The 72,089-nt window shown below is 46.7% G+C and overlaps 1 protein-coding gene across 1 annotated transcript; it reads left to right on the top strand.

Annotated features, from left to right (window-relative positions):
• The first annotated feature begins 49,006 nt into the window (after positions 1-49,006).
• On the top strand, positions 49,007-51,617 carry LOC109765871 (uncharacterized). The gene is made up of 6 exons (XM_020324637.4): positions 49,007-49,184; positions 49,288-49,402; positions 50,168-50,522; positions 50,612-51,065; positions 51,156-51,199; positions 51,310-51,617. The coding sequence occupies exons 1-6, from the start codon at positions 49,151-49,153 to the stop codon at positions 51,361-51,363; spliced, it is 1,056 nt and encodes a 351-aa protein (XP_020180226.1). The 5' UTR covers positions 49,007-49,150; the 3' UTR covers positions 51,364-51,617.
• The last annotated feature ends 20,472 nt before the right edge of the window (positions 51,618-72,089 follow it).

The following is a 72,089-nucleotide window of genomic DNA, read 5'->3' as shown; positions in this document are numbered from 1 at the left end:
GCACAAGTTGGTGCATTAGTCAATCAATATCGATTTAGATTAAAGGCTAAATGCATTGGAAGTGTAGATGTACATCATGTACTACACTCTTTGTTTTATAGCCGATGTACACTCTTTGTTGGAAGACCGAGGGAGGACACGTGCATGCACTCACATACACAGCCAGGGCGGTTCGCGCGCAAGGGTTGGACTCGTGTCGCGCCTGCGTAAAGTTTTGTTTAACTGATTTCTTTGCTCTGCCAACTGATAGGTGGGACCCAGAAACCAGGTGACAATTTAACCAGTCAACAAAGTGCCACGTCGACTATGTGGCCGGTCAGTAGGGTGCAATACGGTGCTCTACGATGAGCTAGTGATCGTATAATCGCCGCAAAACTATATATAGTGACCGTAAAGAGCGTATTGTTACATACGTTGACCGCCAGTGTATTTTTCTCGTTTCAAATTAAGCCATATTAATTGGAAAGGACGCAGTATGGACTACTACTACTAGTACTAGTACTGCTTTGATGTGTCCCGTCAACTCGCCGAACGAGGAGAAGCTTGCTTACTACGCCTCTCCCTCGCCCACGCGCGCGGTGGTTCGCAGGACGAGGAGAGGGTTTTGACTACAGCGCCCTCTCCCTCTCCCTCTCCCTCTCCCTCCCCCTCTCCCTCGCCCTCGTCCTCGCGGTGGACGTGCAGCAGTTCAATCGGTGTCAGATTGCCAGAAGCATATTGTACTGTACTATCATCATTGTTGGACCTTCTGAAGAGGCGAAGAGCCAAGGGCAAGGTTCACATGAGTACGAACTATTGAACCTCCCGAAGAGGCAAAGAGCCAAGCGCAAGGTTTTATAGGAGTTGTCGTCCTAGTAGGACTGTACTACAACTATAGCGAACGATGCTACTGTATGATGCCGCCACGTCACGTATATCCAAAGTTGTGCCACCTTTTTTTCTCAAAGAGCGTGTTGGAGCCCGTGCAACAACCACACAAGTTGCACATACACATAACACATTTACTAGTAATAAATTCTAAAGGACAATTGCCAGTATGCCACACAAGTTCATCTCCAATTCATGTGATAAATTTGTGCATGACTAGTCTACATATAATCATAGCGCTACCGTTCACAATTACCGTACTCCACTTACACGTTATAGATGGGCTACATGTCCTCCTCCAGGTTCCAGTCCCAGGTGTTCTTCATGGATGGCACGATCCATAGCGGTGGGCAACGGGAATCATTGTCGCAGCTTTCTAGTCCGGTTCCACATGATGGAGACTCATCCAAGCTGAAGCGGCATAAATCAGGGATAGCTTGTCCCAGCATGTCGTTCATCCGGCGGTGCGCACTGAAGACACAACCATGCTTCATGAACAGCAGGCCTTCCGTGTCATGCATGGAAGGTGGCATCCGCTTCACAATGGGGTAGCTGTCCCCGATGAAAAGCGAGTACTCTCCAAGAGTGTTCCTCGGCACCCACGTAGCATCACGGGGGTCGAACTCGGGGCCGTTCATCTGGTACACGCGGCATCCCAAATCTGGACACATGGTGACGTACATAGTCAAGGTCCATGCATAATAATGTTGTGCTCAAATATGGCGGTCAGTAATACTGTGCAGCAAATAGTACTACCCTGGTATAGAGGAAGTAAAATAACCGGCTTATTATATATAGCCACTCTTGGCTACATGGATGAGATAGTAAGACATGCAAAAACAAAAATGGTGGCAGCTAGTGGGTTCAAGTCTTCAAGGGCCTAGCTAGCTATACGCGTCCTCCAAGGTAAAAAGTACTCCTACTAGTACTACAAAGTATACTACTAGTACAACAATGAAAGAGAAGGCGAGAGGGTTAAAAAATGGAATACCTGGGTAGATGGTGACAGTTCGATCGTGGTAGATTGTGTGAACATGTTGCACATCAGTGGTACCATGGGTAACGACTGCTAAGATAGTTGATCCCAATATGCCAAAGTCAGCTACAAGGTTCCAGGTTAGACCGAATCGCGAATGCAAATGCACATCCAGGATCGGCGATCTTATTTTGATCGAGGGATGACTGGTCCCTGCAAAATAATGGAGTACCGTTAGGGATGCAAATGATGGTTTGTGCATTCCGTTTGTAATCTCCCGTACCGTAGGATGGCAACCAGATGAAACAAGTCCCCTGGCTTGTCACCGCGAAGATGCGGCCTAGATGGCGCACGGCGTCTTCGAACGTGTAGGGGTACAAATCTGCCGTCGCCAACATGCGCCAGCCTCTGCCGTTACTGCCTCTTGCAATCCTTATGTCGAACACCGCGATGAGATAGTAATCGTCGTAGCCGCGTCGCTTTGTCGGCAGGTCCGCAATTGCTATCTTCTTCAATCTCATGTAGACATCATCATATGTATTCAAGCCCAGCCAGTCCGGAAGGCCGATCCCAATGGTGGAGAAGGGGTCTACCGGAATGGCCGCACTGCTGTGGATGTTGTGCAAAATGATGGTGGTATCCGGCCGGAGGTATGCAAGCCAATCTTCGTTGGCACCGACCCAGACCTATATATAAGACGGTGGGCAGCGGAGAAATTACGGGATGGAAATGGAATAACTAAGTACTACATGATCAAACTCCATTACTGACCTGCTCATCGGACAAAATCCGACTACCTCTCAACGTCGGCAACTCTAGCGGAGTCAACGTGCAACCATGGCCAGGGAGCGGTGGACTGTTCGAAGGATTGTCCCATAGAAGGACCTTCTCCTCGAGGACGCATGGAAGACCAACAAGCATGGCCTTTTCCCAAGCCTGTTTAAGCAGCGTCTTGAAAAAGTTGGTGCAGGAAGCACCGAGTCTTGCGGCGGTGAGGACGTCGGAGCGGCGTGCGATTTCTCCCAGAGGATCGTCGTCCAAGGTCTCCCAGCCCCGACGAGGAGGAGAACCGCCTGGTGAATCCATGGGAGCAGCAATGAACTGCCTTCTCTTCGGGGGGAGGGGATCTGGCGAGGAGGAGATAAGAGCGTAGTAACCGCAGGGCCTCGTCCCTTCCAACTATAGATCGTTGCTCAGCGAAGGGGTGAGGCTATTATTTACTACTAGTACTGGCATTATGGAACGTTATGGGATTGCATTATACTATAAATAATAGCACTAGTAAGAAATTTTTGGCACTAGGTAGTAGTTTTTGGCGTGGATTAAGAAATTTTGGGTATGTTTTTGCCATTTTTTGTACACGCCAACTAGTGTCAAAAAACGTCTTACATTATGTGACGGAGGAGTACGTACTCGTACTGTAGCAGTACTAGTACTACTTTTCTCAACTAGTAGTGCGATGTACTGTACTTCTAGTCTAGTCTAGTATAGTGCACCAGCTTTGAACTCTTGAATCTCAGGGCCAAGGAGCTACAGTTGGAAGTGGAGGGTACTACTGTTCTCTAGAACCATCATTGTACTATCAATGCAGGGGAAGTACACCTCGTAGTGGCCTAGTGGGTACTCTCGGTGCTCTATTCAGCCGCTCCTCTCACGTAGCTGGCCTACTCAGCCGCTCCTCTCACGCACACACTAGCAGCCTGTTTATCAGCGACGGTTACTGCGGGGGCAGAACATTTGAGTTATTTGATACAGCGAGACTAGGCTTTTCGCTTCCATTTGTGGAGGTGTAATGGATCTCGTCGAACTTTGTTAGTAGTTCCTTCTTTATGAATGAGATGAAGCAAAGCTTTTGCCTCCGTTTCAAAAAAAACACGTTAAGAGGAATTTCTTTTATAGTAGAGCCGATAATGGAGTGAAGTCCATGCGTGCAACGCCACAAGCTACAGAGTAGTAGTAGAGCACTTTACGTACAGAGCCATATTGCACAGTTCCCAATGCCCCGCCAGGCTTTTCCGGCTCCTCGGGCTTAATTGGGAGGCGCTAGTTTAAATATGCTACTAGCTGGAAGCTGTAAGCGAGGTGCGGCTAGGGCGAGCACGCGAGCCACGGGATGCTAGGAAGGAAAACCCGTTCACGATGCTAGGCTGTCCAGTGCACCCAGATTGTGGGGCCGCACGTCCGTTTGACTTCAAAACTCAAACTACCCGTGTAAAATATTGGCTCGCAGCAAAGTGTAGTAGTACTATTTTTTTAAAGGCCGCCGTGCGTTCAGCCGGGATTGAACCCACAAAACGAGGTATACACTCCCGCGACCACTAGTAGTACTCGTTGGAGTACAACGCAACCTAGAATCGCCTTTTGTCGCTAGTAGTACGTACATTGTTCCTTACAAGAAACCCCTAAGAGCATGGTTAATAGTATAGCCAGCTGCTGGCTATAAGCTAGTGCCATGTCATCTACAGCCCATCTTATAGCCAACATGTACAATAATAGATCAAAAGAGTGTACTACTTTTTTATTATGTGGCCCACTTCTCATTCTCACAAAGTGCCTAGGAGCACGTGCTAGAGCTGGCTCTTCACGAAGAGCCCGCTTACCTTCTCTCTCCTCTTCTCTTTCCTCCAACTAAGCAGAAATATACTAGTTTATTTCTTAGGGTTTTTATCATTTATGCCACCGATTGTGTCACACTACTCCGTTTTTCCACTAGGAATTTCAACTGCTCAAAAATGCCATCGCTTCATTAGACACATGCTCAAAAATGCCACTAGACATCATTATTGTGATATCAAATCTCTTTTGTCATGTTATAATGACATAAATACCTATGAACCAGCATGTCAGCTCTCCCTCTATCTCACTACAATAAAGTATGGGGCCCACTTGATCCCAACATCGTTCTTATTTTCCTGTAAAATTATTCGCTTGGTTACTCCTGACGAGTGGGGCCACACCTATCGTTGTGAGATAGAGAAAACTGACATGTGGGTCTAGGCTTATTTTTGTCATATAACATGGTTAATGAGTTTGACGTGAAAATAATAATGTCTAATGACATTTTTGAGCAAACATCTAACGGAACGATGGCATTTTTGAGATATCTAATGGCATTTTTGAGCAAGCATCTCACGAATTGTTGGCATTTTTGAGTAGTTGTAAGTTCTAATGGTAAAACTGAGTAGTGGGACATAACTAGTGGCATAAATGATAAAAACCCTATTTCTTATAGCCCGCTGACTCAGCTCTATTGTACTTGCTCTAATAATGCAAGAAACCACTAAAATGCCAAGAAACTACTACCACTTGCATACGTGGCAGACTTAAGATAAGACTACCTTATCAACCATTGTACACGCTCTTACCAACAAAAATCCTCGAGTGACCTCCTACCTCTGGCCCGTCCACCTAGTCATCCTCGGCCATGGGACGCAGCTACCGCCGCCGGCGGAAGGCGAGGTCAAAACCGTCGGCGGTGCGGAGCCCATGTTGCGGCAGCCCGGATGCCAGCTCCGTCCAGCGCTCGCGGCCGCTAGCTAGCCAAGATAGCTCCGTCCAGCTGCTTGTCTGCAAGGTTTGCTAGCTAGATTGGCACGGTAGTGCGGCGGCTTGCTCGCGCGCGCCGCGCTAAGGCCAGCCATCTGGCTCGAGCGAAGGCCAGCGCGGCGGCTTGCTCGCTCGTGAGTCACGCTCGGGCCAGCCTGCCAACCCGTGTGGAGGCCAGCGCGGTGTCCGGCCCGTCCGGCGGAGCGGCGGCCAACTCGCTCATCACCGGCGCCACCGACGAACACGCATCAGTACTGTTTGAAGTAATGTTCAGGAAAAATAATGATTTGAGGGGGAATAACAGGATAGAAGGTCAGATGTGGGTCCCTCGTGTCAACGGTCAAACAAAATGTGTTGGTTTAAGCTGCCTCGTCAGCACGGACGTGTGGGCCAACCCTGTCATAAATGGGTTTAAACGAACCTAATCGGTAGGAGTACTAGGTAGTTTTTGGCGTGGATTAAGAAATTTTGGGTATGTTTTTGCTATTTTTTGTACAATAGATTCTTCCTAGGGCTAGTTGAAAGTGGTAGTTTTTGTTAAATACTCTACATATTGTAAGTAGGAGTGAAAGTTAAGCTTTGGAATCCAATAAGCAAGGCTAGTTACATAGTGCATATGTGTACATGATTGAAAGTAAATATCAACCATGAGTGACTAATATCTTGATGGAAAACTCGAAATTATGGAATACTAGGAAAAAATGCATGGTTGGAAATACTAGCAATGTTCATGTCCGTTGCAACGAATCATAATTAGAATAATACTTATTCGCAAACTTGGTACAAAACACTCTAATTTTGATATACATATGTCACTAGAGATATATTATGTTTCAATTAGAATATATTCCTTGGGCTGTTTTGGTGAGGTCAGGGAGGGATGTGGTTGGTTTTAAGATACTAATTATGGGTTTTTCTGCAAATTGGTAGACAAGTGGGATGTTGGTGAGAAAAGGCAACAACTTACCTCACAATCGTTAGATGTAGATCTAATGGTCAGAAACGACAGATGGCAGACACACTAGCATCACCAACTTAGTCTTGTGTAGGAGTACTAGCAAGATCCGTGCATTGCACGGAACATCAAGATGCATTTTTTATAAAAACACTTGTTGTGATTGACCCTTGCGGGATTAATCCCATGTGTAAAAACTAATGATATCTCGAGAAATATGAGATAAGGTGAAGAGGAGTGGGGTGTGGTGGTGGTTGGTGGTCGGACTAAGCGGAGGCATGGGGATTGACGACGCCGGCAGCGGCCACCAGGCCAGTTTGTTCCAGAGGCTTCCTTTCTTAATTGCTCAACAATGAGGTTTGTTGGAGATAAGGATGAACGAGGGAAGGCCTTGTCTGCAAATGTGGAGAGGGGTGCGGGTATCTTTTAGTTTAATTTCCATCCGTCAGATATAGATCGGACGGTCTATATTGCAAGATGGCACACGTACCATCATCACCAACTCGGTTTTTTATAAGAGAAGAAATATAAGTATGGAGATACAAACGTATTATCGATTCTTGCTTCCGTAAACTAGCATCTACATTCTATCCAACGCCTCGACATGTGGGGCCTTAGCACAATGACTTCTCGACTGTGTAAAACAAAGATTTTCCCGTCGCCGACAAGGAGGGGGTGACGGCGGTGCACTTTTTGGCTTGCTCTAGTCCTAGTAGTCATACTAGGTAGTCTAAGCACGTGTAGATTTATTCTTTTTCACGTCTCGTGTTCGCCGTACTGCCACGACTGTGATGAATAGACGGTAAGTTATTCACGGGGAAACCCTTGTTGAGCGTGTTTGCGAGAGAGAGGGAGACAGTGTGCGTGTGTGATATGTTAGAGACTGAGGCAATGATAACAGATTCTTTGTGTCTATGTGTGCTCGTGTGTTGGTGTTTGGGGGAGAGAACGACTTCTCTATGTGTGTGTGTGGTGGGGGGGTGACTTCAGATAAAGAGTGAGGTGTCTATTTGAGGGACTTTAGCGTAATTGAAATATTGTGCACTCATGGTTGATCAATTTGTTTCATAGTTTGTACTATGAGATAACGATACTTTTGAACATGCGTGATATACCTTGATGTACCAGAATTACAAACCTAAGATTGGAATTTTGGAATTCGACTCCATCATTAGCTTTTGTAATTCATTTAAACGGAGGTACATTTTTTAAGCCGGGATTTCGTGATTTCAAATTCATATATCAAACCTAGAGATATACACATACGGGCATGTTCAAACTTTATAATCATCCACTTTATTCATACACATACACATTTTTGCTTTTGTCATCATATTTAGGATAAACACATTTGGAATTTCATTTGAATTGGACCGTATGATGGTATTTGCTTGTAGTAGCTCAATGATCCATATTTGAATTGAATGGACAATCTAAGTTTCGAGTTGGAGACATTGATTTTCAAAACTTGCACATTTTTTTTGCGTGCAAAACAAACAAATTGTCGGCCATGATATCATAGTCGGCCGTACGAGAGCAGAATACTTATAATTTTAGGCGCCAAAAGCTTTCAAACTTCCCGCTCACATCGAAATATCACGCGCCTGAAAGTTTAGCCCTGCGATATTCCTGTTTTACCCCTGCCACATGAACGGAAAAGGGCTGCTTTGGTAACTCCATTGTTTTCCCCTCTTTGCCCCCAACATTCTTCCCCAGAGCCCCTCCCCTTCCCCTCCCCGACCCCCCAACCACGGCAAGCCGCTGAATCTAGTCCTCCGCCGCAGCGGTGGACCTCACACCCCGCCGGATCTACCTTCCGCACCTTGGAACCCCCAACTGCCAACTCACCACTTCACCGGAGCCGCTTCAGCGACTGGCTTGTCCACCGCTCCAGATCTCCTTGACCGCCATCATGGTCCACCGCACCGGATCTGCTTAACCGGCGCCCTCGTCCACCATAGCGTAGGCCCTTCACTGACTCCCTCGTCCGCCCCTTCGCTGGCCCTTCATACAAGCCCTCGTCCGCCGCAACAGATCCGCCTCACCGAAAGCACTGTACAACGCGCCCGCCGAAGCCTTCGTCCACTGCACCGGACCCGCTCCACGGACGCCATATTCAACTCCACCGGCCCTGCTTTACCGACGCCGTAGACTCATCAGGTTATTTTGATTTGTACTCCTTCGGTTTTTCTCTTTATCGTGCAACTGTTCACTTACCACAGATGAGCTTTCTTGTATGTAGACAGGCGCCGCAACCGTAGCACCAGAGCCGCTTCAGCAACGGCGACAGCCGGCCCAAACTCAACCGCAACACGAGCACCATCGACGATCCTTAGCTATCAAGTATGACAACGATACCCATACGCCGCCGAGAATCAGGTACTATTATCCAACGGCCGGCGCCTACATTCACTTTCCTAGCATAAGCACCGCACCTTTGAATTTCTTCAGGGCATCATTCAGTTTTTCATGAGACGCGTTATTCTGCTTGCACCTGTAGGGCCATACTTCAGGCAGTGAACATGTTACATGTGCTAAATTACATACCAGTGCACATATAGTTAATATGCTTTAGTTTTGTTCTGATGCCACCTGTTGGTTCCATCAGACTGCTTAATGTTCTCTATGCTTAATTACACATCAGCAAACTAGCATGTGGTTCCGCTGCTTTTTGTTCGTTTTACCCTACATTTTCTGATGCTAGCTATTACATCACTGCTCCGAGCCTCTGTTCATTACTTGTTTGTGTGTTCTTGATCTTCCCAAGTTGCATGACTAATTTGATGCTTCTATTAATTATGGAGCTGCCAACCCCATCAAGCAAAATATTTGTTCTTTTGGGGCTGGCACCTCGAACAAGCATAAAAATAGAGGGAAGCAGATATATTGTCGTGTATGCACACACCCTTCTTTCATTAGTTTAATTGAACCATTGATGATCAATTCGGACCAGTGCATGCGATTAAAATTAATTTTACCTAAATAGATGGTGCAGAATAAACTACAACAACTAGATTTGCAACCACGGGATGCTGACGATATCTTCAAAGAACATTGCAACAGCAGCTAGGCTTCCAGCAACATATGGTAAGCCAGTGTGTTTTAGTACATGTGAAATGTAATGCGAGTGGGTTGCTTTCTTGGCTTGTGCCCTCAACGTGTAATCCTACCGAATTACAAATAGTTCAGTTGTCTGCTTTGCTGTATTGCTTGATTTGAATGCTTATTTGTTGTTACGCTATACCTGAGTTGGCCAATATGTCATAAGTGCCTGTTGTACTATCGTAAAGAAATGCATGCCTATTTCATTTGAGTCCTTAACATTTCCTCTCAACTTCATCACAAGACTGTCTTCGTAGTTTATATAAGGCCACACTGTTAAGTGCTTTCTCAGATTATTTCAACTGCTTAGATGCCTTGGCAACTTAAATATAGCGGTTGTACACTCCCTTTCAACTAGGGATGTCAACTGGGTTCCGTTTAATCCCAATTAAAGTCCACTAGTGGTATGATAGTTCAAAAGAGTTTTTGTTTTTTGAGGAAAATGAACTAGGGAGGTAGCAAAAACTAACTTGATGGGACTGGCGGATGTCGTTTATTTGCCACTTACATCCCTAGTTTCATCTTACCATTTTAATTTCTTATCGGCTGATGCTACTTCGAACCATTTAAATATAGTTTGCCATGCTTGGCAATAATTCGTCCATCGTTTACCATGTAAGCTTACTGCCTGGATCATACGATAACTATCTCTTACTGATGTCCAGTGGAAACCTTTCAGGATGCACTAGGACACAATGTACAACCCCAGAATCTATTTGTGGAGGCAGTGCGCCATCCATGTTACCAGATGGTAGCAGTTCAGAGGCAACACCGCCGGAGAGCAGTCTGAGCACAGATATTATAGTGCTTGAGGCTCTACTAGAGGCAGAAAGAGATGGTGTGGCTGCCATGAATGAGGTAATCTTTATCTTGAGGCTGGAAATTACGGAATTAGCGGCACGCATTATGCAAGCAACCCAAGAATTGGAGGAAGTAAGAATGTTGCATTTGAAGACGGAGGAGGTCCTGTTGTTTCAGCTATCTGAAGCCCAAGGTAATCCCGGTTCTTCTTTAGATACGAGTTGAAATTGTCATTAGATTATTGTACTTGCATGTTGTGTCATGTCTCTGAATGGATTATGTTGCAAGACCCCCTATGTTGTCCATGTGTTGTAATGATCCGAATTTTTTAGGCGAGGTAATCCTCAGTACTTGTATGATTGACATAAGGTGAACTTTTTTTCGTGTGAGCATATTGTATTGGATGAAATAACTGTTTGACTCAGAGTGTATCCAACCTACTGAATTCGAAGATCACGACATTTCTAAATCATAATCATATATAAAGGTGGAATAAATCTTTGTTGTGGTTTTGAAGAAATAAATAACAAAACATATAATTATCCGTGGATATTCGTAATCGAATACAAATTGGATTTGAATTTAGTTTGCCAGGTCCTAGGGCAAACGTGAATGCTAATTCTCCCAAGTTTTGAACGAAGCGGCTAAACACCCACTATAATTTGTGGGCTGCCCGAAGCAAGTGTTTCCGAGATGGAAATTACTGTCTACCCCTGACACTTGACATCCTTATCGACCGGATTTACACTGCTGTCGATAGGGGTAGACTAGTAACTTCAATCAGACGTGACATGACGGCCTCTGAGCCCATTCAGACACGGTGGGCGCCAAACGTGGGCGGCAAAACACATTTGATTCAAGCTCGTCCGAAAGACATGTGTCTCTTCCTCCATTTCCCCATTCATACACGGTGGGCGGCAAAACAAACTCTCCTCGTCTGAAATCGATGTAGGCTAATATTTTAAATAGGGGCAGATGTGTAACTTCCATCAGACGTGACACAACTGCCCTACCTGTCAACCCCGTTCATACACCGTGGGCGCCAACCGTGGGCGGCAAAACACCCTCTCCTCACCCGAAATAGTTACCGGCAAATATTTGGGAGATGCGAGATTACCGTCCTATCCCCAACCGACGCGATGTCCGAAATTTTAAACGGGGGATAAGTTCGTAACTTTCCCCCATTTCAGAGAAGCGCGTCCCAAAGTTTGAGATCCCCCCTCCCCTCCATTTCCCCATTCATACACCGTCGGCGGCACGACAACCTCCGCACTGCGCCCAGCCTCCTCTGTCCGCTACCCCATCCTCCACCTTGCCGGAGCCGCTACCCCTACCCCGTCGTCCACTGCAAGAGATGGACATCTCTCATCCACGGCGCTGGACCAGGATCCTTTCATCGCCTCCTCTCGCTTCATCGGCGCCGTTGTCCACCTTGCCGTTGCCGCTCCTACGACCGCCTCGTCCACGGCAACAGGATATATCCCCCGACCCGGCCGTCTGCCGTCTAAAGTCTTCTTCCCCGTCGCCGACAGCCATCGCACCCGCAGCACCCTCAACGTATCAGCATAGGCCTACACGGCGTCGCAAGAGAGGTGGTACTCTTCCATATGTGCTTAAGTTATTGATCTCACCCGGAAAATAGATCGTAATTTGTATACTGTACTTTTCTTGTCCGTACCAAATCGTAGTGGCTAGTTGAAAGCAAACATTGGTTGCGAAGTAGCTTTGTCCGGTTTGCACCTTCAGATCCGCCATGGAACGGGCACTATACTCGTAAAGCTTATGGTTTCCCCCCTTTATATTCACTACCATCATCGTAGGTGCTTCGTGTCGTGCTAGCACTGCTCCTCAAGACCTCAACCCAAAGCTTACGTGTTGAAATACGAATCTGATATGATGCTCATATCACTAAAACAGAGAACATTTAATTGGTCACCTAATGTTCCTATATTCGTTTCGAAAAGCATGTGCGCCACCCACTGGTCCAGCTAGTTCCACTTTCCTGATTTTTCTCTTGATGCTTAGGGTTTTCCCCTTTTATCTACTCTACTATGATCTGCGTAGGTGCTTTCTGTCGTACTAGCATTACTCCACCCTTCAAGCTAAACAACACAACACTCAAAATTCGAAAGCTTAGTTGTTCAAATATGATTGTGATATGATACTGATATTAGTTAACCGACACATTTAATTGGTTAGCTAAAAGTCCCACTTGAGTTTCCAAATGCATGTCGCGACATATAGAGAGACAGCATAATTGCATTTCTTTGTCACTTGTTGACCGTACTTTCTTGTCCATACCAAATCTTAGTTGTTATTTCAAAGCAAACATCGGTTGCTAACTACCCTTTGCGCGGTTTGCAGCTTCAGATCTGCCATCCCACTACCACGGTCAACACTGTACTCATCATGCTTATGTTTTCCCCATTTTATGATGACCACAATCAGCCTACGTGGTTCGTGTCGTAATAGCACTGCTCCACCCATCGAGCTAAACAAGCTTAGTTGTACAAATTCATATCTGATATTATTGCTGATATTAGTAAAACTGAGAGATGTTTAATTGGTTAGCTAAATGTTCCTACTTTAGTTTCGAAATGCATGTGAGCCACATATGGAGAGACCGGAAAGAATAGTATTTCTCTGTGCGCTCTGGTTCATCATGGGTGGCCAACCGACATTGTATTGAAAGACTTGTAATATCTTCAATCTGCTTGCTCTTCTGCTCTTCTTTAAGATGATACTCTTCTCTTGCGGTCGACTGGTCAGGTCGAGTTGTTCTCCCTTAGTATATTTTGAATCTGTCAGGTCAGGTCGACTTGTTCTTCTTTACTATATGTTGAAGCTATCATCTGCGAAGTGTCATCACTTCTGGAGCTCTCATATTTTGAGTAGTAGGCCACATTATATTAATGCACACAACAAATTACAGCATGCATGGCATCTTTTAAAATAATTGCAGAGATAGCACAAAGGGGTTTACAGGGAGGCAGTATTGGATTAGAATCACTTCTGCATTACAAAGAAAATCTCACTTGTTTTTATGTTTTCATGCATGTCAGATATTGAACATTATCAAAATGAATATGAGAATGGGCGCACGAGAGGAATATTGCGGAACGATCCACTGGCTAACAAACTTGGCATGGTGGAGGATGGCCTATCTTATTCACCCATCAAGGTGCTTGCTCTAACTTTGCAAAGTTGTTTGGTCGCACATATTTTGCATCTGGCCTCTTGCATTACTTCTACTTTGTTACACCATCTGCTTAGTTTAAGCATCATATATGAGTATATGCCATACCTATCCATTTTCTGTACCTATTCCATGTGTCGTCACACTATGTTTTTTCAGTCAAATGTTGTTCTTTCGTAATAGATGTCCAAAAGGAAGAGGGTGAGTGCATATCCTCAAGGAGTACAAACTAGGTATTTGGAAAAGGTAGTGATACCTGTTAAATCAGATAGATCAGCATCCACAGAAAACACAGGCCCAACTGTACCACACTTTACCCCTACTCCAGTGGCCAAACCCCTATTAGAACTGCTGGGAGCCTAGCGTCCGGTACTGTCTATGATATCAATTCAAAATTTGAACTCCTAAATTTCTGCTTGTGCCTTACCTTCTCTCTTGTATGAAAACTAATTTCAGATGAATCTCCTTGCTCAAAGGATCATACGATCTCAAAACAATAATGGGCTCTGCATTGCTCTTGTCAGTACCTCTCTCCCTTTTGCCTTGTAACGCTGTACTTAATTAATTGCTATTTGATTATGTATCATCAGTCTGCACCTGAGCTTCATTATCCTCTGTTTCTTCCAATATTATTTGATCTATATTTACTCTTTGCAAAATGTAGAATAATGGCAACGCTTATAAAGAATTTTCTTTGGGGAAATTATTGAATTATCCTTCCATCAACATGGAGAAGGGCTTTGTCCAGCCCGTGTTAACATGTAATGTAAGTTCATCCTTCTCAAGCCTTCAAACTTTGTTCTAGTATAGATTTGGATAGGCATCATTTCATCCACTGCTGTTTGCTTTGCTGTTTACATCTGATTTGATGTTTGCAACAACTACCAGTTTCAAATTGTAGTTGTAAAAACATGTTCCTTATGCAGAACAGATCCATTTATTTGCTTATATAATTGTGAAACCTGTTACGTGTCTCATTGTTTCTCTTTCAGACTCGTATCTCTTACGCCAGGCAGAACTTTAGGGAAGATAGTGAGCCAAACCATCTTGAGGACAGCGAGATGACCCCAAGGTCCTGTCTTGATGAAGACAGTGAGTTGAAGCTACTCACCAGCAGGTGTGAGACAACCTCTGTGCAGTCGCTGCCTCAATCAGTTCGACTTCTTCAGTCTCAACTTAAAGCGGAAAGGCTTGCTTCAGCTCAGCTCCGACTTGAAGTCAAAGATGCAATGAAGATGTCAGAGGACTGCCGTGCGCACCATCATGCCTTAAATCTAGTGTTGATGCATCTATCGTTGACACAACTGAGGTCTACTCAGCTTCTTCAGCTGTTTGGGGGCCCGACGTGGCCAGGCCTAGTGCCTTCTAAAGTGCTCTCAGTTTTGTATATTCTTTTGTCGGCGCATTTATTTGCACTAGTGGCGAACTTTGATGCCCAGTGGATGTAATATGTGTGATAGCCGTGATAGCCTAGCGTAAGTTGCTTGCTTATTTATTTCCTTGTTGTCTTGTTTATTTGTTTGCTTGTAGTCATTGCAGTTCTTTTTCCGCGGTTTGCTAGTGGCTGCAATAACCTATTTTTTTAAACTAGGCCACAATAACCATGGGCTAATATTTACTGTAGTGACACTGGGCCTCCTACGGGCCGTAGAAATAGTGGGCCTTCTACGGGCCGTAGAAACCGTGGGCCTTCTACGGGCCGTAGAAACAATGGGCCTTCTACGGGCCGTATCATCAATGGGCCTTATATGGGCAGTATGATCGATTGGCCAAACATGGGCCAATAATAGGCCGCATTATGGCCGTAAACGGGCTAGAGTTGGAATCGTCCGTTCATGGGCCGACCATAACGGGTCATCGTTAATAGGCCGTATTTGATGACGCTATGAAAATGGCCCAACGTATTAACGAACCACAAACGGGCCGACTGTAACCATGGGCTGAATTTGGCCCACCAGCAGAAAATGACAGTAACGGGCCGTAAGTAAACAAATGCTGGAAATGAGCCCAAGAATAAATGGGCTCTGAGAAGGCCGAAAGATAACATGGGCTGGAAACGGCCCAACGGAATAACGGGTCGTTAATGGGTATAAAGTGATACACTGTTCATTACGGGCCAGTTTCACCACGGGCCGTTAATGGGTGTAAAGTGATACACTGTTCATTACGGGCCAGTTTCACCACGGGCCGTTAATAGGCCAAGAGTTACATAGGGCCTCATATGGGCCGAAAGACGTCATGGGCCATACATGGGCCAGAAGTGAAAATGGGCTGGAATCATATTGGGTGGCCCAGATGACGCTACTGGGCCTAATTCGGATAGGGCATAACGGGCCTTGGGTTAGCGGGCTGTAAATGGGCTATATGCGAACAGGCCGTTGACAGGCTTTACATGGCCGGCTCGCCACCTTTTGACCAAGTCAAACGGGCCGGCCTTTTCACAGGAATGCGCCTCTGTTGGGCCATGCCACGTGTCGATGTATCATAGGCGCCTTCTGTCCAATGAGTGGATGACATCTGTCCCAACGATGAACCGACACGTGTTTCCTCCAGCCAATGATGATTTTACACGTGGAAAATCCCCATTGGTCGGGGCTGTTAACGGGTTATCGGATCCAAAACCCAACCCGATAACTTAACGGTGTTCCGTTACAGTGGATGCCATGTGTCGGTCACCCTTGACGAAAGCACTTCTGTGACGCGGGATTTATCGTCATGGAAGTGGACACTTCCGTGATGATAATTTTGGTAATGTCATGGAACACTTCTACGACAGCACAGGTATGAATATCTTGATTCTGTCATAAAATCGTCATGGATGTACATGCATGACAGAAAATGCGACCTACTGTGACAAACACGTATCATCACGGAAGTGTAATTTTTTTGTAGTGGTAGTACCGCTGCTGGCTTACGGTACTACCGCGTCGGGTTTTTCCGTCGACTCCAACTCTGCGGAAGTAGCCACGGATGTAATTTTTTATATCCGTGCCTTCCCATCTCTGGACAGCCCCTGCCTTGCGGTAGTACCGCAAGGGGGAGCGGTAGTACCGCGCCAGCAGTACTACCGCCCTCTGCTTTAGTGCATTTTAGGCTGTTCTGGTCTCTACTGCGTGGGCGGTAGTACCGCGTGCCCCTGCGGTAGTACCGCGCCTCAGGTACGGTAGTACCGCGTTGCGCAGGCTGAGTTGGTGGATAACGGTTGGATTTGTTCTTCCACTATATAAGGGGTGTCTTCCTCCTCTAGTTGACCACCTCTTCCACCTCCAAGCTCCATTGTTGCTCCAAGCCCCATTTTCGCCCGATCTCCTTCCCTAGCCAATCAAACTTGTTGATTCTCTAGGGATTGGTTGAGAAGGCCCCGATCTACACTTCCACCAAGAGAAATTTGAATCCCCCCACTAATCCCTTGTGGATCTTGTTACTCTTGGGTGTTTGAGCACCCTAGACGGTTGAGGTCACCGCGGAGCCATAGTCCATTGTGGTGAAGCTTCGTGGTATCGTTGGGAGCCTCCAATTAAGTTGTGGAGATTGCCCCAACCTTGTTTGTAAAGGTTCGGTCGCCGCCTCCAAGGGCACCAATAGTGGAATCACGGCATCTCGCATTGTGTGAGGGCGTGAGGAGAATACGGTGGCCCTAGTGGCTTCTTGGGGAGCATTGTGCCTCCACGCCGCTCCAACGGAGACGTACTTCCTCTCAAAGGGAAGGAACTTCGGTAACACATCCTCGTCTTCACCGGCTCCACTCTTGGTTATCTCGTGCCTTTACTTGTGCAAGCTTATTTGTGCTTTATCTCTTGCTTGCGTGTGTGCTTATTGTTGTTGCATCATATAGGTTACTCACCTAGTTGCATATCTAGACAACCTACTTTGATGCAAAGTTTAAATTGGTAAATAAAAGCTAAAAATTGTTAGTTGCCTATTCACCCCCCCCCCTCTAGTCAACTATATCGATCCTTTCAATTGGTATCAGAGCCTCGTCTCTTTATTAAGGACTTTACCGTCCGAAGAGTATGGTTGACATCGTAGACGGTGTGGAGGAGCACTCCGGTATGAATCTGGTCTCGTCTACGGGAGATGGGGGAACCACGGTCTCTCGTGAGGAATTCAATGTGGCGTTGGACACATTGAAAACCTCCATGACGACCGAGGTCGAAAGCATGTTTAATAAATTCTTAGAAGGGCTTAAACTTTCCACCGCACCGTTGAAAGTGGGTGATCCCGCTAACAAGGTGACGGATGCTACCTCCGACAAGGGGGAAGCTACTAGCGAGAAAGCTCCTTCTTCTAGTGGTAAAAATGGCACCAACATCTTTGCCCATGTGGAACCTCCACTTGTCTATGGTGGACCGCTTCCTTCCACTCATTTGAATCATGCCGGCCCGGCCCCTAAGATTGAGAAGAATGTAGAATTTGATTCTTGGGTCTATCGTTTTAAGCGTCATTTAAATCATGTGAACACTAACCTTTGGAGAATCATTGAAGAAGGTTTCTATCCGCATGACTGAAGTAACTTCACTCCTAGAGAAGCCGTGGATAATCAATTCAATGAGAATGCTCTCTTCATCATCCAAGAAGCAATCCCACACGAAGATCTTCCTCATCTCCGGCCCTACACCATGGCCAAAGATGCTTGGCACCAAGTGGTTTCCCTCTATCGGGGAAGCGCAAGCATTCAACGCTCCAACTATGAAGTGGTGCAAGATGAAGCCGATGAGTTTGCAATGAAAGAAGATGAAGAACCTTGTGAGCTTTATCGGAGAGTAACTAAACTCGCGGTCTCTCTCCGAGATCATGGAAGTAAGGACACGGATGACAATTGGATCAAGCGCAAATTCCTCAAGGCAATGATGCCCTACCACAAAGCCATGTCCTCCATCATTCGTCAAAGGCCGGACTTCCACACCTTGTCCTCAAGTGAAGTGTTGGATGAGTTCGTTGCTATGAGCATCTTGGACAAGACCGCTGACAATGCGGTTCTTCGCTCTCAAAGAGTAAAGAAGCCCAACCTTGCTCTAAAGGCCAAGGTTAGTATGGAGGAAGAGGATGAAGAGGAAGAAGAGGAGAGCAACCTCGAAGATACGAAGTATGCCTATCATGAACACATGGCGCTTGCTTCAAGGCAATTTTGGAGCAAGAAGAACTCAAGGCCCAACTTCAACAAGAACAATTCAAGTGGCGCAAAGGGCAAGCAACGAGTGAGGACTTGCTTCAATTGTGGCAATGTGAGCCACTTTGTTGCGGAGTGCCCTTATGAGAAGAGGGAAGACAATGGTGGCAAGCTCATCCGAAAGGACACGGCCAAGTCGTTCCCCAACAAGAGCAACTTCACCAAGAAGACTCCTCCCAAGGCATTGGTGGTACAAGAAGAGTACAATGAGGATGATGACGATGAGGAAGATGGTGAGTCGGTTGCCATGGCCTCCGTTGCCATTGCGACGACTCCACGGGTGTCTCTCTTTGACTCACCCAATGAGAACATCATCGCCAAGTGCCTCATGGCTAAAGCCACCAACAAGGTAACCCCCAACATCAAAACTACCATCATTAATCATCCTTCTTCGGATAGCATTGATGAACATGAGGGGACAAATGTGGAGGAGAATGAGTTTGAGACCTTTATGGGTAAACTCAAGGGTAAATCCAAGAAGCACTTTGTTGCTCTCTTGGAACAACTTGGTGAAGCCAATGACATGATCGAGGCTCACGAAGATACCATCTCTAAGATGGAGGGGCATAGTCGTGACTATGCCGATGAGATTTCGGATCTTTCCAATGCTCTCCACGAAGAGCGTGGTCTTCGTTTGGCTCTTGAGGAGTCACACAACGATGATCATGCTAAGTTAAAGAAAGATCTTGATCATGCTCTTGTTGTTTATCGTGTGCTAAACTCTGAGAAGGCAAAGCTTGGGGTTGATCTTGCTAGACTCAAAGAGGAGTTTGACATTCTCGACAAGGCTCACAAAGTCTTGAAGGGTGTTCATGCTAGCCTCAAGGAGTCTCATGATCAACTCCAAGTGAAGCTAACCAAGGGGAAAGCCACCTTTCCTCATATGGTGTTAATTGATAATGCAAATGCTACTAACCCTTGTTGTGAGCATGTGCATCTTGTTGAGGAGAATGCTAAGTTGAAGGAGAAACTTGAGAAAGGCCTTGTGTCATGCATACAAGGTGAGAAGAACCTCAACGACCTTTTGAGCAATCAAAAGGAAGTTGTGGCCAAGGAGGGGATTGAGTTCGCACCCAAGCCCAAGAACAAGAAGAAGAATGACAAGACCAAACGACCTCCTCCTCTCAAGAAAACTTTTGTGAAGGAGGGAGAGGGTGCTCCCAAGGAGAAGAAGAACAATGCGAAGGGTGGCGGTGTCAAGAAGGGCAATGCCACCCCTTCCAACAAAGCCGGCGACTTTAATCCTTCTTATGTGTTATGCCGTGCTAGTGATGGGCATGTTTATGCCAAATTTGTTGGTTCTCCTCATGAGTATATTGAATGGTCTATTTGGGTTCCTAAGACCCTTGTTACTAACATCAAAGGACCCATTACAAAATGGGTACCTAAAACCAAGCATTGATCTCTTGTAGGTGTTTGCTTCCGGTGGGGGATCATGGTTGCTCGATAGTGGTGCTACAAATCATATGACCGGAAGCAAGGACTTGGTGGTGGACGTGCACAAGATTCCATCTATGCCCACCAATGTCGAGTGGGGTGATGCCTCGTCTTCTAAGGTATTGGGACTCGGCAAAGTTGTCATTTCTCATGATCTCACGACCGAGAAGGTCATGCTTGTTGAGTCCCTTGCATACAATTTACTTTCCGTTCGTCAACTTGCAATCATGGGCTTTGCCACTTTCTTTGATATTGATACCGTGGCCCTCTTGTGGAGCAAGACTCTTAAAGTAGCCTTTGTTGGGCATGTCGAGAACGGTCTCTATGTGATTAACTTTTCGGAGCGACCCACTAAGACCGCGACATGCCTAATGGCTAAAGTTGACGTGGGATGGCTTTGGCATCGCCGTTTAGCCCATGTCAATATGAGATCTTTGCAAAGTATTCTCAAGGGGGACCATGTCCGTGGACTAACGAATGTTAGTTTTGCTAAAGATCGTGCTTGCAGTGCTTGTATCGAAGGAAAGCTACATGAGAAGGCTCACCCTCCCACGACTACCATTTACTCGAAGAGGCCTTTGGAGCTCCTTCACTTGGATCTCTTTGGGCCTCCATCCTTTGATAGTCTTGGGGGTAGGAAGTATTGCTTGGTGATTGTGGATGACTATTCAAGATACACTTGGGTGTATTTCTTCAAGAGGAAGAGCGAGACCCAACAAACCATCATTGACTTTGCAAATGAAGCCCAACGTCAACACAATGCAAAGATCTTGACAATAAGAAGTGACAACGGCACCGAGTTTAAGAACTACACCTTGGATGAGTTTCTTAGTGATGAGGGGATCAAGCATCAATATTCCGCACCTTACACCCCTCAACAAAACGGTGTTGCGGAGAGGAAGAACCGGACGTTGATGGATGCGGCAAGGACCATGATGGCGGAGTTCAAGTCTCCATACAACTTTTGGGCCGAAGCCATCAACATCGCGTGTCATGCATCCAATTGGCTCTACCTCCGCAAGGGCTTGAACAAGACTCCATATGAGATACTCACCAGTAACAAGCCCAACCTCAAGTACTTTCGGGTGTTCGGGTGTAAGTGTTTCATTCTCAAGAAAGGTGTTCGGTTGTCTAAATTTGAGGCTAGAGCTTATGAGGGCATATTTGTTGGTTATGCTACAAACTCTCATGCTTACCGTGTCCTCAATAAATCCACGGGACTTATTGAGGAGACGTGTAACGTGGAGTTTGATGAGAATAACGGCTCCCAAGTGGAGCAAAGTGGCACTTGTGATGTAGGTGATGAAATTCCTCCTCAAGCCATAAGAAGAATGGGTGTTGGTTTTATCCTACCCATTGAGGAACCCCTTGTGGCCGAAGGAGAAGGACAATGCTCCACTCAAGTGGAGCCATCACCAACCCAAGGCCCACACGCTTCCGAAGAACAAAGTGAAGGCCCTCAACCTCATGAACAAGACCAAGGGCAAGATCATGCTCAAGACGGTGCTGACACACCAAGTGATGCCCAAGGTCAAGTTCTCTCCTCCGAGCAAGTTCAAGATCAAGAACAAGCTCAAGACGGCGCTCAAGATGATCAAGTGACCGCTCCTCAACTCACCACCGAGGAGGAATTGGAGCGACGTGCCGCCAAGATTGCATCCAAGCTCTCCACCAAGGGTCATCTCATGAAGAATGTGCTTGGAAGCATTCAAAAGGGGGTAAGCACTCGTAGACAATTGGCAAACTATTGTGAACATCACGCGTTTGTCTCTTGTGTTGAACCCCAAAAGGTATATGAAGCACTCGAAGATCCGGATTGGCTTAATGCCATGCATGAAGAACTCAACAACTTCGAGTACAACAAGGTGTGGAGATTAGTGCCAAGGCCAACGGGGAACCACAATGTCATTGGAACCAAGTGGATATTCAAGAACAAGGAAGATGCTCATGGGACCATCATCCGCAACAAGGCACGATTGGTGGCACAAGGCTACTCCCAAGTCGAGGGTATCGACTACGGTGAAACCTTTGCTCCCGTTGCTCGCCTTGAATCTATTCGTTTGTTGATTGCTTATGCTTCTCATCACAACTTTAAGTTGCAACAAATGGATGTGAAGAGTGCTTTTCTTAATGGTCCTATTAATGAGTTGGTTTATGTCAAACAACCCCCCGGGTTCGAGGATCCCTACTTTCCCGATCATGTGTATCAACTCGATAAGGCACTCTATGGCCTTAAACAAACCCCACGTGTGTGGTATGACCACCTTACCGAGTTGTTACAAGATTGTGGGTTTGAAGTTGGGCTAATCGACCCCACTCTTTTTACTAAGAAGGTCAAAGGTGAGTTGTTTGTGTGCCAACTATATGTTGATGACATTATCTTTGGTTCCCCTAACAAAGCTTTCAATGAGGAATTTGCCGCACTCATGACCTCAAAGTTCAAGATGTCTTCCATGGGAGAGTTGAAGTTCTTTCTCGGTTTCGAAGTAAAGCAAAGAAGAGAAGGAACCTTCATCAACCAAGCCAAATACACTCAAGACATGCTCAGGAGATTCAAGCTAAGTGATGTCAAGCCGGCGTCCACTCCAATGCCCACCAAGTGCCAACTTGACATCGATCCCAATGGTAAAGCGGTGGATCAAAAGGTATATCGCTCCATGATTGGTTCCTTGCTTTACCTTTGTGCATCTAGACCGGATATCATGTTGAGTGTGGGAATTTGTGCATGGTTTCAAGCCACACCTAAGGAAAGCCACTTTGTGGCGGTCAAGCGAATCTTTCGATATTTGGCTCATACCCCAAACTTTGGCTTATGGTACCCAAGAGGAGCAAACTTCAAGCTTGTAGGGTATTCGGACTCCGATTGGGCGGGAGACAAAGTAGATAGGAAGTCCACTTTCGGAGGGTGCCAATTCCTTGGTTGCTCTTTGGTAAGTTGGTCTTCTAAAAAGCAAAGTTGTGTGTCTCTCTCGTCCACCGAAGCGGAGTATGTGGCGGCCGGTAGTTGTTGTGCACAACTCTTATGGATGAGGCAAACTTTAAAGGATTACGGTGTCATTTGTGACAAAGTGCCTCTTTGGTGTGATAATGAAAGTGCCATCAAGATTTCACTCAACCCCGTGCAACACTTCAAGACAAAGCATATTGAGATTCGGTATCACTTCATCCGAGATCACATTAGGCGAGGGGAGATCGAGCTCAACTACATCAACACCCATGATAACCTTGCAGATATTTTCATGAAGCCTTTGGATGAAGCAAGATTTCGCGAGTTAAGGCATGAGCTAAATATCATTGATTCGAGCAATGTTGCTTGAACCCTTGCACACCCCACCACATGTTGGTAATCGTAGCATAATTTTAAAATTTTCCTACGTTCACCAAGATTCATCTATGGAGTATACAAGCAACGAGGGGAAGGGAGTGCATCTACACACCCTTGTAGATCGCGAGCGGAAGCGTTCCAATATACGTGGATGACGGAGTCGTACTCGCCGTGATCCAAATCACCGATGACCGAGTGCCGAACGTACGGCACCTCCGCGTTCAACACACGTACGGTGCAGCAACGTCTCCTCCTTCTTGATCCAGCAAGGGGGAAGGAGAGGTTGATGGAGATCCAGCACCACGACGGCGTGGTGGTGGATGTAGCGGGTCTCGGCAGGGCTACGCCGAGCTTCTGCGAGACGGAGAGGTGTAACAGGGGAGGAGGGAGGCGCCCAAGGCTGTAGGTTGCTGCCCTCCCTCCCCCCCCCTTATATAGGCCCCCTTGGGAGGGGGGCTGGCCAAAACCCATCTAGGGTTGGGGGGGCGGCGGCCAAGGGGTGGAAAGGGTTGCCTTGCCCCCCAAGCCAAGGGGGAAGTCCCCCCACCCTAGGGTTCCCAACCCTAGGCGCATGGGGGGAGGCCCAAGGGGGGCGCCCAGCCCACTAGGGGCTGGTTCCCTTCCACTTTCAGCCCATGGGGCCCTCCGGGATAGGTGGCCCCACCCGGTGGACCCCCGGGACCCTTCCGGTGGTCCCGGTACAATACCGGTAACCCCCGAAACTTTCCCGGTGGCCGAAACTTGACTTCCTATATATAATTCTTCACCTCCGGACCATTCCGGAACCTCTCGTGACGTCCGGGATCTCATCCAGGACTCCGAACAACTTTCGGGTTTCCGCATACATATATCTCTACAACCCTAGCGTCACCGAACCTTAAGTGTGTAGACCCTACGGGTTCGGGAGACATGCAGACATGACCGAGACGCCTCTCCGGTCAATAACCAACAGCGGGATCTGGATACCCATGTTGGCTCCCACATGTTCCACGATGATCTCATCGGATGAACCACGGTGTCGAGGATTCAATCAATCCCGTATGCAATTCCCTTTGTCAAACGGTATGTTACTTGCCCGAGATTCGATCGTCGGTATCCCAATACCTTGTTCAATCTCGTTACCGGCAAGTCTCTTTACTCGTACCGCAATGCATGATCCCGTGACTAACGCCTTAGTCACATTGAGCTCATTATGATGATGCATTACCGAGTGGGCCCAGAGATACCTCTCCGTCACACGGAGTGACAAATCCCAGTCTCGATCCGTGCCAACCCAACAGACACTTTTGGAGATACCCATAGTGCACCTTTATAGTCACCCAGTTACGTTGTGACGTTTGGCACACCCAAAGCACTCCTACGGTATCCGGGAGTTGCACGATCTCATGGTCTAAGGAAAAGATACTTGACATTGGAAAAGCTCTAGCAAACGAAACTACACGATCTTTTATGCTATGCTTAGGATTGGGTCTTGTCCATCACATCATTCTCCTAATGATGTGATCCCGTTATCAACGACATCCAATGTCCATGGTCAGGAAACCGTAACCATCTATTGATCAACGAGCTAGTCAACTAGAGGCTTACTAGGGACATGGTGTTGTCTATGTATCCACACATGTATCTGAGTTTCCTATCAATACAATTCTAGCATGGATAATAAACTATTATCATGAATAAGGAAATATAATAATAACCAATTTATTATTGCCTCTAGGGCATATTTCCAACAGTCTCCCACTTGCACTAGAGTCAATAATCTAGTTCACATCACCATGTGATTAACACTCACTGGTCACATCACCATGTGACCAACATCTAAAGAGTTTACTAGAGTCAACAATCTAATTCACATCACTATGTGATTAACACTCAATGTGTTCTGGTTTGATCATGTTATGCTTGTGAGAGAGGTTATTAGTCAACGGGTCTGAACCTTTGAGAACCGTGTGCTTTACGAATATCTATGTCATCTTGTGGATGCTACCACGCGCTATTGGAGCCATTTCAAATAATTGCTCTACTATACGAATCCGGTTTACTACTCAGAATCATCCGGATTAGTGTCAAAGTTCACATCGACGTAACCCTTTACGACGAACTCCTTTCCACCTCCATAATCGAGAAAATTCCTTAATCCACTAGGTACTAAGGATAAGTTCGACCGTTGTCATGAGATCCTTTCCCAGATCACTATTGTACCCTCTTGACCAACTCATGGCAAGGCACACTACATGTGCGGTACACAGCATAGCATACTATAGAGCCTACGTCTAAAGCATAGGGGACGACCTTCGTCCTTTCTCTATCTTCTGCTTTGGTCAGGTCTTGAGTCTCACTCAATACTCACACCTTGTAACACAGCCAAGAACTCCTTCTTTGCTGATCTTATTTTGAACTCTTTCAAAATCATGTCAAGGTGTGCTGTCTTTTGAAAGTATCATCAGGCGTCTTGATGCCCAATATGTAAGCAGCTTTATCCAGGTCTTCCTTTGAAAAACTCCTTTCAAACAACCCTTTATGCTTTCCAGAAATTTTACATCATTTCGGATCAACAATATGTCATTCACATATACTTATCAGAAATGTTGTAGCGCTCCCACTCACTTTATTGTAAATACAAGTTTCCAACAAACTTTGTATAAACCCAAAAACTTTGATCACTCCATCAAAGCGTATATTCTGACTCCGAGATGCTTGCTCTAATCCATGGAAGGATTGCTGGAGCTAGCATACCTTTTAGCATCCTTAGGATCGACAAAACCTTTTTGATTGTATCACATACAACCTTTCCTTACGAAAACTGGTAAGGAAACTTGTTTTGACATCCATCTGCCAGATTTCATAAATGTAGCTAATGCTAACATGATTCCGACGGACCTAAGCATCGCTACGGATGAGAAAAACTCATTGTAGTCAACTCCTTGAACTTGTGAAAATACTCTTTGCCACAAGTCGAGCTTCATAGACGGTAACATTACCGTCCATGTCCGTCTTCTTCTTAAAGATCCATTTATCTCAATGGCTTGCCGATCATCGGGCAAGTTCACCAAAGTCCATGCTTTGTTCTGATACATGGATTCTATCTCGGATTTCATGGCCTTGAGCCATTCGTCGGAATATGGGCCCACCATCGCTTCTCCATAGCTCGTAGGTTCATTGTTGTCTAGCAACATGACTTCCAAGACAGGATCACGCATTACTCTGAAATAGTGCGCATCCTCGTCGTCCTACGAGGTTTGGTAGTGACTTGATCCGAAGTTTCATGATCACTATCATAAGCTTCCACTTCAATTGGTGTAGGTGCCACAGGAACAACTTCCTGTGCCCTGCTACACACTAGTTGAAGCGACGGTTCAATAACCTTATCAAGTCTCCACCATCCTCCCACTCAATTCTTTCGAGAGAAACTTTTCCTCGAGAAAGGACCCGTTCTTAGAAGCAATTACTTTTGCTTCCAGATCTGAAATAGGAGGTATACCCAACTGTTTTGGGTATTCTATGAAGATGCATTTGTCCGCTTTGGGTTCGAGCTTATCAGCCTGAAACCTTTTCACATAAGCTTCGCAGCCCCAAACTTTTAAGAAACGACAACTTAGGTTTCTCTAAACGGTGTCGTCTCAACGGAATTGCGTGGTGCCCTTTTTAAAGTGAATGCGGTTGTCTCTAATGCCTAACCCATAAACGATAGTGGTAATTCGATAAGAGACATCATGGTACGCACCATTTCCAATAGGGTGCAGTTATGATGTTCGGACACACCATCACACTATGGTGTTCCAGGCGGTGTTAATTGTGAAACACTTTCCACAATGTCTTAATTGTGTGCCAAACTCGTAACTCAGATATCTCTATGATCATATCATAGACATTTTATCCTCTTGTCACGACGATCTTCAACTTCACTCTGAAATTACTTGAACCTTTCAATAATTCAGACTAGTGTTTCATCAAGTAAATACACTCAGCATCTACTCAAATCATCTGTGAAGTAAGAACATAACGATATCCACTGCATGCCTCAGCACTCATTGGACTGCGTACATCAAAATGTATTACTTCCAATAAGTTGCTCTCTTGTTCCATCTCACTGAAAACGAGGACTTTCAGTCATTTTGCCCATGTGGTATGATTTGCATCTCAAGTGATTCATAATCAAGTGAGTCCAAACGATCCATCTGTATGGAGTTTCTTCATGCATATATACCAATGGACATGGTTCGCATGTCTCAATCTTTTCAAAAACGAGTGAGTCCAAAGATCCACCTACATTGAGCTTCTTCATGCGTTCTGCACCAATATGACTCAAGTGGCAGTGCCACAAGTATGTGGTACTATCATTACTATCTTATATCTTTTGGCATGAACATGTGTATCACTACGATCGAGATTCATTTTAGGTGCAAGACCATTGAAGGTATTATTCAAATAAACAGAGTAACCATTATTCTCCTTAAATGAATAACCGTATTGCGATAAACATAATCCAATCATGCTCAACGCAAACACCAAATCTCGATGGTAGAGGGAGCATGCGATGCTTGATCACATCAACCTTGGAAACACTTCCAACACATATCGTCATCTCACCTTTAGCTAGTCTTTGTTTATTCCGCAGCTTTTATTTCGAGTTACTAACACTTAGCAACCGAACCGGTATCTAATACTCTGGTGCTGCTAGGAGTACTAGTAAAGTACACATTCATATAATGTATATCCAATATACTTCTGTCGACCTTGCCTGCCTTCTCATCTACCAAGTATCTAGGGTAGTACTGCTTCAGTGACCGTTCCTCTCATTACAGAAGCACTTAGTCTCGGGTTTGGGTTCAACCTTGGGATTCTTCACTAGAGCAGCAAACGACTTGCTGTTTCATGAAGTATCCCTTTTGCCCTTGCCCTTGCCCTTCTTAAACTAGTGGTTTTACTAACCATCAACAATTGATGTTCCTTCTTGATTTCTACTCTCGCGGTGTCAAACATCGCGAATAGCTCAAGGATCATCATAACTATCCTTGATATGTTATAGTTCATCACGAAGCTCTACTAGCTTGGTGGCAGTGACTATGGATAACTATCACTATCTCATCTGGGAGATTAACTCCCACTCGATTCAAGTGATTGTAGTACTCAGACAATCTGAGCACATGCTCAACGATTGAGCTTTTCTCCCTTAGTTTGCAGGTTTAAGAAACTTGTCAGAGGTCTCATACCTCTTGACGTGGGCACTAGTCTGAAATCCCAATTTCAGTTTTCGGAACATCTCATATGTTCTGCGACGTTTCAAAAAACGTCTCTCGTGCCACAATTCTAAACCGTTAGCATTACTCACTGAACTATCACGTAGTCATCAAAACGTGTATGTCAGATGTTTCGCAACATCTACAGACGACGCTGAGGTTCAGCACACCGAGCGGTGTATTAAGGACATAAGCCTTCTGTGCAGCAATGAGGACAATCCTCAGTTTACGGACCCAGTCCGCATAATTGCTACTACCAACTTTCAACTAAATTTTCTCTAGGACCGTATTTTAAACAGTAGAACTAAAGCGTATGACATAATTTGCAAAGACCTTTTGACTATGTTCATGATAATGAAGTTCATCTAATTATGAACTCCCACTCAGATAGACATCCCTCTAGTCATCTAAGTGAAACATGATCCGAGTTTAACTAGGCCGTGTCCGATCATCACGTGAGACGGACTAGTCAAGATCGGTGAACATCTCCATGTTGATCGTATCTTCTATACGACTCATGCTCGACCTTTCGGTCCTCCGTGTTCCGAGGCCATGTCTGTACATGCTAGGCTCGTCAAGTCAACCTAAGTGTATTGCGTGTGTTCCGAGGCCATGTCTGTACATGCTAGGCTCGTCAACACCCGTTGTATTCGAACGTTAGAATCTCTCACACCCGATCATCACGTGGTGCTTCGAAACAACGAACCTTCGCAACGGTGCACAGTTAGGGTGAACACTTTCTTGAAATTATTATAAGGGATCATCTTACTTACTACCGTCGTTCTAAGAAAATAAGATGCAAAGACATGATAAACATCACATGCAATCAAATAGTGACATGATATGGCCAATATCATCATGCTCCTTTGATCTCCATCTTCGGGGCACCATGATCATCTTCGTCACCGGCATGACACCATGATCTCCATCATTGTGTCTTCATGAAGTCGTCATGCCAACGATTACTTCTACTTCTATGGCTAACGCGTTTAGCAACAAAGTAAAGTAATTTACATGGCGTTATTCAATGACACGCAGGTCATGCAAAATAATAAAGACAACTCCTATGGCTCCTGCCGGTTGTCATACTCATCGACATGCAAGTCGTGATTCCTATTACAAGAATATGATCAATCTCATACATCACATATATCATTCATCACATCTTCTGGCCATATCACATCACATAGCACTTGCTGCAAAAACAAGTTAGACGTCCTCTAATTGTTGTTGCAAGTTTTTACGTGGTTTGTAGGTTTCTAGCAAGAACGTTTTCTTACCTACGTATGACCACAACGTGATTTGCCAATTTCTATTTACCCTTCATAAGGACCCTTTTCATCGAATCCGTTCCGACTAAAGTAGGAGAGACAGACACCCGCTAGCCACCTTATGCATCTAGTGCATGTCAGTCGGTGGAACCTGTCTCACGTAAGCGTACGTGTAAGGTCGGTCCGGGCCGCTTCATCCTACAATGCCGCCGAAACAAGAAACGACTAGTAGCGGCAAGAAGAATTGGCAAACTCAACGCCCACAACTGCTTTGTGTTCTACTCGTGCATAGTAACTACGCATAGACCTGGCTCATGATGCCACTGTTGGTAATCGTAGCATAATTTTAAAATTTTCCTACGTTCACCAAGATTCATCTATGGAGTATACTAGCAACGAGGGGAAGGGAGTGCATCTACATACCCTTGTAGATCGCGAGCGGAAGCGTTCCAATGAACGTGGATGACGGAGTCGTACTCGTCGTGATCCAAATCACCGATGACCGAGTGCCGAACGGACGGCACCTCCGCGTTCAACACACGTACGGTGCAGCAACGTCTCCTCCTTCTTGATCCAGCAGGGGGAAGGAGAGGTTGATGGAGATCCAGCAGCACGACGGCGTGGTGGTGGATGTAGCGGGTCTCGGCAGGGCTACGCCGAGCTTCTGCGAGACGGAGAGGTGTAACAGGGGAGGAGGGAGGCGCCCAAGGCTGTAGGTTGCTGCCCTCCCTCCCCCCCTTTATATAGGCCCCCTTGGGAGGGGGGGCCGGCCAAAACCCATCTAGGGTAGGGGGGGCGGCGGCCAAGGGGTGGAAAGGGTTGCCTTGCCCCCCAAGCCAAGGGGGAAGTCCCCCCACCCTAGGGTTCCCAACCCTAGGCGCATGGGGGGATGCCCAAGGGGGGCGCCCAGCCCACTAGGGGCTGGTTCCCTTCCACTTTCAGCCCATGGGGCCCTCCGGGATAGGTGGCCCCACCTGGTGGACCCCCGGGACCCTTCCGGTGGTCCCGGTACAATACCGGTAACCCCCGAAACTTTCCCGGTGGCCGAAACTTGACTTCCTATATATAATTCTTCACCTCCGGACCATTCCGGAACCTCTCGTGACGTCCGGGATCTCATCCAGGACTCCGAACAACTTTCGGGTTTCCGCATACATATATCTCTACAACCCTAGCGTCACCGAACCTTAAGTGTGTAGACCCTACGGGTTCGGGAGACATGCAGACATGACCGAGACGCCTCTCCGGTCAATAACCAACAGCGGGATCTGGATACCCATGTTGGCTCCCACATGTTCCACGATGATCTCATCGGATGAACCACGGTGTCGAGGATTCAATCAATCCCGTATGCAATTCCCTTTGTCAAACGGTATGTTACTTGCCCGAGATTCGATCGTCGGTATCCCAATACCTTGTTCAATCTCGTTACCGGCAAGTCTCTTTACTCGTACCGCAATGCATGATCCCGTGACTAACGCCTTAGTCACATTGAGCTCATTATGATGATGCATTACCGAGTGGGCCCAGAGATACCTCTCCGTCACACGGAGTGACAAATCCCAGTCTCGATCCGTGCCAACCCAACAGACACTTTCGGAGATACCCGTAGTGCACCTTTATAGTCACCCAGTTACGTTGTGACGTTTGGCACACCCAAAGCACTCCTACGGTATCCGGGAGTTGCACGATCTCATGGTCTAAGGAAAAGATACTTGACATTGGAAAAGCTCTAGCAAACGAAACTACACGATCTTTTATGCTATGCTTAGGATTGGGTCTTGTCCATCACATCATTCTCCTAATGATGTGATCCCGTTATCAACGACATCCAATGTCCATGGTCAGGAAACCGTAACCATCTATTGATCAACGAGCTAGTCAACTAGAGGCTTACTAGGGACATGGTGTTGTCTATGTATCTACACATGTATCTGAGTTTCCTATCAATACAATTCTAGCATGGATAATAAACGATTATCATGAATAAGGAAATATAATAATAACCAATTTATTATTGCCTCTAGGGCATATTTCCAACACCACACTCAACTTGTTGTCTAATCTAGGTGTAGGCATGGACATAGGGGGAATGTTGTTCTCTCAATGAACTCTCCCTCCCCCTATTATGCATAAAGTGATCAACTCTTTCACATTAGCCATTTTTTATGGTACTTGTGCTTCAAAGACGAGTTTTGGTCATGGGCCCAAGGATAATTCTTCGCGGTGCCATACCAATTGACTCAAACATAGGTGGCTCCGGCCACCGCCCTCTCCTTGGAGTGTTTGTGTCTCGTTTTTTGTCTGTGTTGTCTCTTGCCTCTCTTCCTTCGTGTCGAGCTTGTGCTTATGGTGTCCAGTGTGTTAACTCTTTGGTGTGGTCTCTCACTTGAAGGTTCCGTGCTTCGGTGTTCTCTCTTTTGGTTGAAACTGTCTTTTCTTGAGCTCACGATACTACCGCGGCCTGCCACGATACTACCGCAAGGGGGGCGGTACTTCCGCACCCAGCGCGGCAGTAATTTTTTACTGCCGCCTGGGGGAGCGGTACTACGGCCTCGGTGCGGTACTTCCGCCCAGGCGGTACTACCGCAATGACGTGCGGTACTACCGCGTGAGGAGCGCACGGTACTTCCGCACCCAGCGCGGCAGTAATTTTTTCCTGCTGCCTGGGGTAGCAGTACTAAAGTCACAGTGCGGTACTTCCGCCCGGGGCGGTAGTACCGCGATGACGTGCGGTACTACCGTGCGGTCGAGGGCGCGTGGGGGGTTAAACACGGGCAGGGGGAGTTCTAACTCCCCCATACCCATTCGTCTCTCTCTCCACGTCGTCTCTCTCTCTCTCGCTCAAGAATGGCGCCGGAGGTCCTTGCCGGATCTCCGTCTCCGGCCGCTCTCCTCATATTCCGACCGGTGGGATCGTTCCCCACCACTCCCTCTTGCCATGGAACAAGGTTTCTCCCCAATCCCTCCCTTTTTTTTTCTTGTTCGTCTTGTTGCTTTTAGGTTTTGGGGAGATGCAAGTTGTTCTTGAGATTTTAGGCCAAATCTATGCAAGAGTAGGACGTAGGAGAGTAGTTTTGTGTAGTGATGGTACTTACTATAGTTGTCCCGTGATGGATTTGATCGACCGTAGTACCGCGTGTTGACACGGTTGTGCTCAGATCTCCATGGCCGTTTCAGATCTGCAACCGTGCGGTACTACCGCTCTTTAGGTGCGGTACTACCGCACGTCCGGTACTACCGCCCTGCTGGTGCGGTACTATCGTGTCTACGGTACTACCGCACGTGGCGCAACACACGATACTACCGTTGTCTCAAATCCCTCTTGTAGCACTTCTCACATGCCATGTCTACTTGTTTCACCTGCTTTGCTGTGGTCTTTGCATTGATCCTTCTCACATTTCGTGCGTGTTTGTTTTGTAGTGTGTGTTTTAGTTGGTGGCTCAGGTGCTCCAGCTCGCCGCTCCAATCCAAGCCGTGTTGGGGATCGTTGCAGAAATTAAAATTTTCTACGCATCACCAAGATCAATATATGGAGTTTACTAGCAACGAGAGGGGAGTGCATCTTCATACCTTTGAAGATCGCGAGTCAGAAGCGTTGCAAGAACGCGGATGAGGGAGTCGTACTCGTAGCGATTCGGATCACGGTAGATTCCGATCCTAGCACCGAACAATGGCACCTCCGCGTTCAACACACGTGCAGCCCGGTGACGTCTCCCGCACCTTGATCCAGCAAGGAGGAGGGAGAGGTTGAGGAAGAGGGCTCCAACAGCAGCACGGCGGCGTGGTGGTGATGGAGTGGCAGTTCTCCGGCAGGGCTTCGCCAAGCTCACGCGGAGGAGGAGAGGTGTTGGGGAGGGGAGGGGTTGCGCCTTGGATGTGGTGCTGCAGCCCTTCCTCCACCCCTCTATTTATAGGGAGAAGGGGAAAGGGGGCCGGCCCCTCTAGATGAGATCTAGAGGGGGGGCGGCGGCCAAGGGGGAGGGGGCTTGCCCCCCAAGCAAGGGGGGCGCCCCCTTTAGGGTTCCCACCCAACCCTAGGCGCATGGGCCCTAGGGGGGATGGCGCCCAGCCCACTTAGGGGCTGGTTCCCTTCCACCTACAGCCCATAAGGCCCTCTGGGGCAGGTGGACCCTCCCGGTGGACCCCTGGAACCCCTCCGGTGGTCCCGGTACAATACCGGTATACCCCCGAATATTTCCGGTGACCGTATGACGACTTCCCATATATAAATCTTCACCTCCGGACCATTCCGGAACTCCTCGTGACGTCCGGGATCTCATTCGGGACTCCGAACAACATTCGGTAATCACATACATCTTCCTTATAACCCTAGCGTCATCGAACCTTAAGTGTGTAGACCCTACAGGTTCGGGAATCATGCAGACATGACCGAGACAGCTCTCTAGCCAATAACCAACAGCGGGATCTGGATACCCATGTTGGCTCCCACATGTTCCACGATGATCTCATCGGATGAACCACAATGTCGAGGATTCAAGCAATCCCGTATACAATTCCCTTTGTTAATCGGTACGTTACTTGCCCGAGATTCGATCGTCGGTATCCCAATACCTCGTTCAATCTCGTTACCGACAAGTCACTTTACTCGTTCCGTAATGCATGATCCCGTGACTAACTACTTAGTCACATATTGAGCTCATTATGATGATGCATTACCGAGTGGGCCCAGAGATACCTCTCCGTCACACGGAGTGACAAATCCCAGTCTCGATCCGTGCCAACCCAACATACACTTTTGGAGATACCCATAGTGCACCTTTATAGTCACCCAGTTACGTTGTGACGTTTGGCACACCCAAAGCACTCCTACGGTATCCGGGAGTTGCACGATCTCATGGTCTAAGGAAAAGATACTTGACATTGGAAAAGCTCTAGCAAACGAAACTACACGATCTTTTATGCTATGCTTAGGATTGGGTCTTGTCCATCACATCATTCTCCTAATGATGTGATCCCGTTATCAACGACATCCAATGTCCATGGTCAGGAAACCGTAACCATCTATTGATCAACGAGCTAGTCAACTAGAGGATCACTAGGGACATGTTATGGTCTATGTGTTCACACATGTATTACGATTTCCGGATAACACAATTATAGCATGAACAATAGACAATTATCATGAACAAGGAAATATAATAATAACCATTTTATTATTGCCTCTAGGGCATATTTCCAACAGTCTCCCACTTGCACTAGAGTCAATAATCTAGTTATATTGTGATGAAGCGTACACCCATAGAATTCTGGTGTTGATCATGTTTCGCCCGTGGAAGAGGTTTAGTCAACGGATCCGCGACATTCAAATCTGTATGCACTTTACAAATACCTATGTCTCCATTTTGAACATTTTCACGAATGGAGTTGAAGTGACGCTTGATGTGTCTGGTCTTCTTGTGAAACCTATGCTCCTTGGCAAGGGCAATAGCTCTAGTGTTGTCACAGAAGAGAGTCATCGGCGCCGATGCATTGGGAATAACTCCTAGGTCGGCAATGAACTCCTTCATCCAGATTGCTTCATGTGCTGCCTCCGAGGCTGCCATGTACTCCGCTTCACATGTAGATCCCGCCATGACGCTTTGCTTGCAACTGCACCAGCTGACTGCCCCACCATTCAAAATATACACGTATCCGGTTTGTGACTTAGAGTCATCCAGATCTGTGTCGAAGCTAGCATCGACATAACCCTTTACGACGAGTTCTTCGTCACCTCCATAAACGAGAAACATATCCTTAGTCCTTTTCAGGTACTTCAGGATGTTCTTGACCGCTGTCTAGTGTTCCATGCCGGGATTACTTTGGTACCTTCCTACCAAACTTACGGCAAGGTTTACATCAGGTCTGGTACACAGCATGGCATACATAATAGACCCTATGGCCGAGGCATAGGGGATGACACTCATCTTTTCTCTATCTTCTGCCGTGGTCGGGCATTGAGCCGTGCTCAATCTCACACCTTGCAATATAGGCAAGAACCCCTTCTTGGACTGATCCATATTGAACTTCTTCAATATCTTGTCAAGGTATGTGCTTTGTGAAAGACCTATGAGGCGTCTTGATCTATCTCTATAGATCTTGATGCCTAATATGTAAGCAGCTTCTCCAAGGTCCTTCATTGAAAAACACTTATTTAAGTAGGCCTTTATGTTTTCCAAGAATTCTATATCATTTCCCATCAATAGTATGTCATCCACATATAATATGAGAAATGCTACAGAGCTCCCACTCACTTTCTTGTAAACACAGGCTTCTCCATAAGTCTGTGTAAACCCAAACGCTTTGATCATCTCATCAAAGCGAATGTTCCAACTCCGAGATGCCTGCACCAGCCCATAGATTGAGCGCTGGAGCTTGCATACCTTGTCAACATTCTTAGGATCGACAAAACCTTCCGGCTGCGTCATATACAATTCTTCCTTAAGGAAGCCGTTAAGGAATGCTGTTTTGACGTCCATTTGCCATATTTCATAATCGTAGAATGCGGCAATTGCTAACATGATTCGGACGGACTTCAGCTTCGCTACGGGTGAGAAGGTCTCATCGTAGTCAACTCCTTGAACTTGTCGATAACCCTTAGCGACAAGTCAAGCTTTATAGATGGTAACATTTCCATCCGCGTCCGTCTTCTTCTTAAAGATCCATTTATTTTCTATCGCTCGCCGATCATCGGGCAAGTCTGTCAAAGTCCATACTTTGTTTTCATACATGGATCCTATCTCGGATTGCATGGCTTCAAGCCATTTGTTGGAATCTGGGCCCGCCATTGCTTCTTCATAGTTCGAAGGTTCACTGTTGTCCAACAACATGATTTCCATGACAGGGTTGCCGTACCACTTTGGTGCGGAATGTGTCCTTGTGGACCTACGAAGTTCAGTGGTAACTTGATCATGATCGTCATCATTAACTTCCTCTCTAGTCGGTGCAGGCACCACAGAAACATTTTCTTGTGCTGCGCTACTTTCTGGTTCGAGAGGGGTCATCTCATCAAGTTCCACTTTCCTCCCACTTACTTCTTTCGAGAGAAACTCTTTCTCCGGAAAGGACCCGTTCTTGGCAACGAAGATTTTTCCTTCGGATCTGAGGTAGAAGGTATACCAATGGTTTCCTTAGGGTATCCTATGAAGACGCATTTTTCCGACTTGGGTTCGAGCTTTTCAGGTTGAAGTTTCTTGACATAAGCATCGCATCCCCAAACTTTAAGAAACGACAGCTTAGGTTTCTTTCCAAACCATAATTCATACGGTGTCGTCTCAACGGATTTCGACGGAGCCCTATTTAAAGTGAATGCGGCAGTCTCTAAAGCATAACCCCAAAATGATAGCGGTAGATCGGTAAGAGACATCATAGATCGCACCATATCCAATAGAGTGCAATTACGACGTTCGGACACACCATTACGCTGAGGTGTTCCAGGCGGCGTGAGTTGTGAAACAATTCCACATTTCCTTAAGTGTGTGCCAAATTCGTGACTCAAATATTCCCCTCCACGATCTGATCGTAAGAACTTTATTTTCCTGTCACGTTGATTCTCAACCTCACTCTGAAATTCCTTGAACTTTTCAAAGGTCTCAGACTTGTGTTTCATTAAGTAGACATACCCATATCTACTTAAGTCATCAGTGAGGGTGAGAACATAGCGATAGCCACCGCAAGCCTCAACGCTCATTGGACCGCACACATCAGTATGTATGATTTCCAATAAGTTGGTTGCTCGCTCCATTGTTCCGGAGAACGGAGTCTTGGTCATTTTTCCCATGAGGCATGGTTCGCACGTGTCAAATGATTCATAATCAAGAGACTCCAAATGTCAAACACATGGTCTTCATGCGTTTGACACCAATGTGACCAAGGCGGCAGTGCCTCAGGTATGTGGGACTATCATTATCAACCTTACATTTCTTGGCATTCACACTATGAATATGTGTAACATCACGTTCGAGATTCATTAAGAATAAACCATTGACCAGCGGGGCATGACCATAAAACATATCTCTCATATAAATAGAACAACCATTATTCTCGGATTTAAATGAGTAGCCATCTCGCATCAAACAAGATCCAGATACAATGTTCATGCTCAAAGCTGGCACTAAATAACAATTATTGAGGTTTAAAACTAATCCCGTAGGTAAATGTAGAGGTAGCGTGCCGACGGCGATCACATCGACCTTGGAACCATTCCCGACGTGCATCGTCGCCTCGTCCTTCGCCAGTCTCCGCTTATTCCGCAGCTCCTGCTTTGAGTTACAAATATGAGCAACCGCACCGGTATCAAATACCCAGGAGCTACTACGAGCGCTGGTTAGGTACACATCAATAACATGTATATCACATATACCTTTGGTATTGCCGGCCTTCTTATCCGCTAAGTACTTGGGGCAGTTCCGCTTCCAGTGACCGTTTCCCTTGCAATAAAAGCACTCAGTCTCAGGCTTGGGTCCATTCTTTGTCTTCTTCCTGGCAGCCTGCTTACCGGGCGCGGCAACTCCCTTGCCGTCTTTCTTGAAGTTCTTCTTACCCTTGCCTTTCTTGAACTTAGTGGTTTTATTCACCATCAACACTTGATGTTCCTTTTTGATCTCCACCTCCGCTGATTTCAGCATTGAATATACCTCAGGAATGGTCTTTTCCATCCCCTGCATATTGAAGTTCATCACAAAGCTCTTGTAGCTAGGTGGGAGCGACTGAAGGATTCTGTCAGCGACCGCATCATCCGGGAGATTAACTCCCAGCTGAGATAAGCGGTTGTGCAACCCAGACATTTTGAGTATGTGCTCGCTGACAGAACTATTCTCCTCCATCTTACAACTGTAGAACTTGTCGGAGACTTCATATCTCTCCACCCAGGCATGAGCTTGGAAAACCATTTTCATCTCTTGGAACATTTCATATGCTCCGTGCTGCTCGAAACGCTTTTGGAGCCCCGGTTCTAAGCTGTAAAGCATGCCGCACTGAACCAGGGAGTAATCATCAACACGTGTTTGCCAAGCGTTCATAACGTCTTGGTTTGCTGGGACGGGTGCTTCACCTAGCGGTGCTTCAAGGACATATGCTTTCTTGGCAACTATGAGGATGACCCTCAAGTTCCGGACCCAGTCCGTATAGTTGCTACCATCGTCTTTCAGCTTGGTTTTCTCTAGGAACGCGTTGAAGTTGAGGTTGACATTAGCGTGGTCCATTTGATCTACAGGACATATTGTAAAGATTTTAGACTAAGTTCATGATAATTAAGTTCATCTAATCAAATTATTAATGAACTCCCACTCAGACAGACATCCCTCTAGTCATCTAAGTGATACATGATCCGAGTCAACTAGGTCGTGTCCGATCATCACGTGGGACGGACTAGTCATCATCGGTGAACATCTTCATGTTGATCGTATCTTCTATACGACTCATGTTCGACCTTTCGGTCTTCCGTGTTCCGAGGCCATGTCTGTACATGCTAGGCTCGTCAAGTCAACCTAAGTGTATTGCGTGTGCAAATCTGGTTTACACCCGTTGTATGCGAACGTTAGGACCTATCACACCCGATCATCACGTGGTGCTTCGGAACAACGGACTTTAGCAACGGTGCACAGTTAGGGGGAACACAATTCTTGAAATTTTAGTGAGAGATCATCTTATTTAGGCTACCATCGTTCTAAGCAAATAAGATGTAAAACATGATAAACATCACATGCAATCAAATAGTGACATGATATAGCCAATATCATTTTGCTCCTCTTGATCTCCATCTTCGAGGCGCCATGATCATCATCGTCACCGGCATGACACCATGATCTCCATCATCATGATCTCCATCATCGTATCTTCATGAAGTTGTCTCGCCAACTATTACTTCTACTACTATGGCTAACGGTTAGCAATAAAGTAAAGTAATTACATGACGTTTCAGTTGACACGCAGGTCATAAATAAATTAAGACAACTCCTATGGCTCCTGCCGGTTGTCATACTCATCATGCAAGTCGTGATTCCTATTACAAGAACATGATCAATCTCATACATCACATATATCATTCATCACATTCTTCTGTCCATATCACATCACATGACACATGCTGCAAAAACAAGTTAGACGTCCTCTAATTGTTGTTGCAAATTTTTACGTGGCTGCTATAGGTTTCTAGCAAGAACGTTTCTTACCTACGCCAAAACCACAACGTGATAAGCCAATTTCTATTTACCCTTCATAAGGACCCTTTTCATCGAATCCGATCCGACTAAAGTGGGAGAGACAGACACCCGCTAGCCACCTTATGCAACTAGTGCATGTCAGTCGGTGGAACCTGTCTCACGTAAGTGTACGTGTAAGGTCGGTCCGGGCTGCTTCATCCCACGATGCCGCTGAATCAAGATAAGACTAGTAACGACAAGTAAATTGACAAAATCGACGTCCACAACAACTTGTGTTCTACTCGTGCATAGAAACTACGCATATACCTAGCTCATGATGCCACTGTTGGGGATCGTTGCAGAAATTAAAATTTTCTACACATCACCAAGATCAATCTATGGAGTTTACTAGCAATGAGAGGCGAGTGCATCTTCATACCTTTGAAGATCGCGAGTCGGAAGCGTTGCAAGAACGCGGATGAGGGAGTTGTACTCGTAGCGATTCAGATCGCGGTAGATTCCAATCCTAGCGCCGAACAACGGCACCTCCGCGTTCAACACACGTGCAGCCCGGTGACGTCTCCTGCACCTTGATCCAGCAAGGAGGAGGGAGAGGTTGAGGAAGAGGGCTCCAACAACAGCACGACGGCGTGGTGGTGATGGAGTGGCAGTTCTCCGGCAGGGCTTCGCCAAGCTCACGCGGAGGAGGAGAGGTGTTGGGGAGGGGAGGGGTTGCGCCTTGGATGTGGTGCTGCAGCCCTCCCTCCACCCCTCTATTTATAGGGAGAAGGGTAAAGGGGGCCGGCCCCTATAGATGAGATCTAGAGGGGGGTGGCGGCCAAGGGGGAGGGGGCTTGCCCCCCAAGCAAGGGGGCGCCCCCTTTAGGGTTGCCACCCAACCCTAGGCGCATGGGCCCTAGGGGGGATGGTGCCTAGCCCACTTAGGGGCTGGTTCCCTTCCACCTACAGCCCATAAGGCCCTCCGGGGCAGGTGGACCCTCCCGGTGGACCCCCGGAACCCCTCTGGTGGTCCCGGTACAATACCGGTATACCCCCGAATATTTCCGGTGACCGTATGACGACTTCCCATATATAAATCTTTACCTCTGGACCATCCCGGAACTCCTCGTGACGCCCGGGATCTCATCCGGGACTCCGAACAACATTCGGTAATCACATACAAATCTTCCTTATAACCCTAGCGTCATCGAACCTTAAGTGTGTAGACCCTACGAGTTCGGGAATCATGCAGACATGACCGAGACAGCTCTCTAGCCAATAACCAACAGCGGGATCTGGATACCCATGTTGGCTCCCACATGTTCCACGATGATCTCATCGGATGAACCATGATGTCGAGGATTCAAGCAATCCCGTATACAATTCCCTTTGTCAATCGGTACGTTACTTGCTCGAGATTCGATCGTCGGTATCCCAATACCTCGTTCAATCTCGTTACCGGCAAGTCACTTTACTCGTTCCGTAATGCATGATCCCGTGACTAACTACTTAGTCACATATTGAGCTCATTATGATGATGCATTACCGAGTGGGCCCAGAGATACCTCTCCGTCATACGGAGTGACAAATCCCGGTCTCGATCCGTGCCAACCCAACAGACACTTTCGGAGATACCTGTAGTGCACCTTTATAGCCACCCAGTTGCGTTGTGACGTTTGGTACACCCAAAGCATTCCTACGGTATCCCGGAGTTGCACGATCTCATGGTCTAAGGAAATGATACTTGGCATTAGAAAAGCTTTAGCAAACGAACTACACGATCTAGTGATATGCTTAGGATTGGGTCTTGTCCATCACATCATTTTCCTAATGATGTGATCCCGTTATCAATGACATCCAATGTCCATGGTCAGGAAACCGTAACCATCTATTGATCAACGAGCTAGTCAACTAGAGGCTCACTAGACACATGTTATGGTCTATGTGTTCACACATGTATTACGGTTTCCGGATGACACAATTATAGCATGAACAATAGACAATTATCATGAACAAGGAAATATAATAATAACCATTTTATTATTGCCTCTAGGGCATATTTCCAAAAAGCCGTGACACGGGATCCAAGCGTATGCGCAACACAGAGGCAGCAGAGGGCTCCAATGCCCCCCAACGCAGAACCAAGACCACCAGCACCAAAGAGAAGGAACCCGCCATGGGTATGGATGAGATACCGCTTGCTGAGTTCATACCTCGGAGGAAGATCAATCCATATGGAAACCCTCGTGCCAACTTTCGAGGGAATGAGCTATTCTGGACCAAGCAGCAGAATCTCATTTATCTGGATGTCATCAAGGCCAAGCAAAACACCTATGTGGAGGTGAAGTGGATCAACATGCATCACATACGAAAAGAGGCGCATCGGGAATACTTTGGTGAGGCTTTAGACCTAGTGGAGCAATTTGGCATTGAGCATATCATCTCATTCCACAAAGACTATGATCCTGAGATCCTTGCTCAGTTCTTTGCCTCAGTGCATTTTCATCCCAATGAGGAAAGGACCATGACTTGGATGACCAATGGTCGGCAGCTGACTGCTACTTGGAAGGAATTCATGGCTTTTGCTTGGGGTTCCGGATGAGGGGGTCACCACACCCCAAGGTGTTCGCCCTCATGCCAATCCCGAGTCTGCCAACAAGAACAAGCTTATGCCCTTCTATGTGGAGAAGAAGCTCTCCAATGGCAAGTCATCTTGGGTACTCAACTCCTTTCTTGACATCATGCACTGGATCTTCCGCAACACTCTCTTCCCACACATTGGGGACAAGGACAAGGTGCATGCCTATCTTGTGGATATGATGCTCCTGTGTGAAGATGCTCGCAACTCTCAGACACTACCACTTGATGTCTCACATATCATGTGGCATGAGCTTCGGTTTGCGGTCTACAACCGCAAGGTCCCCATCTATGGACCTTATCTGTTTCAGTTGATCTCGGCTACTTGGGAGCGGGTCTACCCTCGGGATGAGTTTGAGGCCCCTGGTTGGATCCGGCATGAGCCCATCAACCTCTGTATTAAGCCTCAGTGGGCCAACACTACCTCTCGTGCTGATACTGCGGCTGCCATGGACGTGGATGCAAATGAAGATGAGGAAGAGGCAGCAGACGAGGACAGCTCTGAGGGTTACATCCCTCCCACCTCTGAGCCTTCTTGGGCTAAGCGACTGAAGAACAAGATGAAGGTTTTGTTCTGTATGCAGGCAAAGGGGCAGTACCAGACCCATGTGGCTTCCAAGGAGACTCGCCGCCGCGACAAGCGGATTTTCAGGACCTTTGGCGAGAACATATCTAGCGGGTCAGAGGTGCACATCACCCCAGAGGCAGAATGGATGCGCAAGCAGGGTTATCGGTGGACCGAGTCTGAGGAGGAGTCCGTCCCAGCTGCAGAGTCTGACGGGGAGCGTGCAAGTGACTACTCCGCTTGAGCCACCACTATTGCTGTAGGTGTCCTCTCTGCCTTTTTGGCGTCTCGATGCCAAAGGGGGAGAGAGTGTAGGATTTGTGAGTTGTGTCATGTTTGGGTCAGTTGAACTTCGTTTATTTTGTTTGCTTTGGTTTGCTTTGGTTTGTGCTCGTGAGACCTTCTATCATATGGTGTAAGACATATGCACTCTATCGTACCGTAGTGAGCTTATTCTATCTTGTGCTTATTACATTATGCTCCTGTCTATCTTGCTTAAATTTAGCCTTATTGCAAGATTTGCCATGTCTATAAAATATAGGGGGAGTGTTGATCCTAGTATGTGTGCCATGCAGTCCAAAGCACTCATCGAGATAGCACACATCTAGGGGGAGCCCGTCTATATTTTAGAGACTTGGGGTTTGCCCTTGCTCTTTGCGTTAAACCCTCATGCAAATCCCGTGTTGTCATCAATCCACCAAAAAGGGGGAGATTGTAAGGGCATTTTTATCCCTTAATTGGTTTTGGTGATTGATGACAATGCTTTTGCGGACTAATCATGTGCATCGAATATTTCAGATATATTGACTAGGCACAAGATGATTTGGTTCCCCTCGAAGTCTATGGAAGACGGCGTTTCTCTTCGTTTCTTTTCGGTGGTATTGAGTCGTAGGGAAGCCGTACTATTAAGAGTGGGTCCGCGTTGGAAAGGTTGGGTGGATTCATCACGTACACATCTTCCTTTGCACCTCCTTTCCTCTAGCCTTTGGAGTATCCTATATTTTCCTTGTCTATGCAAATATTGCTCTTGCTTGCTGAACTAGGGCGTGCGGTAGTACCGTAGGACCTTGCAGTAGTACCGCCCGCTGGTGCGGTAGTACCGCAAGGGCCCATGGTAGTACCGCTTCTAGTAAGCGGTAGTACCGTGGTATCTGACTTAGTTCCGCAAGTACGCGGCAGTAAGGGGCGGATGTAATTTTTTACATCCGCGCCTCGCGCGGTAGTACGGTTGCTGGCTTACGGTACTACCGCGTCGGGTTTTTGCATCGACTCCAACTCTGCGGAAGTAGCCACGGATGTAATTTTTTATATCCGTGCCTTCCCATCTCTGGACAGCCCCTGCCTTGCGGTAGTACCGCAAGGGGGAGCGGTAGTACCGCGCCAGCAGTACTACCGCCCTCTGCTTTAGTGCATTTTAGGCTGTTCTGGTCTCTACTGCGTGGGCGGTAGTACCGCGGGGCCGTGCGGTAGTACCGCGTGCCCCTGCGGTAGTACCGCGCCTCAGGTACGGTAGTACCGCGTTGCGCAGGCTGAGTTGGTGGATAACGGTTGGATTTGTTCTTCCACTATATAAGGGGTGTCTTCCTCCTCTAGTTGACCACCTCTTCCACCTCCAAGCTCCATTGTTGCTCCAAGCTCCATTTTCGCCCGATCTCCTTCCCTAGCCAATCAAACTTGTTGATTCTCTAGGGATTGGTTGAGAAGGCCCCGATCTACACTTCCACCAAGAGAAATTTGAATCCCCCCACTAATCCCTTGTGGATCTTGTTACTCTTGGGTGTTTGAGCACCCTAGACGGTTGAGGTCACCACGGAGCCATAGTCCATTGTGGTGAAGCTTCGCGGTATCGTTGGGAGCCTCCAATTAAGTTGTGGAGATTGCCCCAACCTTGTTTGTAAAGGTTCGGTCGCCGCCTCCAAGGGCACCAATAGTGGAATCACGGCATCTCGCATTGTGTGAGGGCGTGAGGAGAATACGGTGGCCCTAGTGGCTTCTTGGGGAGCATTGTGCCTCCACGCCGCTCCAACGGAGACGTACTTCCTCTCAAAGGGAAGGAACTTCGGTAACACATCCTCGTCTTCACCGGCTCCACTCTTGGTTATCTCGTGCCTTTACTTGTGCAAGCTTATTTGTGCTTTATCTCTTGCTTGCGTGTGTGCTTATTGTTGTTGCATCATATAGGTTGCTCACCTAGTTGCATATCTAGACAACCTACTTTGATGCAAAGTTTAAATTGGTAAAGAAAAGCTGAAAATTGTTAGTTGCCTATTCACCCCACCCCTCTAGTCAACTATATCGATCCTTTCACCTACCTTCTATAGACAACTGGGCCATTATCTGCTCAGGCAGCACCTGCCTTGTGATGTTTAACTCTGCCAATTGCATTTTTATCAGCACCGGTTTCAATGGCCATTAAGCCTGTTGCAATTAACAGTTGCATCCATTTTTAAACAGTTGAATTTCAATGGCTACAAACTTACAAAACATGAATTAGGATGCTGTTAAGCCTGTTGCAATTAATAGTTGTATCCATTTTTTAATTAGTCCCTTTGCTACCGTGCTACTCTTTCGCAATGAAGATATCACTACAGATGCAGCCATTTTTATTGCCATTTGCTATTTTTGGTGGATGTTAACCCTGTTGTAGTTAACATTGACTTTCCATGTACTTACACACGGCTACAATGGGCGATGCTGTTGTTTGCCGTCGAGGTTAGTTGCATCCATGTCTTATACACCATTTATTTCTAAATATAAGTATTTTTAGAGATTCCAATATAGACTACATAAGGAGCAAAATGAGTGAATCTAGATTCTAATCTAAACTATATCTATAATTCTATATACATCCGTATGTAGTCCATATTGAAATCTCTAAAAAAATAATTGTACTTAGGAACGTAGGTAGTTGTATTTTATATCATTTGTGCAATCTCAGTTTAGCTCCTAACATTTACTGGTTGCTTGTAGGTACATATATGAGCGGTACTGATCCACGCTTCGATCCCTTTTGCGTATGGGGCAATGAGATATTCATGAACAAGTGCAAGTGAGGAAACTAAGAAAAATTGTTAGGCGAAAGAAACAGGTGTTTGGAATTAAGCTCTTTATTTACACTTTGTCCAAGACAGCAGTGAACTTTAGGATGGTAAGTAATGTGTTGCCCTTTAGGATGGTAATTATCTGATATTTTTCTTATTTCAGTGGTTTCCGAAGCTATTTACTGATGATTACCTTGTAAACTACATGATCGGAATGGAGGCAACTAAGGTTAAAGTATATAATTAATGCTACCATGATAATGCTCTAGAAGTCTTTCTGAATGCGGTGAAGGATGGGCGGACGATCGTCACAAGGGGTTGGACAAAAGTAGTTCGTGCCTATGGCATGTAGGAAGGCATATTATGGGCATTCCGCTTCTTCAACACCATCGGCAGACAAAATGATTTACACTTGTCTCTTCACCTTTACGGTCTTTAAATATTGTGGTTCATCATAGTTAATTGATGTCTAATCCTGTAATTACTACATATTGTACTGACAATTTTATTTATGGATTCGTTGTTGAACCATTGTGCTGAGAATTCAAATTGCACGTTTCATATTTCAAAATTTCCAATTCGAATAATAAATTACAGGCAAAAATAAAAATATACAGGAGCTAATAATGTGCACACGGTTAGAAAGAAAACAACATGTGAGAAGAAAAAAAGAACAAACGGTTCTTTGACGTGAAACATTTGCAATGTCCGACGGATGCACACACGGTTTTGTATCATATGCGTGTGCGATTCATTGTAATACGGCAAATGTTTCAAACCAGTGTGTGTGATAGGAATACCAATCACACACAGTTATGAAAATGGACACGTTGGCGTTAGTAGAGGCACCGCACACATTTTACATTCTTGAACCGTGTGCGATAACGTACCTATCACAAAACATATCGGCAGATTAAATGTTGATGTCCACCTTTTTCACACGACTATAGCGGCGTAATCGTTTGGGATGTCTCTCTGATCAGAAACGTAACGTCGAGATGTAACGTGTGGGACTGGGGCGGCTTCTCATACGTTTATTCTATGACGATCGTCAATAGCCCCTTGCCATCCCCGACGGTTTCTGGATCGTGTGGGAAGGACCCCCTATCGCCCACACTCACTTGGCGACGATTCCAAATGCCGTCGCGGAAAGGGGTTAAAACCGTTTGTATAGCACCGACGCGTACCAGTGATGTATTTGACATTCAAGAAAGCAGTAGCAATTAATTAAACGATCATATGCTAAGCTAACGGATGAGTCTTGTCCATCACATCATTCTCCTAATAATGTGATCCCGTTATCTAATAACAACACATATCTATGGTTAGGAAACCTTAACCATCTTTGATCAACGAGCTAGTCTAGTAGAGGCTTACTAGGGACACGGTATTTGTTTATGTATCCACACATGTATTTATGTTTCCAATCAATACAATTCTAGCATGAATAATAAACCTTTATCATGATTAAGGAAATATAATAATAATTATTATTTTATTATTGTCTCTAGGGCATATTTCCATCAAAAAGCCCGTAGTCTTGCTAAATTTTCTAGTTCTTTAGATTCCGGTCGCCAGTTCTGGCTTTGGGTTCCTCATGACCCCCTAATTATTCATGTAAACCTTGATACTATCTAATAAAGCTTGGTTTACCGCTAAAAAATAAATTCTTTTTGCGTACCTAAAAAACAGCTTAGATGTTTTCTTTTAACATAAAATAGCTTAGATGTTGGTCATCATGTCTCGCTGGGAAACCCTTATGATCCTATTGTTATTCTTGTAAACATCTTGTCGAGTGATTAACAAAGCGTGTTTTGCCTTAAAAAACAAAAAACTAGCACGAGCTTGGTCCTGTACTCCTGGTAAGTAAAAAAACCGAATACCATCTTTTAAACAAATGTCAACATTTTTGTGCATTTTAGAAAATGTTCACATATTTGAAAAAAAATGTTCATGAATTTCAAAAGTTAATAAGTTTTTAAAAACTCTCAAATTTGAAAAAAAATCTTCACATATTTAAGAGAATATTTGCGATTGAAACTTTCATGAATATTTGAAAACAAACTACAAATTTATAAAATATTCACAGATTTGATTGTTTTGCAAATATGAATAATTTACACGGTTTTACAACATATTAAAACTTTCTATAAATATTCTTGTTATTGAATTAAAGTAAATAAAAATAATGAACCAAAAAATTGAAACACCCGAATAAAATCGCTTGCCCTCAAACCAGAAACACAAACTACGCGCTGTCCGTACATGGGCCGGGCTATATCCCGAACGAAGGGATATATGCCACGCCAGACCGCGCAACAAAATGGGGCAGATCACATCGCAGACAAACCAAATGGACCCCACGGCCCCTTAACCACGCGTCACCAACCTCCCTGCCCACCACTTCAACGCGATTCACGCGCTCCAGTTCGAAATTTCCCCCGTCCCGCCGGCCCGACGCCAACGGCCGCCGATTTCCCGCCCGCCCTCGCCCCCGCCCCGCGATTCAAAACGGCGCGGCGGGGCCCCCTTCCCCCCGCTCCCCCCTCCCCCTCAACCCGAAACGCACGCGACGGCCCGCACCCTCGCGCCGCTGACAGGTCGGCCCACAGCGCCAACGGAACCCTCCGGGCCCCCCGCGTCCGCGTGCCATCCAGCCGGCGCCAGGCGCGTGGGTACGCCCCCCAGCCGTCCAGGCCAACGTTATCATAGGATTGTATTTATAACGCCCTCCTTCCATTCCAAAACCGAACCCAAACTCCTCCCCCTCTCTCTCTCGATTCTTCCGCCGAAGGGTTCCGTTCCCCATCGCCGGTTCCAATTTCCGTTGGGGGAGATCCGATCGATTCCTCGCCTGGGCCGGTCCGTCGTTCGAGTCCATGGCCACCTCGGGCGATCAGTCGGGCGGCTGCGGTATGCGGAGTTGTTTTCTTTTTTCCGTCGATTTTCTAGGGGATTTCGGGTGGAAGTCCAGTGGTCGGTGGATTGGTTCTGATCTAGGGTTTTGGTCCTGCAGGGTCTGCGGCCGCGAAGGGGTCCAAACTGCGGTACCCGCTGCGGTCGGCGGGCCGGGGGAAGCTCGAGCCGCCGGCGGCGGCAGATGCTGCTCCTAGCGGCCCTGCTTCGCGAAGGTACCCCTTTTTCGACCATCTTACCTCCCGTTCCTGTTACGACATTTTGATTATATTATTTCCTAGTACTTGATATGTGATTCCTTTTTTAAATTGTTCTAAAAAATAGGAGTACTAGTTCTTTTTTTTTTCAATTTCCGAATACTCTCAGCGAGGAAGGAAAGCAGGACAAGTACTTAGCATGCCACTGTTTAGATAGGTTTATTTTTTATTTTTCGTAGAATTGGTAAAGCCAATGATTATTTACAACAGTTGGATTGACCCGTCACGTTTATAGCTGCTAGACATTGTCTTGTCAAATAATATTTGGATCTGCAAACTGTACAGAACCAGACCTGCCTATTTAAAGACTGGGACAGTAGCTAAGGGGAGTACTGTATGACTTAGTACTGCAGTTACAAATAGGTGACACCATGACATGTGAACAGTAGAGTCCTGTGAAATTAGGAACAGGGAAGCCCAGCAAGTGAATTAGTGGAGGCCCGTGTGCGTACAGATGTTCCTAGTTTTTTCTAGAAGTTTAGCCATCACAGGGCTGAATTATTATAATATAAACAATTCTGCAAGTCTCTGGGAAAACAATAGGCCACCAAGCAAATGCTGATGCCCAGATTATTGCGTCGAAACTAAGCATGCCTGTTTGGTGCTATGTCAGTGTAAAATTGACTACCAGCTTACTCTGAGGCCTCCTGGGTTCCAACTTTGAAATTGCTGCCAAATAACTTTGTTATTTCAAAATCACTTCTAATTGCACTCCATATATAGGGCCAAACCATCTTCAGATGTCACCAAGAGCTGTGCTCTCGATCTTTCCGCCGTGAAGGATAAATCAGCTAAACCTCCGCGGAGGCACTCAATACCAACAAAGCCAGGTGTTAGTCCAAGGCCTACTCCTACTGGAACTATTACTCCAGTGTCAGGGGTTCGCTCCAGGAGGTCAGACAGCCTTGGGAGGTTGGATACCCCGACATCTGAAGCATCCATGTCTACAGCAAGGCGCAAGTTCAGTACACTCTCCTCGGTCTCATATTGGATGACACAGATTAGGCTTGCAGAGGCTGCTTCCAAGCACTCTATCTCCCTGGGCTTCTTCAAGCTTGCCCTTGAGTCAGAATGCGAGGTAAACATCAATTGATCATCTGTGATTAGTCTAGGCTGTTCAGTTTCTTTCAATGAATACTTGATCATATATTATTCTGTTCTCCACAGCCTCTGGATAGGATGAGAGAAGAACTAAAGACTTATGTGGCCAGGCATGGCCTTGCAACAGAATTGGAGGAGCCGGTGAAGGAGATTCTTCAGGTTTATGATATCATGGAAGATTTTGAGAAGCTAAAGATCTCTCTGGACTCCTCACTGGAGCCAAAAAAGTCTGACAAGGCTGCTCTTGGTGCTGCCAATGTGACTCCAAAGGGTAATCTGAAACCCAGGTCTCTGAACTCTGTTGCAACTCAGAGTAAAGATGGCAAGAAAGAGAACATTCAGAAGGAGAAGCCTGATGCCAAGATCAGAGGTTCCTATAACCGGAATCCGGCCAAGAATGCTCCTGCAAAAGAAGTTGCCAAAAATACCGCCAAGAAAACCAAGAAGCAGGCTAAGGAGCAGCAAGAAGATTGTAATGGAGGCAGTGAGGTTTTGCCGGTTGACGCAGATCAAGAATCTGGTAAGCTCCATTGCTTTCCTGAGTTCCTAATATAAATATTACCTGTTTCTGCAATTTATAGCCTTGCTAATAGCAAAAGTACATTTTCAGTTGATGTGGTGAAGGAGATCACATATGAAGATAAGGAGAACATGGTAAGAATATGGACTGTCTTCTAGCAACCGAGAGTACACTACATATGTACACTACATATGTACCAGGTTACTGTTTCGTTCTTGCTTAACTGAAACATTTATGCCTGTAGGGGGATGCTGAGATGGCAATAGATGCTGGCAACGCCATAGCCCAAGAAGTCTAGAACCGACGGACCGACTTCAGATTCAAACCTTTTGTTTGCTGAATATGAAGTATTGAGTGTGTGGTGCTTGTTTTCTTTCGCCCTTGTTGATATGTCATTAGCACTTGTCTTTCCGGTTGTCAAGCCGCAACATGTCTTTAAGCGTGTGTATTATGGTTTGCTGGGTGAGACTGCTCGCTTGTATTCCCTTTGTCAAGTCAGTTTGCTTGCCCGTGTCCAGCTTCTGAATATAGCTGAATTCTTTATTTGTGTGATACCCTTGGGCAGACAATTCTCCCTGATCTTTGTGTTCTTCTCATGTATATATTATGCACAACGGCCATGTTATAATTCTTCTCATGCGTGCTTAGTAGTCTGTGATCAGATCTTCAATTCTATTCACGTGTCTGCATGCTCTATGCTGCATCAGTGTAGTATGCTTACTGTGTGATCATGTGGTTTATCCTTTCATTCTTGGATACCTCGATCTATCACAGTATCCAGAGCACAGAGCACACATGGATGTTGGTTTGATTAACTGCAACTTGTAAGCCACATTTCTTTGCTCTGTAATCATTTTGCTTGAGATCTGGTTTTCCCATGGTCAAGTTGCTTTTATCATCTGCATCTCTTTGCTTGTCTGCATTCTCTGTTCTATAATGTTTTTGAGTTTACGGCCAAAGACTGGTATGTTGATTACTGTGTTTCAACAGCACATGATGCTGAAAAGATGCCATCACTTGATGCAATGCCAAATGCGCGTTGCAATTAGCCAATTGGTTGTAGTGTCATGGCCGGAGAGGCCCACAGGCGTGGTAGAGAATAGACTTCTGGAGGGTACATGACAGGAACACATAAGGTAGATTACTTAGAAATGTTGAGATATGATAAAAAAAACACTAAATATGTTGTGCAGCTGGGCGCGTGCGCACCTGGTTTTGAAATAATCGATATGTGCATGTGTAAGTTTTTAAAACTTTTAGCAATTTGTGGAATCGAATTATTGGATGCAGTGTGATCATTTCAAAACTGAGCCAAAATTTGCACTCTGTAAGAGAAATAAGAAGAAACTACAAAGGATTATTTCCATGTCTAAAATCGACTGCAAATGCTTTTTTTTCTTCATGTGGTGTCTAAATCGACATAGTATTGACGAATATTTTTTTATTCCCACGACAACAGAGAATTATCCATCCAACAATTATTTTGAGATTTTCAAAACCCTTGATGGGGAAACTCATCTGGATAGGAGCACTAGCATTTTCTAAGAAACTACAAAGTATGCATCTTCTATACAGTACACATCCTGATATCAAATCGTACTTACCATATAAGGGAAGTTTTTTTTAAGGAAACTTTTTGTTTTGCGAAAATAATTTAGATCTGTTATCAAAGTTCACCGGAAGTACAAAGCACCTCAAACATAATAAAAATTACATTAAGATGTCGAGACCACCGAACAATCACTATCGCCGCCAGAACGTGCCGCCGACGCGCCACTGTCGCCGCTCCCCTATCAGAGCCAGTTTGACCTTGTTAATGACAGCCAGGAAGTCTTTGTGCACGTGCCCCTAAGGACGAGCGCCCCACAACCGTCGTCGTTGAACACTTGAATAGATCTGAAGCATCCAACACCAAATCTCGCCACACGACGAGAAACCCAAACCTCACCACCCCAAAAAGACGGCAGGAATCTACGCCGGAGCTCCGTCGGCTACGTCCAAATGGACGAACTCGAGGAGGATCGAAGCCCAGAACACAAACTCGGAGAAGAAGCGCCGCCATCCACCCGAGCGCCGCACCTGCGAGGACTAAAAAACCCTAACTTAAACTACTAACCAAAGCGGAGGCATCGGGATTCCCTTCCCCTCCACCTGCCACCGGAGCGGCAGGCAGAGGGAGGCGAATCCGGGGACTCGTCGGCGAAGTCTGTTGAGGGAAAGTTTGCCCTAGCCGCCAAGGGATGAAAAAGGGAAAGAGAAACCCTAGCTGCCAAGGGATGGAGAAGGGAAACTTGAGAGGAGATGAGTAAGTGACAAGTACTCCCTCCTTAGTCTGCATATAAGATTTGGTCAAAGTCAAACCATGTAAAGTTTGACTAGTTTTGTAGGAAAAGATATCAACATTCACACTATGAAATCAATATTATAGATGCATGATAAAATTAATTTTCGTAACATATAACTTTTGTATTGTCGATGTTGATTTTTTTTCTATAAAGTTAGTCAAACTTTACAAAGTTTAACTTTGACAAAATCTTATACGCAGACTAAAAAGAAATGCAGGGTGTAATAGAACACATCTAATAGCAGGTGCAGTGGTGCAATGTTGTGGAATAAGAGAACAAAATTATGTTAGGTGGAGCCTGAATAGTATCAGTTAGACAAGGGCAATGGCAAAAGTCCGATCGAGAAAGCAACCTGTGAGGTTCCTGCATCCTATATTCATGAGTCCACTGTTACATGACATGGAAAAAATTGTTCATCACTCATGTAAAGAACATCCAATTTTTCTCTGTTACATGGCATGGTGCCTCCCTGCCTCCTGTTGGACCTGTGGTAAATGCATGCTTGTAAAAGAAGTTATCAGTTAACATACTTCTCTCCTTACAAAAAAAAGGAACACCTCCTTAAAAAAAACAGCTGCCTGCAGCGATGCATGAGAGGCACATTGATGCCATCTTTGTAAGCTTTTGCCAAATGACAATGGGCCCAAACCCATATGTGTATCCTCTTAACTCCTTCTACGTACGTACTCCTACGCTTTTCTTGTCAGGTCGCCCTAAGTGCATCTAGTGCTAAGAGCAATTCCAATGGGGCGACTCAAACGGACGCGCGCTTTGTCAGCTTTTCGTTCGTTTGGATCGGCCAGGCGGATGTGCGCGTTCGCATTCTCAAATAGGTTGGCTTGACCGCCTAACGGGAGGCTGATCCAAATGTGCTGGTGTGAAAAAAATGCAGCTCGCACAAAATAAACATAAGTGGCCGGTCAACCGCCAGCCAAAGTCCACTTAAACCTAATTAAACATTGATTAAAACATAAAAAGACTGCGCCGCCCCGCACGCTGCCCTAGACGTCGTCGGCCTTGCCCTTGCCCTTAACGTCGATGTCGTCGTCGCCATCGCCGCCGGTGAGGTCGATGAAGACGGGAGCAGGGCCAGCCCACCCGAACGCCGCCTGGCATGCTGCTAGGGCAGCCTCCTCCGGCGTTTGCATTGCGGCTAGCCGCGCGCGCTCCTCCTCCTCCTCCTTGAGCCGGAGCGCCTCCGCGTCGCGTTGGAGCAGCGCCTCGTAGCGCATCTACTGCTCGCCGTCGGCCTGCTCCTGGCGGAGCTAGTGGGCCTTCCAGCGCTCAAGGTGGGCCGCCTCCTGCGCCGGCGTTGCGGCGAAGTGGACAGGAGGCGCGCTCACCCACCCCGTCCACGTGTAGGCCTCCTCCGGCCAAGTGGGTGGAGGCGGGGAGTGCTTCCGCGTCGGCTCTGGCTTGGGCTCGACGGGCGGCGGCGGTGGCGGTGGCGGCACGAAGAGCGGGGTGTGGACGAAGTCGCCCACCGCCGACAGGGCAAGGGCTTGCTCTAGCCCATCCCAGTGCGCATCCTCCTCGAGGCAGCTAGCCTCCAGCGCGTGCTGCAGGGTGTAACGCCCCGAATTCGATGCGCCAGGTGTCTTCCAGTTAATCGCCGTCATTGCCATGTCATTTGCTTGCGTGTTGCACTTTGCCATGTCATCATACGCATTGCATATGCATATTTTCAAAACTTGCATCCGGTCTCTTTCTCCGTTGTCCGTTTTCGTCATCCAACACTCTCACATGCACCGTTGCACTTCTTAGACCTTGTTTCTTGAGCAGGAGAAAAACGTTCTCGGAATGGGCCGAGATTTATCAAGTGGCCTTGGTATATAACCGGCAGACCGCCTGCCAATTTTCATTCCATTTGGAGGTCGTTTGATGCCCCAACGGTTAACCGTGTAACCCCGAAACCCCTCTCCCTTTGCAGCCCAACACCTCTCCACCACAGCCCATGAGCCCATCCAAAACCCCCATGCTCTCGGTCCTTGGATCGCGATGGTGTGGGCGAAAACCGCTCCCCATTTGGACTCTCCTAGCTCCCTCTACCTATAAATAAGTCCCCTTCCCCGAAATCCGCAGTCCAAACCCTAGCTTCTTCCTCCTCCCGCCGACGGACATGTCCACCCGCCGCCGGACATGTCCGCACCGCCCCCTCAGCGAATCGTGGAGCGCCACGTCACCGCGTCGCCTCCCACCGCCGCCGCGGCCCTCTCGGCCCACAGCCGGCCCGCCCGAGCCGCGCCGGGCCCGATTCCCGCGCCGCCCGGCTCCCTACCGCGCCCCGCCGTCGATCCTTGCCGCCGGCCGCCGCCGCCCGCGCACTAGCCGCCCAGCGCCGGCCACCGCGCGCCGCCCCGCCACTGCGAGCCGGCCACCGCGCCCCGCCGCGCCACACAACTCGCCGCCGCCCGCGCCCTTCGCCGGGGATCCGCGCCGCCGCCTCGGCTCCCGCGCTCCTTCGCCAAAGCCGCGCCTCGCGCCGCCCCTCCGCCGGCCCTCGTCGCCGGCTGTCGCGCCGCCTCGCCGCGAATCCGGTCGGGCCGGACCGGATCCGGCCACCCCTCCCTCTTCCGTCCTCTCCGGCAATCGCCGGAACCCTAGGGTTCTCCGGAGCCGGCGTTGACCCACTCCGGGACGAGATCCACCGCTCCCTCCGACCAAACGCTGCATCCTCGTCCGGCACCACTCCGTCCCGGAACGACCTCGTCCAGTTTTCAGAGGGTATATTTTCTTCCAAGTCCCTGATTTCCAGCTTCATGTGTGATTGTTTGACTGGATGTAACTTCATGCTCGTAACTTCGTTTTGTGCATATGATATATCAAAATGTTCACCATGTGTTGCTCTTCATTTTGTTCCACTGTGACATGCTTGTTTGAGTTCATGTTGATTCCCTTATCCTCGTTGCAAGAGTGCTATATGATGTTGTCTGCTGTAGTTTAACAGAATTTGCTGATTTGTCATTTTTATTTCATTTTGTGTGTGCATCCTATGTGCTTGATATCTACATGTGTTTGGAGATCCATCATGCCATCTTTATAGTGGTGCAAGTCTTGTATTTTTAGGAGCTCTGTGGTGACTAGCACAAGCATGCAAAGTAGGCTCCATGATGTTGCTGCTGTCAGACACTTGGTGTTTTGCCAAATCCTTTTCCTGTTACATTGTGATGCTATGTAAACCTGCTTCTACAAGTTATTATATGCCTAATCTGGAGATGTTGACTAAGGATGTTTTGTTATACATGTTATGATCTATTCATCTGTTCCTTTTGTTGCAATTATGGATTGCTGTATATTGTTGTTATCATGCTCCAAATTTGCTAAATAATGTTGCTGTCAGTCTGTTAACATTAAGTTCAGTTTTTCCATGTGTTTTCTAGTGATCCATGCACCCTATGTACTTGCTCTTGCCATGATTAGCTTCATAATTATGCCATCTTACTGTTGGTTGACTTCACATGCCATGAGATGCCTTGTGGTGAGTGGTACAAGCTCACCAACATGCCTACTTATCGTTGTTCCTGCCATGTACTGTTATTTTCACTAAGTCTGAATCTGTTATATCATTTTCCACGTTTGCATGAATGCTACCATCTTTTACGTTGATCTTTAGAATAAGTGCTTGTTTGACTGTATGCTCGTAATTCCGTTTTGTGCATATGATATATAAAAATGTTCGTCATGTGTTGCTCTTCATTTTGTTCTACTGTGACATGCTTGTTTGAGTTCATCTTGATGCCTTATCGTCGTTTCAAGAGTGCTATATGATGTTGTCTGCTGTAGTTTAACAGAACTTGCTGATTTGTCATTTTTGTTGCATTTTGTGTGCATCCTATGTGCTTGATATCTACATGTGTTTGAAGCTCCATCGTGCCAGCTTTATAGTGGTGCAAGTCTTGTATTTTTAGGAGCTTTGTGGTGACTACCACAAGCATGCAAAGTAGGCTCCATGATGTTGCTGCTTTCAGACACTGTGTTTTGCCAAGTCCTTTCCTGTTACATTGTGATGCTATGTAAACCTGCTTCTACAAGTCATTTTATGCATAATCTGAAGATGTTGACTAAGGATGTTTTATTATACATGTTATGATATATCCATACATGCCCTTTGTTGCAATTATGGATTGCTGTAGCTTGTTGTTATCATGCTTCAAATTAGCTAAATAATGTTGCTGTCAGCCTGTTAACATTAAGTTCAGTTTTTCCATGTGTTTTGCTTATATCTTCTAGGTCGTAGCTCCGAATTAAACGAACTTTATATGTAACTTGACTAGAAAGCCGTGTAGATCATGTTGATGCATATTAACTTGCTGTTTAACAACTTGAACATATGGTTTATTCAGATCTGGACCAATTTTGAAATTTGCATATGAGGACTTACCGAAATTGTTATATGTTGTTTCCGGCCTCATTTAAACTTGCTTTGATGTGTCGCTCTTGTATGCATCATCTCTTGCCATGAGTAGCATCAAATAGACTCGTCATGCATCATACTTGGTTGAGCATCATGTCATGTTTATGTGTTGTGTGTTTACCTTGTTGTTTGCTTCTTTCCGGTTGTGCTCCTTCTCGTTAGTTCCTGTTTCGTTGCGATCGTGAGGATTCGTTCGTCTACGCTTGGTTCGCCTTCGTGACTTCATCTTCTTCATGGACTCGTTCTTCTTCCTAGCGGGATTTCAGGCAAGATGACCGTCACCTTGGATTTCACTACTATCATTGCTATGCTAGTTGTCACGATGCTATCGCTATGTCACACTACCTACCACTTGTTTATCAAGCCTCCCTAATTGCCATGATAGCCTCTAACCGTTTTACACCCTTCCTAGCAAACCGTTGTTTGGCTATGTTACCGCTTTGCTCAGCCCCTCTTATAGTGTTGCTAGTTGCAGGTGCAGTTGCAGGTTGTTCCATGTTGGGACATGGATTTCATGGATATTCTTGGGATATCACAATATCTCTTATTTAATTAATGCATCTATATACTTGGTAAAGGGTGGAAGGCTCGGCCTTATGCCTGGTGTTTTGTTCCACTCTTGCCGCCCTAGTTTCCGTCATACCGGTATTATGTTCCTTGATATTGCGTCCCTAACACGGTGAGGGGTATGGGACCCTCTTGACAGTTCGCTTTGAATAAAATTCTTCCAGCAAGGCCCAACATTGGTTTTACATTTGCCTATCGCCTATTTGTTTTCCCTAGGGAGTCGCCCTCCCGAGGGTCATCCTTATTTTAGCCCCCCCGGTCCAGTGCTCATCTGAGTGCTGGTCCAAACCGAGCGATGTCCGGCGTCCCCTGGGCAACCAGGGTCTATGCCAACCCGACGTCTGGCTCATCCAGTGTGCCCTAAGAACGAGATATGTGCAGCTCCTATGGGGATTTGTCGGCACATTCGGGCGGTCTTGCTGGTTTTGTTTTACCATCGTCGAAATGTCTTGTGCACCGGGATTCCGAGTCTGATCGGGTGTCCCGCGATGGAGGATTGTCTCCGCGGATCGTGAGCTTATAATGGGCTAAGTGGGGACACCCCTGCAGGGTTTAAACTTTCGAGAGCCGTGCCCGCGGTTATGTGGCAGATGGGAATTTGTTAATGTCCGGTTGTAGAGGACCTGAAGTAAGCCCAATTAAAAATACACCAACCGCGTTGCGTAGCCGTGATGGTCTCTTTTCGGCGGAGTCCGGGAAGTGAACACGGTTTTGGGGTTGTGTTTGAACGTAAGTGAAAGATCGTGGATGTCGCCTAGAGGGGGGGGGGGTGAATAGGCACTTTAAAATAATTACGGTTTAGGCTTGAACAAATGCGGAATAAACCTAGCGGTTAATTTGACAAGCACAAAACCTACAACAACTAGGCTCACCTATGTGCACCAACAACTTATGCTAAGCAAGATAAACAACTAAGTGATAGCAAGATATATCACAAGAAACAATATGGCTATCACAAAGTAAAGTGCATAAGTAAAGGGTTCGGTTAAGAGATAACCGAGGCACGCGGAGACGACGATGTATCCCGAAGTTCACACCCTTGCGGATGCTAATCTCCGTTTGGAGCGGTGTGGAGGCACAATGCTCCCCAAGAAGCCACTAGGGCCACCGTAATCTCCTCACGCCCTCGCACAATGCAAGATGCCGTGATTTCACTAAGGGACCCTTGAGGGCGGTCACCGAACCCGTACAAATGGCAACCCTTGGGGGCGGTCACCGAACCCGTACAAATGGCAACCCTTGGGGGCGGTCACCGAACCCGTACACTTTGGCAACCCTTGGGGGCGGTCACCGGTACCCGTCAAATTGCTCGGGGCGATCTCCACAACCTAATTGGAGACCCCGACGCTTGCCCGGAGCTTTACACCATAATGATTGAGCTCCGAACACCACCAACCGTCTAGGGCGCCCAAGCACCCAAGAGGAACAAGCTCAAGGGTACCAAGCACCCAAGAGTAATAAGCTTCTCAACTTGTAACTTCCACGTATCACCGTGGAGAACTCAAACCGATGCACCAAATGCAATGGCAAGGGCACACGGAGTGCCCAAGTCCATCTCTCTCAAATCCCACCGAAGCAACTAATGCTAGGGAGGAAAATGAGAAGAAGAACAAGAAGGAGAACACCAAGAACTCCAAGATCTAGATCCAAGGGGTTCCCCTCACAAAGAGGAGAGAGTGATTGGTGGAAATGTGGATCTAGATCTCCTCTCTCTTCTCCCTCAAAAACTAGTAAGAATCCATGGAGGGATTGAGAGTTAGCAAGCTCGAAGAAGGTCAACAATGGGGGAAGAACACGAGCTCAACGGATAAGGTTCATTGGGGAAGAAGACCTCCTTATATAGTGGGGGGAACAATCCAATTGTTACCCCCACTTCAGCCCCGCAGAGAGCGGTACTACCGCTTGCCCCTATAAGCGGTACTACCTCTCCCCCTCGCGGTACTGCCGCTGGGCCCAGAGCGGTACTACCGCGGTGGCAGGGCGGTACTACCGCAAGAGAGCGGTACTACGGCCCCCACTGCCGCGGCTAGTACCGTAGAACCCGACACGAAAAAGACCCCTCGAATCGAGGCGGTACTAGTACGAGACCGTAGCGGTACTACGGCTGGGGCCACCAGCGGTACTACCGCTCTGGAGCGGTACTACCGCTCTAGAGCGGTACTACCGCTTGTAGCACCCAAGCGGTACTACCTCTCTAGAGCGGTACTACCGCTTGTAGCACCCAAGCGGTACTACCGCTCCGGCCCGCGGTACTACCGCTAGGAAACCAAAACTGCCATAACTTCTCCATATGAGCTCCGAATTGAGCAAACTCAAGCTTGTTGGATTGAGAAAGACGAGTAGCATCAAAACAAATAGAGGAGTGAAACCTCCAACTGAGAAGAACCGGCATAACCTCCAACATCGAAACAATCATAGAAGATGCGAGTGAACTCCGTTTTCGATGAACTCGAGCTTGTCATCAAGATGACCATAAGCTCCAAAACTCACAAAGAGAAGAACCAAACAAGAACCAACAAAGATGATGCAAGGATGCAATGGTTTGAGCTCTCTATGAACGATACGATCAAGCTACTCATCGAGAGCCCCCCTTGATAGTACGACAATCGATCCTATAACCCGGTCTCCCAACTACCATCATGAGACCGGTAAAATAGAAAACCTATCAAGAGCAAACCTTTGCCTTGCACATGGTCCACTTGAGCTAAATGATGACGATCTTGACTCCCTCAAGTTGGACCACCTTTCTTGGTTGTGTTGGCTCGATGAAGACTAGTTGATTGCTTCCCCATACTTCACTATGGGTGAGCCACTCTTCCGCACATCTTCACAAGTCCATTGTCACCACAATGGACGGCAAGCTTCAAGCATTTGATCTCTTCATGATGCTTCACTTGAACTTGCACACCGCAACATCTTCACAAGTCCATTGTCGCCACAATGGACGGCAAGCTTCAAGCATTTGATCTCTTCATGATGCTTCACTTGAACTTGCACACCGCAACCTAACCCCACAAAGAACTCTCACGAAGATCATGGGTTAGTACACAAAGCGTAATTGACAATGGTTACCACACCATGGGATCGCTTGATCCCTCTCGGTACATCTTGTGCGCTTTGTGTGTTGATCAGCTTGATTCACTCTTGACTTAGTCTTGATCAACCTTGACTCTTTGCAACTCTCTTCATTTGGATGATGTCTTGAAGGTAAACATGAATGATCACACAATCTTCTTCTTCAAGACATGCTTGCAATAAGCTCTACTCTCACATGACCAATCTTTGGATAATTCCTTAATAACACCTTGGTCACCACATAAACTCCTTGAAACCAACACATGGACTTCAAGAAATGCCTATGGACAAATCCTTCAAATATAACTCAAGGCAACCATTAGTCCATAGAGATTGTCATCAATTACCAAAACCAAACATGGGGGCACCACATGTTCTTTCAGTAAGTAGTTTAGGATCACTTCTTGATCATTACTAGTTGGCGACCACTTGCGTAGCTTCTCATCTTACTCTTGTATTCGTAAGTTAGCCACCATACATGCTTAGCCGCTGCTGCAAACCTCACCACTTTACCCCTTCCTTACTCATTAAGCTTTGCTAGTCTTGATACCCATGGTAATGGGATTGCTGAGTCCTCGTGGCTCACATATTAATACAACACCAGTTGCAGGTACAAGTTATGCGATGATCATGACGCGAGAGCGATGTTTATAGTTTTGGAGTTCTTGTTCCGCTTCTTCTTGTTCGAGGGATAGGTTCCTGGTCGCCAGCCTGGGCTAGCAGGGTGGATGTCGTTTGAGCTTCTGTTTGTGTTTCATCCGTAGTCGGATGTTGATCTTATGTATGATGTATTGATGTATTCTTACGGCATTTGTATGCCTTGTATGTATCCCCATCTATTATGTAATGTTGATGTAATGATATCCACCTTGCAAAAGCGTATCAATATGCGGTTCTATCCTTGGTGGGACCTTCGAGTCTCTTTAGGATAGTATCGCATATTGGGCGTTACAAGTTGGTATCAGAGCCTCGACCGACCATAGGAGCCCCCTTGTTTGATCGTGTAGTTTGACCGTTGTTGAGTCTAGAAGAATTTTTTTTCGGAGTCTAGTTATATCGGAGAGTACGAATTCTGTTTACTCCTCAGCCCCTTCGTCGCTCTGGTGAGAAATCTTGACGTAGGTGTTTCGACTACTCCTCTTCCCCTTCAAATTTTTCTCTAGGATCGCGCAGGTGTTTTTTTTTCATTCGTTGTCCCCTCTTTTCATCCGGTGCATTTCTCGTCAAGATGTCTCGAACCTCTTTGTCTTTTGGGAGATCAATCCTCAGCTCTTTTCAATCGACGTTGTTTATCTGTCCGAAGTTGTCCTTGTTTTTCCCACCCGCCCACCCTTCTTCTTCTCGGAACCGGAGTTCGTAATCTAGTATCCATCCTACTTGTGCGAAGCCCTTGCATTCTTTCCTCAATATTTTCAACCGGTGCTTTTCTCTTCAAGTTATTCGTCGGTTCCTCGTTCAAGCTGCCTGTGTTTTTCCCGCCCTCCCACCCCTTTTATTCTGGAGTCTGAGCCTCTATTCGAGCATCAGTTTCATTCGTGCGAAGCCTCTTCAGTTTTTCCTCAATTGTCTCAATCGGTGAATTCTCGCCTAGTTAATCGTTGTCCGTCTCATTTCCTTTTCCGGTGGATCCAATTCAAGTTTTCGTTGTTGGTCATATTCTTTTCATCAACTCAAGTGCTTCCTTTGCTCGTTCGACTCTCGCCATTTAATCATTCCGGAGTGATGAAGACATCTCAGAAGATTCGTGGTTGCCTTCAAAATTATTTTGAGGTTGTCACCTCATTCAAATCTTTCAATCGTTACGGTGCATCATTTCTCATTCAAACAATCCATTCCCGATGGTGTTTTCTTTTTAGCGGGCCCTAACCCACAGATCTTTTTCCAGGATCTTACCTGACTCTTCTAATTTTCCCGGAGTCATTCTCAAATTCTTTTCGAAGTATGACATAAGTATGGATTCCATCAGTCATATGCCTTCTCTGAGATCGCTTTCAAATTCTTTTCAACTTCGGCTCAACATTTATAGTATTCATTGTTCTGGAGCATCTCTCTAATTCATCAAGGTGTTTCTCATCGACATTCACATTTGAAGACCGAAGAAGAGTTTTTCCTCTAAATCTTGCCCGTTCTCTCGAGAATTCGTGGTTCTACTTCTTGTTATCCTCCCAAATTATCCCGTTTGTCAGAAATTCTTTTCTTACCCATCCGGAGTATCTCAGGAGTTGTCTTCCGTTTCGATCATTCGGAGGCCATCATTTCAGAAGATTCCCTCGCTCCAAGTTTTTCAGCTCCGTTCATTCCTATATTTGTACCGGTGCTTCGTTCAAGCATTCTTTAATCAGTTCGCGATCTCTTCGTTCTCTTGCATCTCGTTTCACTCAAGTATCTTCGTCCGTTTCTAATTCTTTCCGGTGATTCATTCTCTTCTCTTCGTTCGTTTACATTGCCACGGTGGTTCGTTTGAGAATTTCAGTTCTGTTCTTATCATATCAATTCATTCGTTCTTTCTAGTCCTACCAGTGGTTCATGAAGACTCTCTCGTATTCGCGCTATATCTCCTCGTATTCCTTTTCAACGCGAATAAGTAGTATGCAAATCCGTTGCTTGTCATCAATTTAAATTGGTGAAGGATACGCATAACATAATTCTTACTCTCTTTCATCAAGTTGATTAATTCCTTCCCTCGGTGATTGTTCATCATAAATAATCTCTCGGTTCAAAGTGTTTTCATCTTTTTTTCCCGGAGTTCAAAGCTTCCTCGGCCATCTCGTCGGAACCTCCATCGGAATCATCGCAAGGCTCAAATCTTATTCTATTCATCCTTCAATTCTATCTCATAATCCTTTTTGCAACCGGAGTGGTTTCGAATTCATTCTTATTCCTTGAGCATTGATTCCCATCGTAATCATCGTTCCTCTTTTCTATTCGGGTGCCCTCGACCTTGTTCTTTCTCTCTTTTTTTGCTCTTATTTCACCTCATTTTCTTTCCCTTCCGTCTCGGTCCTAAGATCTCGGGACGAGATCTCTTGTTAGTGGAGGAGAGTTGTAACGCCCCGAATTCGATGCGCCAGGAGTTTTCCAGTTATTCGCCGTCGTTTCCATGTCATTTGCTTGCGTGTTGCACTTTGCCATGTCATCATACGCATTGCATATGCATATTTTCAAAACTTGCATCCGGTCTCTTTCTCCGTTGTCCGTTTTCGTCATCCGACACTCTCACATGCACCGTTGCACCTCTTAGAACTTGTTTCTTGAGCAGGAGAAAAATGTTCTTGGAATGGGCCGAGATTTATCAAGTGGCCTTGGTATATCACCGGTAGACCACCTGTCAATTTTCGTTCCATTTGGAGGTCGTTTGATGCCCCAACGGTTAACCGTGTAACCCCGAAACCCCTCTCCCTTTGCAGCCCAGCACCTCTCCACCACAGCCCATGAGCCCATCCAAACCCCCTCCATGCTCTCGGTCCTTGGATCGTGATCGTGTGGGCGAAAATCGCTCCCCATTTGGACTCTCCTAGCTCCCTCTACCTATAAATAAGTCCCCTCCCCCAAAATCCGCAGTCCAAACCCTAGCTTCTTCCTCCTCCCGCCGACGGACATGTCCACCCGCCGCCGGACATGTCCGCACCGCCCCCTCAGCGAATCGTGGAGCGCCACGTCACCGCGTCGCCTCCCAACGCCGCCGCGGCCCACTCGGCCCACGGCCGGCCCGCCCGAGCCGCGCCGGGCCCGAGTCCCGCTCCCCGTGCCCTAGTGCCGCGCCGCCCGGCTCCCTACCACGCCCCGGCGTCAATCCTCGCCGCCGGCCGCCGCCACTGCCTGCGCGCCGCCGCCCGCGCACTCGCCACCCAGCGCCGGCCACCGGGCCGCCCCGCCGCTTTGCTCCGCCACTGCGCGCCGGCCACCGCGCCCCGCCGCGCCACACAGCTCGCCGCCGCCCGCGCCCTTCGCCGGGGATCTGCGCCGCCGCCTCGGCTCCCGCGCTCCTCCGCCAGAGTCGCGCCTCGCGCCACCCCTCCGCCACCCCTCGTCGCCGGCTGCCGCGTCGCCTCGCCGCGGATCCGGTCGGGCCGGACCGGATCCGGCTGATACGTCTCCAACGTATCTATAATTTTTTATTGTTCCATGCTATATTATATTCTGTTTTGGACATTATTGGGCTTTATTTTACATTTTTATATTATTTTTGGGACTAACCTATTAACCGGAGGCCCAGCCCAGAATTGTTGTTTTTTGCCTATTTCAGAGTTTCACAGAAAAAGAATCTCCAATGGAGTCCAAACGGAATAAAACCTTCGGGAACGTGATTTTCGGAACGAACATGATCCAGAGGACTTGGACCCTACGTCAAGGCATCAACCAGGAAGCCACGAGGTAGGGGGCGCACCTACACCCCTGGGCGCGCCCTCCACCCTCGTGGGCCCCCTGTTGCTCCACCGACGTACTTCTTCCTCCTATATATACCTACGTACCCCAAACTACCAGATACAGAGCCAAAAACCTAATTCCACCGCCGCAACCTTCTGTACCCGTGAGATCCCATCTTGGGGCCTGTTCCGGAGCTCCGCCGGAGGGGGCATCGATCACGGAGGGCTTCTACATGAACACCATAGCCTCTCCGATGAAGTGTGAGTAGTTTACCTCAGACCTTCGGGTCCATAGTTATTCGCTAGATGGCTTCTTCTCTCTTTTTGGATCTCAATACAATGTCCCCCCTCTCTCGTGGAGATCTATTCGATGTAATCTTCTTTTGCGGTGTGTTTTTTGAGACCGATGAATTATGGGTTTATGATCAAGTTTATCTATGAACAATATTTGAATCTTCTGAATTCTTTTATGTGTGATTGGTTATCTTTGCAAGTCTCTTCGAATTATCAGTTTGGTTTGGCCTACTAGATTGATCTTTCTTGCAATGGGAGAAGTGCTTAGCTTTGGGTTCAATCTTGCAGTGTCCTTTCCCAGTGACAGTAGGGGCAGCAAGGCACGTATTGTATTGTTGCCATCGAGGATAACAAGATGGGGTTTATATCATATTGCATGAGTTTATCCCTCTACATCATGTCATCTTGCTTAAAGCGTTACTCTGTTCTTATGAACTTAATACTCTAGATGCATACTGGACAGCGGTCGATGTGTGGAGTAATAGTAGTAGATGCAGGCAGGAGTCGGTCTACTTGTCTCGGACGTGATGCCTATATACATGATCATACCTAGATATTCTCATAACTATGCTCAATTCTGTGAATTGCTCAACAGTAATTTGTTCACCCACCGTAAATACTTATGCTCTTGAGAGAAGCCACTAGTGAAACCTATGGCCCCCGGGTCTATTTTCCATCATATTAATCTCCCGACAACAAGCTATTTCTGTCGCCGTTTTTATTTTACTTTCTTTACTTTGCATCTTTATCATAAAAATACCAAAAATATTATCTTATCATATCTATCAGATCTCACTCTCGTAAGTGACCGTGTAGGGATTGACAACCCCTTATCGCGTTGGTTGCGAGGATTTATTTGTTTGTGTAGGTGCGAGGGACTCGTGCGTGGCCTCCTACTGGATTGATACCTTGGTTCTCAAAAACTGAGGGAAATACTTACGCTACTTTGCTGCATCACCCTTTCCTCTTCAAGGGAAAAACCAACGCAGTGCTCAAGAGGTAGCACCGGCCACCCCCTCCCTCCTCCGTCCTCTCCGGCAATCGCCAGAACCCTAGGGTTCGCCAGAGCCGGCGTTGACCCGCTCAGGGACGAGATCCACCGCTCCCTCCAACCAAACGCTGCATCCCCGTCCCGGAACGACCTCGTCCAGTTTTCAGAGGGTATATTTTCTTCCAAGTCCCTGATTTCCAGCTTCATGTGTGCTTGTTTGACTGGATGTAACTTCATGCTCGTAACTCCGTTTTGTGCATATGATATATCAAAATGTTCACCATGTGTTGCTCTTCATTTTGTTCCACTGTGACATGGCTTTTTGAGTTCATGTTGATTCTCTTATCCTTGTTGCAAGAGTGCTATATGATGTTGTCTGCTGTAGTTTAACAGAACTTGCTGATTTGTCATTTTTGCTTCATTTTGTGTGTGCATCCTATGTGCTTGATATCTACATGTGTTTGGAGCTCCATCATGCCATATTTATAGTAGTGCAAGTCTTGTATTTTTAGGAGCTCTGTGGTGACTAGCATAAGCATGCAAAGTAGGCTCCATGATGTTGCTGCTTTCAGACACATAGTCCTTTTCCTATTACATTGTGATGCTATATAAACCTGCTTCTACAAGTCATTCTATGCCTAATCTGGAGATATTGACTAAGGATGTTTTGTTATACATGTTATGATCTATTGATCTATTCCCTTTGTTGCAATTATGGATTGCTGTATATTGTTGTTATCATGCTCCAAATTTGCTAAATAATGTTGCTATCAGTCTGTTAACATTAAGTTCAGTTTTTCCATGTGTTTTGCTAGTGATCCATGCACCCTATGTACTTGCTCTTGCCATAATTAGCTTCATAATTATGCTATCTTACTGTTGGTTGACTTCACATGCCATGAGATGCCTTGTGGTGACTGGTACAAGCTCACCAACATGCCTACTTATCGTTGTTCCTGCCATGTACTGTTATTTTCACCAAGTCTGAATCTGTCATATCATTTTCCATGTTTGCATGGATACTACCATCTTTTACGTTGATCTTTAGAATAAGTTCATTAAGGGAGTTTTGTTAAGTGCTTTTAGTACTAGCATGCCATTCTCAAGTTTGCCATGATAGCTTGTTGTAACATGTTGTTTGATAGCTCTAAACATTGCAACCTGATGTTATTTCTGCCATGTCCAGTGATTTCTTCCAAGTCTGTGAATCTGTTGTTATTTGCAATCTTGACATGCCCTTTTGAGCATGTTCTAGTGATTTATGAAGATAGATCAGTGTTCTTTTTTTGTCATGCTTTACCTGTATATCATGTCTAATGCCTTTTGTTATTATGTTGAGGTGCTGTAGCATATTGTTTTGATGCTTGGTAGATGCCTAGTTGCTGTTTTGGATAGCTTGTCCTTTAAACTTGTATAGAGTGTATGTGTTGAACCGTTGCTCCGTTTTGAGTGTGCTCTATATGAAACTTGCTTAGTTTTGCATGTAGTTTCATGTTACCTTATTGCATCCTTGTTTTGAAGTGTTTGTGATGTTGTTTGTATGCATTTTGCATCAATGCCATGTTTAACTTGCTTTGCTTATATCTTCTAGGTCGTAGCTCCGAATTAAACGAACTTTATATGTAACTTGACTAGAAAGCCGTGTAGATCATCTTGATGCATATTAACTTGCTGTTTAACAACTTGAACATCAGGTTTATTCAGATTTGGACCATTTTTGAAATTTGCATATGAGGACTTACCGGAATTGTTATATGTTGTTTCCGGCCTCATTTAAACTTGCTTTGATGTGTCTCTCTTGTATGCATCATCTCTTTCCATGAGTAGCATCAAATAGACTTGTCATGCATCATACTTGGTTGAGCATCATGTCATGTTTATGTGTTGTGTGTTTACCTTGTTGTTTGCTTCTTTCCGGTTGTGCTCCTTCTCGTTAGTTCCTGTTTCGTTGCGATCGTGAGGATTCGTTCGTCTACGCTTGGTTCGTTTTCGTGGCTTCATCTTCTTCATGGACTCGTTCTTCTTCCTAGCGGGATTTCAGGCAAGATGACCGTCACCTTGGATTTCACTACTATCATTGCTATGCTAGTTGTCACGATGCTATCGCTATGTCACGCTACCTACCACTTGTTTATCAAGCCTCCCTAATTGCCATGATAGCCTCTAACCGTTTTACACCCTTCCTAGCAAACCGTTGTTTGGCTATGTTACTGCTTTGCTCAGCCCCTCTTATAACATTGCTAGTTGCAGGTGCAGTTGCAGGTTGTTCCATGTTGGGAGATGGATTTCATGGATATTCTTGGGATATCACAATATCTCTTATTTAATTAATGCATCTATATACTTGGTAAAGGGTGGAAGGCTCGGCCTTATGCCTGGTGTTTCGTTCCACTCTTGCCGCCCTAGTTTCCGTCATACCGGTATTATGTTCCTTGATATTGCGTCCCTAACACGGTGAGGGGTGTGGGACCCTCTTGACAGTTCGCTTTGAATAAAACTCTTCTAGCAAGGCCCAACATTGGTTTTACATTTGCCTATCGCCTATTTGTTTTCCCTAGGGAGTCGCCCTCCCGAGGGTCATCCTTATTTTAGCCCCCCGGGCCAGTGATCCTTTGAGTGCTAGTCCAAACCGAGCGATGTCCGGCGCCCCCTGGGCAACCAGGGTCTATGCCAACCCGACGTCTGGCTCATCCGGTGTGCCCTGAGAACGAGATATGTGCAGCTCCTATCGGGATTTGTCGGCACATTCAGGCGGTCTTGCTGGTTTTGTTTTACCATCGTCGAAATGTCTTGTGCACCGGGATTCCGAGTCTGATCGGGTGTCCCGCGATGGAGGATTGTCTCCGCGGATCGTGAGCTTATAATGGGCTAAGTTGGGACACCCCTGCATGGTTTAAACTTTCGAGAGACGTGCCCGCGGTTATGTGGCAGATGGGAATTTGTTAATGTCCGGTTGTAGAGAACTTGACACTTGACTTAATTAAAATACACCAACCGCGTGTGTAACCATGATTGTCTCTTTTCGGCGGAGTCCGGGAAGTGAACACGGGTTTGGGGTTTTGTTTGAACGTAAGTAGTTCAGGATCACTTCTTGATCATTACTAGTTGGCGACCGCTTGCGTAGCTTCTCCTCTTACTCTTATATTCGCAAGTTAGCCACCATACATGCTTAGTCGCAGCTGGAACCTCACCACTTTACCCCTTCCTTACCCATTAAGCTTTGCTAGTCTTGATACCCATGGTAATGGGATTGTTGAGTCCTCGTGGTTCACAGATTACTACAACACCAGTTGCAGGTACAGGTTATGCGATGATCATGACGCGAGAGCGATGTTTATAGTTTTGGAGTTGTTGTTCCGCTTCTTCTTGTTCGAGGGATAGGTTCCTGGTCGGCAGCCTGGTCTAGCAGGGTGGATATTGTTTGAGTTTCTGTTTGTGTTTCATCCGTAGTCGAATGTTGATCTCTTGTATGATGTATTGATGTATTATTGCGGCATTTGTATGCCTTGTATGTATCCCCATCTATTATGTAATGTTGATGTAATGATATCCACCTTGCAAAAGCATATCAATATGCGGTTCTTTCCTTGGTGGGACCTTCGAGTCTCTTTAGAATAGTATCGCATATTGGGCGTGACAAGTTGGTATCAATTGTTCATCACTCATGTAAAGAACATCCAATTTTTCTCTGTTACATGGCATGGTGCCTCCCTGCCTCCTGTTGGACCTGTGGTAAATGCATGCTTGTAAAAGAAGTTATCAATTAACATACTTCTCTCCTTACAAAAAAAAGAAACACCTCCTTACAAAAAACAGCTGCCTGCAGCGATGCATGAGAGGCACATTGATGCCATCTTTGAAAGCTTTTGCCAAATGACAATGGCCAAACCCACATGTGTATCCTCTTAATTCCTTCTACGTACGTACTCCTACGCTTTTCTTGTCAAGTTGCCCTAAGTGCATCTAGTGCTAAGAGCAACTCCAATGGGGCGTCCCAAACGGACGCGCGCTTTGTCCGCTTTTCGTCTATTTGGGTCGGTCAGGCGGACGTGCGCGTTCGCATTCTCAAATGTGTTGGCTTGACCGCCTAACGGGAGGCTGATCCAAATGTGCCGGTGTGAAAAAAATGCAGCTCGCACAAAATAAACATAAATTAAACATAAGTGGCCGGTCAACCGCCGGCCAAAGTCCACTTAAACCTAATTAAACATTAATTAAAACATAAAAAAGACTGCGCCGCCCCACACGCTGCCCTAGACGTCGTCGGCCTTGCCGTTGCCCTTGACGTCGATGCCGTCGTCGCCATCGCCGCCGGTGAGGTCGATGAAGACGGGAGCAGGGCCAGCCCACCCGAACGCCGCCTGGCATGCTGCTAGGGCAGCCTCTTCCGGCGTCTGCTGGGGCGGCCGCATTGCGGCTAGCCGCGCGCGCTCTTCCTCCTCCTCCTTGAGCCGGAGCGCCTCTGCGTCGCGTTGGAGCAGCGCCTCGTAGCGCATCTGCCGCTCGCCGTCGGCCTGCTCCTGGTGGAGCCAGTGGGCCTTCCAGCGCTCAAGGTGGGCCGCCTCCTGCGGCGGCGTCGCGGCGAAGTGGACAGGAGGCGCGCTCACACACCCCGTCCACGTGTAGGCCTCCTCCGGCCAAGTGGGTGGAGGCGGGGAGCGCTTCCGCGTTGGCTCCGGCTTGGGCTCGACGGGCGGCGGCGGTGGCGGTGGCGGCACGAAGAGCGGGGTGTGGACAAAGTCTCCCACCGCCGACAGGGCAAGGGCTTGCTCTAGCCCATCCCAGTGCGCAGCCTCCTCAAGGCGGCTAGCCTCCAGCGCGTGCTGCAGGGCCTCCTCGCTTGATACTCCGCCTCCGCCTTCATGTCCTCCGGCTCTAGCAGCAGGGGCGACGGTGGGAACGGCGGCGGGACGATGTCGACGCCTACACGCCGTTGCTCCTCGTGTTTGAGGGCGAATCAGGCCTCCCTGT

This window comes from Aegilops tauschii, chromosome 7 (genome assembly GCF_002575655.3).
Source record: "Aegilops tauschii subsp. strangulata cultivar AL8/78 chromosome 7, Aet v6.0, whole genome shotgun sequence".
Lineage (NCBI taxonomy): Eukaryota > Viridiplantae > Streptophyta > Magnoliopsida > Poales > Poaceae > Aegilops > Aegilops tauschii.
Note: the sequence above shows the minus strand (reverse complement) of the source record. Positions and strands in the feature narration are given on the sequence as shown.

Bases quoted from the DNA above. Each gene is read 5' to 3' on its own strand.
- LOC109765871 (XM_020324637.4), top strand. From the start codon at position 49,151: ATGGCCACCTCGGGCGATCAGTCGGGCGGCTGCG. The intron at 49,403-50,167 runs GTACCCCTTTTT...CTCCATATATAG, and splicing joins AGCGGCCCTGCTTCGCGAAG to GGCCAAACCATCTTCAGATG. The intron at 50,523-50,611 runs GTAAACATCAAT...TGTTCTCCACAG, and splicing joins CCCTTGAGTCAGAATGCGAG to CCTCTGGATAGGATGAGAGA.